The sequence below is a fragment of the Vicia villosa genome, linkage group LG5 (genome assembly GCF_029867415.1).
Source record: "Vicia villosa cultivar HV-30 ecotype Madison, WI linkage group LG5, Vvil1.0, whole genome shotgun sequence".
Classification (NCBI taxonomy): Eukaryota; Viridiplantae; Streptophyta; class Magnoliopsida; order Fabales; family Fabaceae; genus Vicia; species Vicia villosa.
Window position 1 is genome coordinate 115486820 of NC_081184.1, and position 72089 is coordinate 115558908.

Consider the following 72089-nt stretch of genomic DNA (forward strand, 5'->3'; position numbering starts at 1 on the left):
TTTTTAATTTCGACATAAAATTCTAGAAATATATGGAAAACATCTAAACAATTTTTCATTAAAAATAACCAAGTACATCGTGAAAAATCATTGATGAAAGTTACAAAGTAATAATAACCTAAAGTTGACTTGACACGACTAGGACCCCATATATCAAAATGAACTAAAGCATAAGGTGACACATCACTTTTATTTACTTGTTGACAATAGATGTGACAAGTATGTTTGCCTAACTGATACGACTGACACTAAAATGATAAAAACTTAGAAAAAATAGGAATGAAAAAAATGCATTTTACTAATGCAAGGGTGGCCCAAATGCTGAGGTGTAAGGTTTTGAGACGCAACAGAAGCACATGCCACCGACAGTGATAGATGATATAATCCTACAAATTCACTCCCTATTCCAATATTCCGTTATGTATGTCGATCTTGGACATAACAATAATTATCAATAAAAAGAACTGAACAATCAATGGTACGGTTGAGATTGTTATCAATAAAAATAATAGGAATATAAAGCACATAATCAAAAGACAAGTTTGGAATGGGTGTTCTTGACCAAGGCCTTGAATTTTGATTTCGAAGCCACCTACCATAGTGACAGAAGGCAAGGAATCAGAATAAGACAAGTGAGATAAAAAATATTTATTACCAGCCATATGATCAGATGGACCAGAGTCAAGTACCTAAGGACCGAGGGAGGAGGATGTAGATACAACAGCTACATGATTACTAGACTGAGCAACAACGACAAAAAATGATGGTTGATAGGATGCTTTGAACTGAATGATCTCATTGTAATCAACGGTCGGAATAATAACATATATGGTGATAGTCAGTTGTATAACAGCAACAACCTCAGGTTATCGTTGTGTTTCCTTTGCCTTTGTACGATATTTAGATTCAATTTGGTCGTAGTAATTACAATAATTACAATCAATACCATGGTGTTGGCCATCATGTCCCCCTGTTTCGTCCACTACGACCATGGTAATGGGACGCAAGAGCAGGTGATTCAATGGGAGATGGAGTAGAGATTAGTCCAAAAGCATGAGGTATAGCCAAACACAAAAGTTATTCGCTAACTGATTAATAGTTGGGAACAATGGATCCCAATAAAACCTGGTTACATACAAAATCGAGTTATAGTAGGAGTCCAATAAGTGCCAAGATCATGAAAATCTGGTTGCATTTTTCTTCATGAGTTGTTGCATCATTTGTAAAAGACATCAGAGTTGAAAAACTAGCCTTCAAAGAATCATGCTTATTGAGATAAACTTCCATATCCATATTCTCTAATTTTAAAGAGTTGAGATTAAGGATGACACTGTAGAGACAATGGACTTTGTTGAAGGATATATTTTTAGCCTTTTTCCAAATCTCATAGCAAGTGGTAAAGGCTTGATACTGCACTTGGAGATTAGGTGATGTAGAAAATCATAACACAATGCAAAGAGAGGCATCAATTTGCTTCCATTAAGTGCGACAGACGGTGGAAATTGTGGAACTATGTTTTGCATGTTATGCTTTTGATGATGAGAAATAAAATATGATGGCAACTAAAAGGATTATTTAATAATATAAAGCAGTTAAAGATGCAAGCAAACAACTTAGAGTTTCATGATCCTCTAATGATAGTACTTAAATTGATTAAATCTCAAACCTCATCTCCAAAGAAGATTCAAGCAAGTGTTTATATAATTGGTTTACTTAATAAGTCTTGAAGCTTCAAAGTGTGAAGAAGAGCAAGTGTGAAAGCTCGTCCTATCGTGTCTGGGTATGTTTGGTTCAAATGAGGGGGAGGGGAGGGAAGGGGAGGTGAGAGGATTTTTTTAATCAGATAGGTGTTTGGTTCAAATGAGGGGAGGGGAAGGGATGAATTTTAATTAAAAATGTGTTTGGTTTAGGAGGGGAGGGGAAGGGTTTTATTAATAATTTACATTTTTATCCTTATTATCTTATATAAGTGATACAATATGATATTCAAATGTGAAATATTTATACATATTTTTTTGTTAGTAAAATTTATAATACTGAGTGACTAAAAAGTTATAATTTATTACATAATCGTAATGAATTATTTAACACATCAAATACATAAAATAATTTATTATTAAATATAAATAGTTTAAATGTTTTAATAAAATAAATAAATAAATTAAAATGAAAGATTTAAAGTTTGATATAAAAGAAAATATGATAGGATACATAATAAAATTAGAAAAAATATAAATAAACATAAAAGAGTTATAAAAAAATAAAAAAAAAATAGATTTATACTAAGGACAAATATTTTAAAATAAGTTGAAGGTGGAGAATAATTATAATAAGTTGATAGAAGCAATCGAGAAAAATCACACAGAAGAGAGTAGTAATACAAAAGAAAATGAATAATTTTGAAATATTAAAATAAAACTGAGGATATTATAGTAATTATAATAAATTTTAAAATATCACTGTTCAGATTCCCTCCCCTCCAAATCCCCCCGATTTGGGGGTACGCTAAAAGTATGTTTTGGAGGGGTTTTGCTCCCCTCCCCTTCCCTCATAAAATTTGAACCAAATACATTTAATTAGAAATATCCCCTCCCCTCCTCTCCATCTATCCCGAACCAAATACACCCTAAGTGAACCGTAATTTGTAAAAACATAAAAGACTTTTTGGTAAAGTTATACCGCTAAATCAGACATACACACACTAAAACAAGTTTTTAAGACTCTAATTCTTAAAAAAAATAACCCTAAAATTGTTTTAGAGTCGTTCCGGTTGAATCAGGAAATCTCTGAATAATTTTGGACAAAAATTGTACTGTCCAATCGATTGGCACTTTCACCTAATCGATTGGGCTAGTGAAAAAGTTGTTCTTAAACATTTGTAACAACGTCTTAATGAACATCAATGTCTTTGGATTTTTTCTTTCCTTTTAAACTCGGATAATCGTTTGTTTTTAGGCCTTCCAATCGATTGAAGCAAAGTGCCAACCAATTGACTCATCAATTTTGGCAAAAAAAAGTCTTTTTTGTACCACCCTCTAGCCTATACTTAGAGGTTCCTCCCTTCACAATTTTACATCCAGAAATCATGAACTTCCTATCTCACTTTTTGCTCTAAAAAATATTTTTCACTTTCTCTCACTTAAAATTAGTCGTAGCGCTTTTGAGAAAGTTCTTTTTGTCTAGTGAGGAATCTTATGTTCCAGAAGGGTTATAATTGTAAATTCATCAAGATTTTTTTTATCTTGGTTGAATAATTTATCCACAAGGGATTGTTTGTTTGAGTTTGAAGCTAAACTCTTTAAAAGCTTTGGTTTGGGGATTTAGGTTCTAACTTGCCGTCTCAGTTTTTAAGTTCAACCCGTTCAAAAGCTTTCTTTGGTTCGATCAGTCCCATTTAAAATCTTAACTTGATTCAGTCCCATTTAAAATCTTAACTTGATTCGTAGTTATCCTGGTAAAAACCCCAGTCTGGTTCGTAAGCTCAACCAAATAAAAAAAAAACTTGCTTTGATTCGAGATAATCCCAATGTAAAATCTCAGTGGTTCGAGATCATTTTTTGAATATTACCTCAAATATTAACAACATTCAACTTTCAAAGGGTCATTTTTTGAATATTACCTCAAATATTAACAACATTCAACTTTCAAAGGGTCATTTGGACGACAACTTAGTGTGGTTCATTCGAGCAACGAATAACTAACAACTAAAGAGACACATTTTCACCTTTCTATAGAGTATAATATCTTGAAATGGAGAAAGATTATTTGACAAACTTTCATACCTCCTTATTCTTAATTCATAATTTAAAGACTCATCAAAGGGAAGATAATGATGAAAACCAAAGGAAAAGGGGTTGCACTATCGTTTCAAGGTGTGATCTTTGCAAAGAACAAGTGGAGACGACCATACACATTTTCTTTGAAATCGGTTTTGCACTTTTCATTTGGAAGAAAATCATTAGTAAGCTCAAAAAAAAAATCACACACCTGTTTCTTATGATAAACTTAGGAAGACATCCCAAAGTCAAAGTCTTGGAGGAGCTAATTTCGTTTGGTTTTTCTGTTTTTTCGTTTTCTTTCCCTTTGTTTATGTTCTTTTTCTTTCTTTTTTTTACTTTCTCTTTTTTGCTTGAGCCCCTTTGTGTGTACAATTTTTTTTTATAATATAGTTTTTGTCTTTCAAAGAATTTAATCAAATATCATTTGAGTGTGAAGAGATGTATATATTATTCCACTTTAAATTAATCACAAAAAAATGTATATTTTTTAATTATTATTATGTGACTAATTTAATCTATAAATTATTAAAACTAATTAAAAAGCTTGAAATGATTTAATCTCTCAATTAACTCTTAAGTTTGTAGTCTCTAATTATAAAAATATATCAATTTAATCATTAAATTATCATCAAAAAGCAACAAAAATAGAATTCCCACCAAATACAAAATCCAAAGTCTAGTTCTTTTACTAAAAGAGAATCCTTGCTTTTAGCATGGGGATTTCAAAAATGGATAAATAATTGAATTGGATATGACATGTCTAATGATAATCATTTACCACCAATCTTGAATGATTTATTTTATTTTTTATTTTTTATTTTTATAAAATCTATTGGGTGATTTGGATCGTTAGTTTTAACACTATCCCTCGGAACAATTATTAGAGGATCATCATTTGGTGATAAGATCCGTAAGTAATATGATTTGTTAACATGTTTGAGGAGATTAGGAAAGACATTTTTTATTTTTTTATTTTAACACTTATTCAATAGGAATGAATTAAGAAAAATAAAAATAGTGGTAAGATATTGTATATTTTACGTTGAAAACACTTATTTACTAATTTGAAAAGTAGTTTTTTCATAAAATGAAATTAAACTAAGTATATGATATTTAAATTGGTAATTGATTTACATTTGTATTTTGAATATAAACTTAATGCTATTTATAAATGTATCTAAATTTATATTTTAATAAATAAAATTTGATTTCTAACTAAATTTCTTTTTTTTTCTTTCATTTTCTTGATTAAATGAAAAAAAACTCATCATGTTTTGATAAAATGTCATATAAACTTGCAGTTTAAATTATCATATAAACTCATCATGTCATGATGTCACTCAGAATGTGTATGTGGTAAAGTATGCTTCTTTTATCAGACATGAGGTAGAATAATAAACTCGCGGTCATAGGCTCGACAATCCAATATTATGTGCTTTGTACTTTCATGGTATATCAATTTTTGAAAAACCAATTTTATTAGCATATAGGCTCGACTATGATCAGTGGCGGATAGTCGAGGCCAAAATCTTGCATATTTCAAAGAACAACCAATTCAGCCTTATAGCAATCTATGGATCAACGTGAATGAAATTTTATAGTGAATACAAATTTAGTGCTAAGAGGTTTTAACAAATGAGGTGTACTAGGAACAACGTTTTGTGTTATATTTTCATCTAATGCAAGAAGTTCAACCTTTATAACATCTTGTCAACATTTACGTTCCATAGCTTGTTTATAAGAAGATGGAATAGAAGCAAAAACCAAAGTTGTTCTAAAAGATAAAGATGAAAACAAATCATACTGTTTCGTTGATTTACGAACACGAGTGCCACAATGTAAACTTGTTGGTTATGCTTCAAGTACAGAATCAACAGTCAGAGAATGATTGGGAGGGGGGCTGTGGAGGTATTGGAGGTCTATGGTACACCAAAAATGGTTTGGGTGTTGATTCTCGAGCATAATTGTTGGAAAACAAAGCCAACATAGATATGAAGGTAGGAGAATGGTTGTATTGGTTAATGGACAAAATAATTATCCTCTTGATAAATGACATTTTAGACAGTCAAATCCTTATTAGACTAAGATCATAACATATGCAACCTTTTTGTTGGAGTAAGTATCCAAGAAAAGTGCATTTAACACACAACCAAAAGTGCGAATATTGGTATAAATAGGTTGTTCAAATAATCTTAAGAATGGGGAATCATTGTTTAAGGCTTGAGAAAGGAGACGATTATAAGATGGATAACAGTGGTGACAACTTCACACCAGAATCAAGAGAGTACAAGGGAATCCATCATCAAGATACGAACAACATCAAGTAGATAACAATTTTTTCTTTCAACTACTCTGTTTTGTTAGCATGTAGAAGGGATGATAACCTTTGGGATGATAACCTTTTGTTTCCAAGAATTCTTGAAATACAGCATATGTGTATTCCCCCATTGTCAGATCCTAAAATATTAATTTTAGATAAAAATTGAGTCTAAACATAGGCACATAAATTTGAATGCAAAAAATGGTCTAGCCTTAGAACGCAAAAAGACATTCATGTTTAGGCTCTTTCCCGGTCATCTTCCCTTATTATCGATCCTGCATAAGACAACCATATTTTGAGAATCCAACTCTACAATCATTGTCAACTAATTGACCAACTAAAATAAGATTATTGGTGAGACTAGGGGAAACTTAAACTTTGGTGAGAGATGAGGAAATGTCGTCAATTGCTTTGATAGACAAATTTATTTTTCTTTGACAAAAATCAGGAGCTGAAACACCCGTGGGGAGTAGTTTTTCCATTAAGGACAGACATCATGCTTCTCAGAGAACATGATGTCGAGGACAAAAAATGCATAGAACTTACTCAACTATTAGAATGAAATAAGGAACTCAAAAACATCAAAGAAACAAGGGTTGTCGTCGACTAGGAACTGCAATTTCAAGAGGTGGGTGGCGCATGAAAAAAAAAAAACTCAAGGGTGTGATTGCAAGAGGTGGTTGGACCCAAAAAAGAGTAATATAAGGTTTGGATCCTAACCTAGTATGATACCATGTCAAACTCAGAATCTGTATGTGGTAAAATCTGCATTTTTCAGTAGGGAATTCTCTTTTTAATACTGTTGATGCAGTATGATACCTTAAAACGGCTAAACCTACAACTGGATTAAATAATACCTACAGCTAGACTAAATAATTAGGAGAATAGTTACATAATTACAAATATCAACAAATTTGTGCAATTAATAATTAATAAAACTGTCCAATTCTATTGACAGATGTTTGATAGGAAGATTGGTCAGTGGGATGCAACCCTCTAAAATTCATTGATTGTGGATGGGAACATGATGAAATTTTTTGGAATAGAATTTGATTTAATTATTATTTTATGGAAGTAATCTCCCGATCTGAACCAACACACTACTCACCTGAGTGAATTGATTCAAATTTGATTGCAGCTGTGTAGGGATATCCAACTGCAAGGGAGCGGGTTTGAATCCGCAACATCTCACTTATTCACCGTTAAAGAAAGAGGTGAAATTCCAGCTACTAAACCAAAAAAGAAAAAAATTGATTCAAGTTTGATAGAAAATTGTGAATTTTTGCCCAAGCCTAATTGATGAAATTTGTTTGAAACCGTATAATTTATTTGGTCAAAATTAGTTTAACAAGACACATGCACACCCATGGATAAATGCCTCTATTTCTAATAAATATGACTGTTAAAAGTCTCATATTGTATTAAATATGACATAAATATAAGTTTATAGATGCAAAACACCCCTAAATTACCGTCAGTATTGTAGGGTTGAGTTAACCCAATTGATATTCTAATAATAGAAACATATTTATTCTCTTCTATTTCTAAATGACCCTTGTTTAAGGTTTTTTCATATAAAAAGTAGTAAATGAATTATCATGGACCATTTGAAAAAAGAAAACACTATCATAGACATTTAATATCGATCCGTGTTAAAATCCGCCTTAAAAATAGAAGGTTTGCTGATTACCTTTACCCCAGTAGCCCCTCACTTGATCACAAAGATACGTTCAGAGCGGTGGCAGTGGCGGTGGATTTAGTTTCCCCACATCACATCCCCCATTTCCCCACTTGGTTTCCGATACAACTCAGCACCAGCAGTTTCTCTGCACTGAATTGAATCGATATTGAAATGAATGCCTATCTTGTTACGTATTTATCAAGATTTGCAAGCAACATTCAACATGCTTCTATTAGTATAATGTATCATGAACTAAACGGAGCTCCAATACTATGCAGTCTTCAACTTCTGCAGCTCATACTGGCTTGTATCTTCCGAGTATAAAATGCCTTTGGGAGATAGAAGTCGCAGAAGGGCCATTGAAAATCGAGCCTAATATACACAATATTCCCTGTCAGAATATATCCACGAAATAATACTAGTACTTTCTATAAGTTCTAGGGCCGAGTCTTACCCATTGAAATCCAGCAAGGGCAAACCAGCAGCCTAGCAAACCATATCTACTACATAGGATCTGCATTGATGTAAATTGGGTGTTACAGAAAGATTGGTCAAGAGATATATTACGATGTACACCAGCAAGCCAAGGAAAATTTGTTACCAGTAATACTAGGCCATTCACACAAAAGCATCCACTCATTGACAAACTTAAAAATTTTAGATCCCTTCCAGCCTGTGTAAGCAAATATACACAATCAACTAACAACCTTAAAATAACACTTGTTATACAATGCATTAAGTTTCCCGTCTTTAAATTAGTAACAAGAAGCAAGCTAGATAAATAAAATAAATTGTCACAACTATTGAGGAGTTCAGAGAGCAACAAAACTACAACGGGCCAATGATCCAAGATCAGTAGGAGATCGGAACACAACTTTTTCCACCAAATTTTTTAAGGCATTAGATATATAAATCATCTCTCTCATATATCATGAGTTCAGTACATTATATATGGTATAATGGCCTTAAAAAGGAAATTACATGGTTTAATTGAGCAAGTTTAATGCAACCACCAAAATAAGTAGGCTTTTTAGAGCCTCGACCCCAAAGGCTGTTTCATAATGAAACTTGTTAAAGAATATAAAACCACTGGAACCTAAGTGAAACAGATTATTAGGCTTTTCAAGAGGCTTGGTATTTGAAAATCATTTTTATGCTAAAAATCTAGGTCAGGTAATAGTCTAGACAACGAGTACAAATCCAACTGAACAAGACTACCTACATAAGAAAACTAAAATAAATAAAAAAATCCTAATATTCCAATCTAACGTGATCATACCATCAATGTTCCCTCCAGGCTGACAATTGCAGGTGTCACCACCAGCGCTAAAAAGTATGGAATCAGAATCTTATGCATCTGCATAATCACAAAAACAAATTAACCACAAACATTTCTACCTATATTTATTCCATTAAGAACATCTGTATTTCTATCAGTAACCCTGCCCCCACAATGTAGTCAAAGGAGATAGTGAAACATTCTGAGCTAAAAAGCTTTAAAATCCAAAAACTGACCTCCTTGATGACCATCTGATCGGGGGTAAAAATGTAGGGGAATAACCAAGGAACAAATGTTCCAACAATCCCCAAAAGCAACCCAGATACAACTCCAATAGTTAGAAGAGACCCTAGAAGCGACCGAGCCTGTCAAGATAACACAAACTCAGGGAACTTTTGAATATACATAACAATGTATGGAGAGAATCTACAATATGAATTAGTAAAGAGAACATAGCATCATTGTTTAAAACTAGCCTTAAAACCATAAAGAAAGATGATCTGCCTATATAATATGAAATTCAACTGAGCACAAAATAGAGCTCTAAAACTGATACTATCTATATATGTGAGGTTTGAGGAGAGATCTTTTGAAATCAGTGAATAAGTATACTAACCTTTGCCAAACTCCGATTTACTCCATACATCAACTCAGGCATAAATGATTGAGCAGTTTGGGAGAGAGGTTCACCAAATATTGTGCATAACATGTAGATCTGAAGCATGACCTAACATACGAAACGGATTATCAATGTTAATGAGTTTGGTGTTTAGATAATGTGCAGATAGACAGCAAAGGAATAGAGTTACAAAATAAAACACAAGAGCAAAACTAACTTGATGAGCAGCCATTTTATGTGTACTCATTGATGTAGCAAAATATATAAGTAGAGAGTAGAAAGCCACCTAAAAATCAGAACTTTCAGTTGTATTAGTTATATTTAAAGGTTAGACTATTCCATAAAAAGAGCCACAAATATAGCAAAATACTTTATTCAACCTTCAACATCAATGTCACAAATACAGGAGCGGCAAGACTAAGTATTGACAGAAACTCCTTCCCTGAAGGAATGGAGAAGGCATATGCATTGTATCCCTTCTCATTTAGAGTTTGGCTCATCATATATGCAGCAACAACCTGAAAACAGGAAGGGGTGTAAGAGCAGTGCACGTTGATTATTTTAGTACATTGAAAATAGGCAAAAACCATATATGATACCATTAACATTCTGAAGTATTATTAAATTTGTCTGAGAAGTACAAACACTAATCTGAATATATAGAAGCATTAAATCATAGGCCTGATTAATAAGCTGAATACAAAAAAGCTGATATTTGCATAGCATGTGCCTACAGCTCTAATTACTTATTTTCAGCATGATGCATATGAGTTTGTTCAGCATACTTGTGATGCTAATGTAGCCCATGCAGCCCCAGCAATCCCATAGCCTAAATATCTGCATAGAATTATATCACCAATTCCATTTATAATACTGGCAGCAGCCAAAGCCTTCATGGGTCCCCAAGAATCTTTCATACCAAGACTGCGTGAAAGAATATGGATATCAAGAATATGAATTAAATGAGAATCTAATAGTTATAATATTCTCAAACTTAAAATCTTAAAAAGCCACATTCTACTAAATATTACCTAGAACTATTAAATCAGGGTAAAGAACACTTTGCTCAAACAGTTCAAAGAACAATCAGGCATTAAGAGCAGAGAGGGGGTAATTAACATTTTCATTTAAATATAAGAAGCAAATGAGAAATCATCAACATAAAGCAACCAGTATTGAGAGACAAAAAGGAGCCTTGCTATCTGAGAAATGTCACTCATAATACCAAGAGTTTCTGGGCAACTACTAAGACAGACTTTATCACCAAATTGAACAGCATTTCGAAAGACTTGATATAAACTAACATAGAATGTGGAGAACAGATTCTGAGATTTGACATAAAGTCTTGCAAATTGCAACAACTCATTTTAGAAAGTCGCACAAAGAGAAATGAATAGTATGTCTGTACCTTGCACTCTGAGCAATCGATCCAACAAGTAAACAAGGCCATGCCAACCCTCGAATCTAATACCAAAAGAAATTCAGTGAGACTAAATCAAGCAGAGAATGGTACCTTCCCTTGATCAATTTCAGTATGTAAATAATGAAAGCACATAAGTAGAATCTTATTTGAAAGATTATATACTATAAGAAAAGAAATATTTCCATACAAACCCTTTATTTACTATTACATGAAACTAAAAATGAAATTACTCATTTCTCGACATAAATTGTATTATGTTTTCTTGAATTTTAAGAACATTAATTCCAATCTTAATTTAAATGGAAGGATATTAATCAGAAAAAAAAACCTGGACATAAGTATTAGCTGCTGGTACTATATGTACATTCTTCGGTCCAGTAAAAGCTGCAAAAGACATAAATAGATCAGTAGTGGATTAGGCTCTGTTACTATTTATGCATTAGTGAATTACTATTATCCCAAAAAAGGATCACAATTGGACAGAGATGTCATTTTCAATACCTGCGAGCGTTGTTGCACCAAATAACCTTGTGAACAAAAGCATTGCCAGGCCACATGATAAACCAATAAAAAGCAAGACAGATATGTGATGCTGCACTTCCTCCCTGTCCTACACAAATATTTTCCTAAGCAAAGGCAATGCAATAAATCCTAAAAGTTCTGCGTGCATAAAGTCATTGTTGTAAATTATTAATTATAATTAATAATATGGCTGTGTTCCAAAATGACAAGGAAAATATGCTAGTGGATTTGAATTTTGAATTTGAAAGTTGGCAACTCTTCATGAAATGTTGCAACCGTTGGTGAACCATGCTGTGGGCCAAAAGTCATAACTCTTGGAAAAGAAATTGTTTCACCAAGGGTCGCTACCTTGTGAAACAATATCAGCATGGCCTATAAAAGCATAATTTCGGATTCAGAATTATTAACACAAAAGTGCAAATCCTCTAGAATAATTCCAGAGCACTCTTCGCTACATTCGAGTTTTCGTCAGTCTTGCGCAAACTCGAGAAGGCTGAATTATCCTGGGTATTCCTGCGTAGAAACTCCAAGACAAATTGGGAGTGCTTGAAATACTATAAGGAAAGTGTTTCGTACACGATTCTAGCCTCGATTCCATTCGGTTTAAATTGATTTTTCTAACAATCTTATAGTATGATCAAGCAATGGCAAATCGAGGCTTCCGTTTCAAGCATCAAATGACGAACAATTGTGTCGCTGATACATTCTAAACACAAGAATATTTTCGTTATTATGAATCCGGGTACGTTTTATTGTTTTTCATTAAAAAAAAAAAGAAAAGTATGAAAATCATAATATCAAGATTTTAAACAAATATGAAATTAATCTAATAGTTAATATTAAAGCATGGTTAATGAATGACATTATGATTTCTTAGAATCGATTAATATGATAATTATAAAACGATATAAAAGTGTTTGAATTGGCATGTATTATTGATGGAGCAGTGTGTCTTTCAAATCCATGTTCTGTGTCATTGTATTGCTAACGTTCATATATAAACATTTCGTACTTCGTAATGAATTTTTTCTTAAATACAGGGCATCTAAAGTATGTCATTGTATTTGCTAACGTACACATGAATTTTAAAATGCAAGTTTTATTTTCGTCATGTTCTATGAATTGTTATGAATGACAAATACAATTAATTTGAATTGATTCCTGTTTGTTGTATTCCAAATATTAAAAGACTAATATTCAAATTACTATGGGGTCATATAAATGGTATTAATGAAAAAATGGTACTGTATCTACTAGTTTGGTAATTACAATTTTATAAATTGAGCAATTTCGAATAAAAGTGTTAACAATAATATATTATCATAAATTGTACACAGTGAATATATAAATTATATAATAATACTATTGTATTTTCGATTATATAAATTGTAAATTAATTTGGATTTTATGAAGATACATGTTTGTATTCAAAGAAACTTATTATTATAAGTTATATAAAGATCATCTAAAGATAGATCATGATTTATATAGACCTCTGAATTTGGAGTTTAATATAACTATTGAATCTTGAGATGTTGAATTTTGAGAACCTTGTCAAGGAGGATAAGGAATTCGAAGTACCTCGTGAGAAAGGTTCTCCGTGGATTGTTGAAAACCGAAAGTTCTTCACTGATTGTTGGAATATCCCGAACTAAGGATAAGCTAGAGAGTCTACAAGGCTAAGGATCTAGGACCGAACAAAATCACTTCTCAACTTATTTCTCTCGTGTAGAAGGAAATAATGAGAGTTCGAAATGTTCTTATTCTTCAAGTGGAAGACGATCCTAAGACTTGTAAGGAAGCAATAGCTTCAAAGGACTCTATTTTTGGAATAATGATATCCAAGATGAAATAGATTCAATAATGTCAAACCATACTTGGAACTTCTCGATCTACTTAAAAGATTAAGATCCATTGGATGCAAATGGATGTTTAAAAGAAAGTATCATAGTGATGGTACATTAAACATCTACAAGGATTGATTAGTAACCAAGGGTCTTAGGCAAAAGAAAGGTGTTAATTATTTAAACACATATGCACTAGTAGCAAGGACGGCAACAATTAGAGTATTGTTTGCATTAGTTTTTGCATGAACTTATAGTTCATCAAAAGGATGTCAAAATAACATTCCTAAAATGGAGATCTCGATGAGGAGATTTACATGGAGAAATCAGAAGGTTATATACTTCTTGTTAATGAACAAATAGTGTACAAGCTTGTTAAATCCTTGTATGGATTAAAACAAGCACCGAAACAATGACAATAAAAGTTTGACTTTGTCATTGTAAGAATCTCCGATTAAGGAGGAGTTAGAGGGAGAATTTTTAATCTTATCAAAACAAGAATTCAAAGAGTTTGTCATCATCAAAAAGGGGGAGATTGTGAAGAATATATCTTATATCTAGTTTTGATGAAGACAAAGGTTATCAAAGAAGAAAAAGGATCAAAAGTTTCATGCACGTCAATGATGAAGTTAATCAAGAAGGTTGAACATAGAAATTCAAGTGAATATTTGAGACAAGAGAATATAACTAAGGTACTCATTGCAATTCATACTATTTATTTTAAATTGCTCATAATTTTATCTCTCACTTCATCTAAAAACCTTCTTGCATCATCATGCATGATTATCTAAAAAGCTTCTTCATCTAATTCTTGTAATAAGTGTTTGTACACAAAGTTGTGTAAGAATATTGTGATATTCCTTTGTCTCTATGTTGATTACATGTTGATCATTAGCAACGAGATGAATAAAATCTTAGAAACAAAGAGGTTTCTAGCTTCCACATTCAAGATGAAAAATCTTGAAATAGTGGACACTCTTTTCGATCAAAGTAAAGCGAAAGAGTGGGGGTTGAGAAAACCACATTCAAGATGTAAGATCTTGGACTAGTTGACACTCTTTTGGAGATCAAAGTAATGCAAAAATAGTGGGGGTTATGAACCTAGTCAAAGACACTTTGAGAAAGTTCTTGATAAGTTCAAACTGTCACGTTTCAAAAGGTGAATATTCAATTTGATCTTAGTGTCAAAATAATGATGGAAGAGTTATGGCTATATTAGAATACACAAGTGAAATTGGTTTTCTAATGCAATGTACTATATGCGATATAGCAGTTGCAAATAGTAAATAGTAAATGAGTAGATTTACTAGCAATCCAAATGGTGAGCATTCCAAGGAAATCACAAGGATTTTGATTATCTTTCAAAACAAAATCTTGACCTCCATTATGGTAGGTTTCCTACCATAGTAGAAGGATATACCAATATGAGTTGGATATCAAGTGTTGGAGTTCATATATTTACAACTAAGTGGATATGTACACTAGTTGGGGTGAGATTTCTTGGAAGAGCAATAAATAAAGATGCATCACTATCTTGACCATGAAGCCATAGTGTGTGGATATCTCTACCACTGGTCAAAGAAGTTGAATGATTGAGGGACCTTCTGTTGGAAGTTCCATTGGCTATAAACACTGTGTTTCAAAGGTGTTAACACAACGTGACACTTAAGCCAGTTTAGCAAAAGAATTCAGATAAGTGTAAAATGAAAAGTTTGGGCACTGAGGCCTTAGACATTCTTTCGTGAGAAAACTGATTAAAGATGTAATCATTTCATTCACATATATACGATCGATCTATAATTTGAATGATTCATTTACTAAACCAATGGTCATGGATTAGTAAAGACAATCTCAAAAGGTGTGAGGTTGAAACTCCTTGAATAAGTGTTCCAACAATGATAGCAACCCAATCTGAAGTTAATACATCTTAACCTAAGATTCAATGGGTAACAACAAGTCGTTGATTTGGAAGTTGGTGCAACATTTTGTGACAATGTTGACTATTACATAATTGAGGGTTGAGTTTTTAGAAACTCTTAATGAAGTTCTATATCGAGGAGGATATGTATTTCAAGAAATAGATACAAACTGAACTTCACCTATATGAATTTCAAGATGGTGCCGTCTTAAAGTGAGAGTTGGAGTTTCTCTCATGAAAAATTCATGAAAACAGGAAAAGCACATGGCCATAAATAGTGCTAGGCGAGATATGTAGGCGAAGAACCTTTAAAGAGTGTGTGTATAGTAACGCCGGTCTGATCACATGGGATAACGGTTCAAAGCATAGCTACCTAACGTTCCGATTAGGCTTTGCGTTGTCTTTACTAAGGTTAAGTTCAAATCGAAAGATACCTAACTGTATTAACACTCTTTTGCTTTCTATATTCTGGAATTAGACTTGTCATTATTAGAACAAGTGGGGGATTGTTGTAAATTATTAATTATAATTAATAATATGGCTGTGTTCCAAAATGACAAGGAAAATATGCTAGTGGATTTGAATTTTGAATTTGAAAGTTGGCAACTCTTCATGAAATGTTGCAACCGTTGGTGAACCATGCTGTGGGCCAAAAGTCATAACTCTTGGAAAAGAAATTGTTTCACCAAGGGTCGCTACCTTGTGAAACAATATCAGCATGGCCTATAAAAGCATAATTTCGGATTCAGAATTATTAACACAAAAGTGCAAATCCTCTAGAATAATTCCAGAGCACTCTTCGCTACATTCGAGTTTTCGTCAGTCTTGCGCAAACTCGAGAAGGCTGAATTATCCTGGGTATTCCTGCGTAGAAACTCCAAGACAAATTGGGAGTGCTTGAAATACTATAAGGAAAGTGTTTCGTACACGATTCTAGCCTCGATTCCATTCGGTTTAAATTGATTTTTCTAACAGTCATGTGATTCATAACAATAATGCCAAAATGGACCTGGTCATACATTACTTTAATTATTATCCTCCTCTTCTGTCACTGTTGGGAGTATATAGGTCACCTCTCTTATCTAATTGTCATTTGACCAATTCCTAGTCAATAGAAGACTAACCACTCACTTGAATCCTAACAAAATTCCTATAGATACTGAATCTCTCATATCACTATACTTTAACCGCCATTACCAATCAACATAGCACTCTGCATGACTCCATTGCCATAAAGACTTTTTATACAAGTATCTACTCCCACTCTCGCATCAAGTTAATTAAGCTCTGATACCACTTGTTGGATAGTCCGTGAAGCATAAGGAGCAACAAGTTAATAATTAGGATTAAAAAAATACCAAAACACCACATTTCCACCGAAAACCTTAGAACATTAGCCATATGATATGAGTCATCTCTCTTCAATATCATTAATTTATCTAGGTCATTATGAGCCAATGTAGACTAAACACTCCTCATAGTTGAATACCAACTTAGTTTACAAATACACATTAATCAATATTTTCTATCTCATACAAAAAATAGGGAAAAAGTCCAAAAAAAAAACTAACCTGTTTAGCAAGTGAAGTAGCAACCATATTTGAAGTAGCAATCGACAAAAACATGAACGAGTAGCTCAAGTAATCACAGAAAACAGTAGCAGGACCTGTTTGTAGAAAACGAAATTCATATTCATATGCATCATACATTATTGCTTAATTTTAGTAATTAAACAGTGAATGTGATGAAAAAAATACCTAAAGCAGCTAGTTCAATAGAACTTCCTTGACCAACAACTGCTGTATCAATGAGACTCATCAACGGTCCACACAACCAAAGTCCAATAGCCGGTCCAGTAAACAAAACAATTTCCTTCATCTGAATCCATATACTCTGCTCAACCAGTTCATTCACTTCTTCTTCATCTCTGTCCACATCAAAACCCTCGCTGATTTGTTCCGTATCTTCAGATTCCTCTATGACGTCGTGGTTTTGAACTACACGAGATGGTATAAATCCTAACTGACGGTGCTGCTTCGACAATGTATTGGATTGATATGATGGATTGAATCTGGTAGAGTTCTTGAGAAAGGAAGGTGCGAGAAAATGAAGAGGTAAGTGGCGGTTGGAGTGTGAAATGAGGCTGCGGTTTTGGAGGAGAAAAGTGTGAGTGAGATGTAGTGATGCCATTGTTGTTGTCTGGAAGTGGAAAGAAGGCAACGAAAATTTGAGACGATGACAGAAAAGGAAAACGAGTGGTTGTGAAGTTCAAATCCGCGGGAATGAACTAGATCCGACAATTTATTTATTTATTTTTTTGTTTTATAGAAAAATATCTTTTAATAATAACAAGGGAATCTAGGTTATTTACCTCATTATTATTAAATACAAATTCAACTCTTAGTCTTTGGAAAAGCCACTACACAAACAACTTATAGATATTGTTGAAAGTGAGAGTTTGAGTTATGTTAGTTCATTAATTTTTTTTAATTAATTAATTTGTTTTGGATAATTTTTTAAGTATTATTTACTCTACTTCTTGAGGTTTCATAAATATTATTTATTTTGCATCTTTCGACTTTATTAATATTTTTATTTTTATTTTAATTATATAATAAAAATATTTTCAGTCGTTTGACTTATGCCTCAATATTATAAATCTTTGTTGACATTTCATTTAATTAAAAACTGTTACTATGTTTTTCGAAATGAAATTCTAATTCTTCAATCTTGTTTATGGTTTGAATCAAGTATCGTTATTGTTCGGATTATGTTTTTCGAATTAAATTATAGGAAATGAAAAACCTTCATGATTCGGATCAAATCTTTGCATAATTCAAATCATGTCGGCTAGATATTCTTGATTCAGATCAAAACTTTCATAATCCAAATCAACTTATGTTTGAGTTTTGTTTAAGAGTCGGTTTTACGCGCTAAAAACATTTTATAGAAGAAAATAACAATTTTATGAGATGTGCAAGAATGCTCATTGTGACAAACTTAATTACTATAATAATAAATATAAGGACAAGCAACAAAACACCCTAAAGAGTTTAAGGATATTCGAGGAGCAATTTTATATGTGAGCTATTTAAATTCACAAACATTATTAGTCATAGCTATGTATTCAGCCTCAGAAGAGAGAAGTTTTTTTTAATAACTAAGTTTAAAAAAAAAAAAACAATATTTCAAAAGAATTATTCAACTAATCATGTTTGGTGTTTTTTTCCACGTAGACATGTGGGATGGCGCTTCCTATTTTTTTTTTTAAATTTCCAGTTACCTCTGCAGAGCAAACATTAAATATTTTCGCAGATAAATTTAAAGGTAAATTAGCAGGTAACACTAAATCAGCAGGAAAATCCGCAGGTAACTGAAAAAATTTAAAAAAAAAAAAATAGGAGGCACCATCCCACATGGTGCCTACGTGGAAAAAAAGTATAGTTAGTTGAGTAATTTTTTTGAAATATTGGTTTATTTGGTATTTTATTTTAAAAACTTGATTATTTTAAAAGAATCTTCCAGAAGAGCTTCTTAAAATTATAGCATGCTTTTAGGATTTGGTATTAAAGAGTTGTCTAGAAAGATGCAGAAACCACTAAGATATCTCCCATTGTCAGGCAAGATGTCCAATCAAAATCATAAAAACTCTTAAGTTGGATAAAAGAATTGGAAGAGAGAAATAGCCCATGAGCAGGGGTGGGCCTCAGATATATAAAAACATGGATGTCAGCTGCATGGTGAAGATCGGTGGGTTGAACTCATATGTTGAATTAATTGCGAGACAAAATGGCATATATGAGGTTGGATGTTGATAAGGTGAATTTTAACACCCCTTTTCTAAACCCCAAATATAACGAATGTTCACAGAGTATTAACATGCATAAACAAAAGGGCGTCACATGTTGTTTTCACCGCAATGAAAATCCAAAACCAAAAATACAACATACAAACATGCATCTGATCATCTCATAACACAATTTGAAAACTTCATGTTTCATTAATATGCATATCGCACGCGAAAGAATAATTATAATCAACCAGTTCAATGAATATATCTCATACTATATTCATCTACCAATTCAAAATAACATAATCAATTATGCTATATGAAATTCAAGAACTAGGCCACATAGCCATACAATTCAAATACCTAAAACATCATACCAAATATAAACAAGACAACAATAAACATGAATTCGAATAAAACCCCCAATGTTACATGACCAGAGCATTTGACTCTCTACCTAATCACATATAAACCAAAAGCTCTTCGGCTAAATCCTCGGACAAGCTCACTACTCGTCGGAACCCGCACGATGTCACAATGAACATCATTCAAACAGAAGGGTGAGATATGCATCATAATGAGAATATATAATATGTACAATAAACATAACATACAATAGCCTTATCATTCATCACACTTCATAATTGAATAAGTTTCACAATTATCGTACATTCAACACATTTTCTCAATATTCGCACAAAGCAATCACATCAATTCAAGAAAACAATCACATAGCACACAATGAGACTCAAATGTAATAAATGTGACTCAATGCATGTGGTACCATTGTGGGTATCAAGCTCACCGCTCCCGATCGAAACCAGAGCCACGCTTCTGATCCAGACAAGATCAAAGCTCTCAAAATATGAACATATAGTTCACCGCTTCCGAATCCACAAAAGGGAACATAGCCGCTCATGTTTCCACACAAGGATCAAAGCCACCATGTGAATCCAAAGTGTCACCGCTTATATTTCAAAGCCACCATGAATGCATGTACAATTATCACCAAAACATATGCAATTAAGATTATCCATACAATCTTAACATACGGCATACCACAATAATTCAACACATTAAATTATCCACCAATTGTACAACATACATCAAATAAATCATTCACATCGAATACATTCAATTAGCATATATTCCACAATTTCACGTCATACATATACTAAAAACACAAGTATTATGTATTGATTCAATTTCGATTCACAACCTATTCAAACATCCTTGAATAAATTAATAAAACTCATGAAAATCCATCTAAAAAAACATAAGCATACAGGATCCCAAATCAAAGAATAGAAATTCCAAAATTTCATAACAGGGTGTCATGGCGCGAACAAGACCTCCGCGGAGCGAACTCAAGTCAGAGAATATTGCATGGCGCGACCAAGACCTTCCACGGCGCGATGGCAAGTCAGAGGTTTTAGCGCGGCGCGGCCAAGACATCCGAAAACCATTTTTACTCAACCAAAACTCACCCAAACATCAATCTAACACATATATAAGGGTCCTAACCGTGTATCCATTCATGGGTTAACATCATAACATCATTAAACATGATTTGATTCACAAAATCTCACAAATGTACAAAACCCTAACATATGAAATTGAAAAATGATTAACTAGCATACTATCACACATTGCATACATATAAAATCAAGATAATGGGATTCTCCCATACCTCAAGTCAATCTCCTTCTATCTTCAAGATTCTACCAAAATCCTCTTCTCTTCTCTTCTCTTCTCTTCTCTTCTCTCTTCTATTCTTCTTACAAAAGTTATGTTATGAAATGACCTAACTCTTCTTATTACATTTGTTCTCTAGTTGGGCTTAACCCATAGCTCCACCTAGTGTCACATTTCTACCACTTAGGCCCAATCAATTATATCTCCCTAATAGCTCAATTAATTCAAATCGCATAAATACACATATAATTAATTATTTCAAATAATCATTATACCACATAATAATTAATTAAATAAATAATTAATAAAAATATCAAATCAACTAATTAATAAAATAGCTAATAAAATCGGGATGTTACATAAATCAGTTTTTATGAGCTTTTTGTATGGTGTAGGATCATACTAGTTTTGTGCCTTTGGTCATTAGAGTGTTGGCATGTTTATAGTCAAGGAGTCTTGTCTCTGTAAAGAGGTTCAATATGTATTTCCTTTGGAAAATGTGTTCAATATGTATTTCCTTTGGCAAATGTGTTTCTAGCTTGGATCTAACCACTTCTACTTCCAAGAAGTATTTAAGGTTGTTTATGTCCTTGATCTAAAAGGAGGTGTTGAGAAACCGCTTAATTGAGTTGCTCTCTTGTATGTCATTTCCTACGATAAGCACATCATTAACATACAACAAATTAAGATAGACTTACTTTTGTAAATGTGAAAATAAGACTGCAAGAAGATGTTTAGAGAGAGAAACTCTCCCCTCTCTCTAAACTTAGGGTTTCTCCCTTTTGGAGAGTGCTGCCTTCCCTTCTATAGGGGCCCTTCCTCCATTATCGGAGCTCTCTACTGCCAATATGGTGGTTGTTCCCTCTTTAATAGAGGTCCATCCCCCACTACAAGTCTCCCCCTTACATGCCCACTTCACTGAATCGGTCATCCATCTTGCTTTCCTCCGGTTCGTTAACCCCAACCTCCATCAAGAATTTCGTCTCCTCCGCCAACAACCACCAGAAGACTGTAACTCCAAAGTGGTTCGGATACAAGATTCGACCCCCACCAGAGCCTCCACCATCGAAAGACATGAAATCTTTGAGATCTTGTGTTAGTTTTCCTGTAATGACTTATTTTATTGTGTTTGTGTTGTTTAGGCTTCTGTTGTTCTTTGTTTGTGTTGTTTTGTGGTATGTTTTGTTTTTAGATTTAGGTTGTTATCAGTTTGTGTTTAAGGTGTTTGATAAAATGCCTCAAAGAAACTTGAATGAGGGAGATGTGTTCTTGAGCAAGAATCTAACTAGGGTGGCTGCAAATCAAAATTCTCTTTCCAGACAACAAATGATTCCCCTAAAATTTGTGAGTTTAATCTTTCTTGAGAACCAGTATAATCGGCTTGTGCGTGAGATAGTCAAAGAAATGATTCGTAACTGGATAGATTTAAAGATTTTGGTTCTAAAACTTACTTGTATCATGTGGAAGATTTTTGTTTGGTTGCTTGGATTGAGGAAGTGGATTGGTAATACTCTTTTGGTTTCTATTTTCTCAAAGCATGTTAAAGTCCTTAGTGGGAGGGGTTATTTTATTAGTGTTGTTGTTAATTTGTGGGTGGGAAATGCCCAAACACAACATATTTCTCTTTATTTGTACTCTCTCTTTTACATCTAATGCAAGAGTTTGTTTATTGTCCACAAAAAAAAAAACCTTACATCAAATTGCAATGAAGGCTGCATAACATAAAGTTCATAGGTTTTCACTTTCCTTTATCTTTGAATTGACAGTTTTGGCCTTTATTTTGTTGAGAATTGTTGGAATTGACACTAAGTATGGTAGATTCAGGAACAACATGTAGAGTAACGATCTTGCTTAAAGAAAGTAGGGGATCCATTAGCAAGATCAAAGTTCTAATATTGTGGTAATTATCATTTAAGTCTTTTAAAAAGAAAATGACATATTCAGTGTGTTTGTACCTCTAAACTGAAGAATTAAGGGAGCAGGTGCATCTACAATGCAAGATTACGTTGGCCTCAAAAATTCCAAATTCATCCCAAATAATCTTGAGACCAGTAAAGTATTTTGATAAAGAACAACCACATTTCTATATGGAGTGGAGATCTTTGAGTAAATCGAAAAACCTAAAGTGATTCCTTTTTGTAAATCGATCTTCCAAATCTGTCTAGAGTTCTGATGTTGAGTCAAAACAAGTATCGCTTTGTGCAATATGGGGTGGTAATGTTCTTTTAATCAAGGAGTGCAGTATGTTGTTGCACGATTACATAGCTCAAAATTATGATCTGAAGGTGCCACTACGGGACGAGAACCATTGATGAATATCGTTTTGTCCTTTGATGTAAGAGCTTGTTTCATGCATTTGCTTCAAAATTTTGATCTGAAGGTGCTGCTTGAGGAAGAGAGCCATTATGGTAGTTGTTGTCGTCGAGAGGTGGAGAGACGAGGATTGATCCTGGGTTCTCACTGGGATGGAGGTAATACAAATTTCTAAGGTTTTGGCTGAGATCTTGATTGGATCAATGATGAGAAGGATTATAAATGTTGTTGTTAAGCTAACAGTATTAACTAGATAACATCTAATATCTATGGCTACAAAGGATGTTTAACTATCATTGATAAATTTAATATTGATTCATGTTGAAAGCCGCCACAAGAAAAGAAAGGTTTGCCGATTACCTTTAACCCGTTCCACCTCTGTTGATCACCAAGGATATATGTTAGGGGTGGTGGGTTCAATTTCCCCACATCACATCCCCATTTCCCCGCTTGGTTTCCGATACATCTCAGCACCAGTAGGTTCCCTGCACTGAATTGTACCAACATTGAAATGAATGCCTATTTTGTAAAATATTTAACAAGATTTGCAAGCAACAGACAACATGCTTCTATTTGTATAATGTATCATGGACTAAAGTTAAAATGTAGCTGCAAAACTATGCAGTCTTCAACTTTTGCAGTTCATATTGGCTTGTTTCTTCTGAGTATAAAATGCCGTTGGGAGATAGAAGGCGCAGAAGGGCCACAAAAAACCGAGCCTAATGAACACGATATTTCCATGTCAGAATTCGTTCACAAAAAAAAAAAAATACTAGCACTTTCTATAAATTTGAGGCCCGAGTCTCACCCATTGAAATCCAACAAGGGAAAACCAACAGCCTTGCAAACCATATCTACTACATAAGATCTGGCATCGAGGTGAATTGGACGTTAGAGAACAACTAGTCAAGCAATATTTCTATATACACCAGCAGACAAAGAAAAAGTTGTTACCGATAATACTAAAGCATTTAAACAAAAGCATCCAGTCGTCGACAAACTTATAAATCGTAGATCCCGTCCAGCCTGAATAAGCAAATATACACAATTAGCTTACAACCTTAAAATAACACTTGTTATATAATGTATTCAGTTGCCTTTCTTTGAATGAGTAGTAACAAAAAACAAGCTAGGAACAAATAAGGAAATACAAGACAAAGTTAGAGATCCTAGAATAGTTAAGTGGAAACTCCTTAAATAATGAAAATCCAAATATTCTAATCTAACACGAGCGTACCAGCAATGTTCCCTCCAGGCCGATAGTAGCAGGTGTGACCACTAGCGCTAAAAAGTATGGAATCAGGATCCTGTGCATCTGCATAATCATACAAACAAGTTAACCACTAACATAAACCTTAATTTCAAACCTATCTTTAGTTCAAAAAAACCTCTGTATTTCCATAGGTAATCCTGCCCCTACAATGTAGACAGAGGAGATGATGGAAATTTCTGATCTAAAGTTTAAAAATTCAACAACTAACCTCCTGGATGACCATCTGATCAGGTGTAAACATGTAGGGGAATAACCAAGGAACAAATGTTCCAACTATCCCAAAAAGAAACCCAAGTATAGCTCCAATAGTTACAAGAGACCTTAGAAGCGACCTAGCCTGTCAATATAATATAAACTCAGGGAACTTTTGAATATACATAACAATGTATAGAGAGAATCTGAAATACTAATTAGTAAGAAAACATTGGCTAATTGTTTAAAAGTACCCTTCAAACCAAAATTTAAAGATGATCTGCCTATATAATGTGAAATTCAACTGAGCACAAGAGAGAGCTCCAAAACTGATACTGGATATATGAGGTTGGAGGAGAGATCTTTTGAAATCAGTGAATGAGTAACACACTAACACTAACCTTTTCCAAACTCCGATTTACTCCATACATCAACTCAGGCATAAATGACTGAGCAGTTTGGGAGAGAGGTTCGCCACATATTGTGCATATCCAGAAGATCTGAATCATGACCTAACATAAGAGTTGTGTTATCAATGATCATGAGTTTGGTGTTCAGAAAATATGCAGATAGACGGCAAAGGAATAGTTAAAAAATAAAAGACAAGAGTAAAACTAACTTGATGGGCAGCCGTTGTATGTGTACCCATTGATGTAGCAAAATATATAAGTAGAGAGTAGAAAGCCATCTAAACATCGAAATTTTCAGTCACATTTAAGGGTTCGACTACTAGAGATAAAGAGCAACAAATATAACAAAAATATTGTATTCAACCTTTAGCATCAATGAAATAAATACAGGAGCGGAAAGACTAATTATAGCCAGAAATTCCTTCCCCGAAGGAACAGAGAAGGAAAATACATTGTATCCTTTCTCGTTTAGAGTTTGGCACATCATATACGCTGCAACAACCTGAAAACAGGAAGGGGTGTAAAAGCAGTGCAAATTGATTATTTTAGTACATCGAAAATAGGAAAAAAAAGACATATATGGTACCATTAATTAATCATGATGCGTGGAAATATATTCTGAATTATAATTAAATTTGTATGAAGAGTACAAATACTAATCTGAGAATATGGAAGCTTTAACTCATTGGCCTGATTAATAAGCTTAATACAAAAAAGCTGATGCTAATTACTTATTTACAACATGATGAATATGAGTTTGTTCAACCTACTTGTGATGCCAATGTAGCCCATGCAGCCCCAGCAATTCCATAGCCTAAATATCTACACAGGATTATATCACCAATTCCATTTATAATACTGGAAGCAGCCAATGCCTTCAAGGGTCCCCAAGAATCTTTCATACCAAGACTGCGAGAAAGAATGTGGATACCCAATAGTTACAATGTTATTAAGCTTAAAATCATAAAAAGCAACAGTCTACTAAATACAACATTAAACTATTCTCAGGGTAAAAAAACACTTTGCTCAAACAGTTCAAAGAACCAAGTTAGAGTCCCACATTAGATGAGATATGACCTAAGTATATGTTTATAAGTGGAAACAAAGCTCACTTTACCGGTCGGTTAGTCCTAACTTATCCGTGCAAAATAAGTTTCTAAGGTAAGGATTGCCCCCACTTATAAACATATATTAAGGTCATATTTCATCCAATGTAAGAATCTTAACACTCAAGAAAAAAAATAGTATGTTTGCACCTTGCACTCTGAGCAACCAATCCAACAAGCAAACAAGGCCATGCCAATCCTCGAATCTAATACCAAAAGAAATTCAGTGTGACTAAATCCAGCAGAGGATGATATAGCTCCCCTTCATCAATTCAATATGTATTTAATAAAGAAACAAAAACAGAATCTCATTTGAAAGGTTGTATTCTTTAATAAAAGAAATGTTGCCATACAAACCTCTATTAACTATTGCAAGAAATGAAAATTGAAATTACTCATTTCTTGCCATAAATTGTTAAAATGATTTCTTGAATTTTAAAAACATTAATTACAATCTTAATTTAATTGAAGGATAGTAATCAGAAGAAAAAAACCTGGACATAAGTATTAGCTGCCGGTACTAAATGTACATTCTTCAGTCCAGTAAAAGCTACAAAAGGCATAAATAGAACAATTCATCAGTCATGGGGTAGGCTGTGTTACCACTTATGCATTAATGAAGTACTATTATTCCAAAAAGAGACACAACTAGACAGAGCTCTCATTTTCAATACCTACGAGTGTTGTTGCACCAAATAGCCTTGTGAACAAAAGCATCGCCAAGCCACATGCTAACCCAATAAAAAGCAAGACAGATATGTGATGCTGCACTTCCGCCCTGTCCTACACAAACATATTTACTCATGAAAGGCAGTGCAATAAATCGTAAAAAAGTTCTGTATGTTTATGGATGTGATTCAACAAAAATGTCAAAAAGCTTACAGGTCTTGTGTTTACACAGGTTCATTTTAAGAATACATCCACCTGATCATTCATATTACATTAGATATTATCCTCCACTTCTATCATTGTTGGGTGTATATAGTTCACATCTTTTATATGTGTCATTTGGTTAATTCTTAGTCAATAGAAGACTAACCACTCACTTGAACTCTAACAATCTTTTCATCAACTATGAATCTCTCACATCACTATACATTCACTGCCATTACCAACTAACAGAGCACGCTGTCCGACTTCATAGCCATAAAGACTTTTTTGATACAAGGATCTACTCCCCCTCTCTCATGAAGCTAACTTGAATCTAAATTCTAGAACCACTTGTTTGAAAACTCATGAAGTATAGGGAGCAACAAGTTAATAATCAGGATCAATAAAAGACCAAAATAGAACATTCCCACTCAAAACCTTAACATTTATCATTCCAGTCATCTCTCTTCTATATCATTCATTTAGCTCATTCACAACCAATGCGAAACTAACCGCTCACACAACTATGTTTACATATACATATTCATCAATATATTCTATCACATTTCAAGAGGGAACTAACCTTTTTAGCAAGGGCAGTAGCAACCATATTTGAAGTAGCAATCGACAAAAACATGAACGAGTAGCCCAAATAATCGCAAAAAACAGTAGCAGGACCTGCTCGCAGACAACGAAATCCATATGCATCATACATTATTGCTTAATTTTAGTAATTAAACAGTGAATGCGATGAAAAAAAATACCTAAAGCAGCTAGTTCAATTGAACTTCCTTGACCAACAACTGCTGTATCAATGAGACTCATCAACGGTCCACACAACCAAAGTCCAATAGCCGGTCCAGTAAACAAAACAATTTCCTTCATCTGAATCCATATACTCTGCTCAACCAGTTCATTCACTTCTTCTTCATCTCCCTCCACATCAAAACCCTCGCTTATTTGTTCCGTGTCTTCAGATTCATCTATGACTTCGTGATTTTGAACTACGCGAGGTGTTAGGAGCCCTAAGTGACGGTGCTTTGACGATACAATGCATTGGTTAGGTGAATGGAGAGTTGTGTTGTTGAGAAGGGAAGGTTCGAGGAAATGAAGAGGTAAGCGGCGGTTGGAGTGTGAAATGAGGTTGCGGTTTTGAAGGAGAGGAGTGTGAATGAAATGGAGCGAGAGTTTGTGCGCCATTGTTGATGTCTAAAAGGGGAAAGAAGTAAACGAGAAATTGGGACGATGAAGAAAGAGAAAGAAAACGAGTGGTTGTAACTAGGGGTGGAAATAGGCCAGGCCGATAACAGGGGCCTACAGGCTAGCCTATATAGGCTCAGGCCAGGCCACACATTATTTTTAAATAGAAAAGGCCTAGGCTTTTTTATAAGCCTATTTAGTTAAAAAGGCTAGGCCTCAGGCCCTAAAAGAAGCCTTATAAGCCTATCAGGCTGGCCTATTTAAATAAATATGAATATATATTATTATCATTATGATATGTTTTATACTTTGAATTAAAATACATAAAAGTAAAATTTGGTTATCTTGAAGAACTTATGAAAATAAGATGAAAACATCTGATGAACATTGTTTTCATAAGTTCTCCTAAAAAATAGTCTCCTAAAACTTATGCTAAGAGGTAAGTTAAAATAAGTCAATGCAAATAAACTTTTAGTCTCTTGGTCTTTTAGTTAGTTAGTCTATTTAAACATTATTTTAATTGCTTGGATACATATGTCTAAAACAAATAGGCTTTTATATAGGCTAACAGGCTAACCAGGCCTTCGAAAAGGCCAGACTCAGGCCTAAAAAATAAGCATACGACAGGCCACAGGCCAGACTTAGGCTTCATTTATTTTTGACAGGCCAGGCTTAGGCTTGGCAAAGCCTAGCTCGGCCCAGCCTATTTCCACCCCTAGTTGTAACGTTGAAAGCCGCGGGAATGATAACTAGATCCTATAGGTTTTTATTAATGCAAAAAGAAAAAGTTTTTCACTAAATAACTAGATGCGAGAATGATAAGTAAATTTAGGATTTAGGATTAGGATTCAGATTGAATATTCTTGACATTGACAATTTAGAGACTTTCTCTTTGTAACTTGTCCCCTTCTCTAAGATTTTTGGCAAAAAATTAAAAATGTTCAAATATTTTCTTAATTTTAACTAAAGGTTAATTCGAACATGTATCTGCAAAGGGGTTTTAGAGTATGTTCGCAGATACATCTCTGAATTAATTTTTTTATTTAAATTAAAAAAATCGTTCGGAGATGCATATCTGAACTAGACAAATCTATTTAAACTCACGTCAGACTCTCCCTCTTCTCCTCTTCATTTTTAGAAACATTTTATTTCGAACTCACTCTTTTCCAACATTGTTTTAGTCATATTTATTCCTTTCTCCGACATTGTTTCAATCAACTTTGTTTCTTCTCCAGCATTTTTCGCTCTGCAGATGATGTTGGGTTCTTTAAATAATATACTATTGGTTTTCTCCAGTCTGTGTCTGTTAAGTTGTCGATGGTCAATATTTCGAAATTTTCTTCATCTACTTAACCCAACTTTGTTATTTCCAAGTCTGAAAGAGATAACCTGGTTGCCTTCACTTTGCCTCGAACTTCAATTAACTCGTCTAATTTCTTTTTTGACCATTTGTATCCTGAAGCAACTTGGGTCAAATCATTGGCCTATTGATTCTTTAATCGAGGAATGTGTCTGATATGTACATATTCGAAATTTCGTAACAATCTATTTACTATTACGAAGTACATGATCAAATTTTCTTTGACACATTTGTATTCTCTAGTTATTTGTTTAACAACCAATTCAGAGTCACCCATTATTTTGACTCTAGTTGCCCCCAATTCCAACAAGACTTCAAGGTCAGCTATTAAAGCTTCAGATTCAGCCTCATTATTCGAGCAAGGATCTTCAATCATGTACTTGAATTTTGTTGGAATTTTGTTAGGAGAAATAATCAAAACTCCTATCCCAGTTCCTTCTTTATGACTAGAACCATCAAAATATAATTTCCAAGTTTCGAGTTCTACGAAGCTTTGGGGCATTTTGACCATTGCATGGTTGACTATGAAATATGTAACTACTCACCCTTTAATTTCTCTTAAGGGCATGTAAATCAAAGAGTATTCTATTAATGCTAGTGTCCATTTTTCAATTCGACTATGTAAAATAGGCTTCAAAAGCATATGTTTTATTATATAAAAATGAGAAGAACCTCCTCAAGAAGTTGATCTTTCTCAACAGCGACTGCAACTCTTTATTCGTTGATGGCGCTTTCGCTTCCATTATGGCCTTGATCTTATTCAGGTTAATTTATATTCCCTTTTTATGGACCACAAAGCCTAGAAAATCCCCTGCCTGCACACAAAAAGCACATTTAAAAGGATTCATCTTCAGACCATGTTTTCACATCCTTTCGAATGACTGTCGAAGATTTCGACAATCTATATGACTTTTTCCTGATACAGACTTAACAACAATATCGTCAATATAAACATGCATGAAAGTTTCAATAAAGTCATGGAAAATTGAACTCATTTCTCTTTGATAAGTTTCCCCAAGATTTTTCAAGCCAAAAGGCATAACTACCTATTTGTAGGTGCCTAAGGCTCCTGGGCATTGAAATGCAGTTTTAGAGACATCTTCTTCAATAATAAAGATTTGATTGTATCTAGAACTACCATCTAGCATACTAAGATACTCATAGTCGGTGGCTAATTTAACAAGCATTTTTGTCTTCGGCATTGGATATTCATCCTTTAGGGTTGTTGCATTTAGATCTCTAAAATCAATGTAAACCCTCAAAGTTCCTTTTTTCTTAATAACTGAAACTATATTGGCAATCCATTCGACATACCTGATTGTGCGGATGAACTTGCATCTGAGAAGCCTTTCGACCTCTTCTTTTATTTTTGATGGAACTTCTGGTGCAAAGCGTATTGGGGTATGCTTTATTGGCTTCTTCTCAGGCTTGATAGGAAAATTGAGTTCCACTAAATCTTTGCTCAAACCAGGCATTTCTTCATAGTCCCACACGAATCAGTCTTTGTACTCCTTCAACAGTTGGATTACTTAGACCCTAAGTTCTGGGTCGAGAATGGCACTAATATAAGTCGACCTTTTACTCGCTTCATCTCCTAAGTTGATTTCCTCAAGAGGATCCCGCGCCAGCATTTTTATGTTTTGTGCCGCGGGATCCTTTTCGAAACCTAAAGGCTCGTCATTATAGATGGCATCTAGCCTCTGGACGATCGTTTCAACGTGCTCCTTATCAGGCGGCTCCAGTTCGAAGTCCATTCCAGGCCAAAGTCGCATTTAATTTATTTTCGGCCATATAAACTGAAATCCGTTGTAGATTATTTGACTCAAACATCATTATCTTCCTTATCCCCCTAACCAGATGGTTGGAGTTCTGATACTCCCTATACTTCATCCTCTTCTTCCATTACTTCTCTATCCCATTGAAAGTAATGGGAAGAATGCAAGTTCAAGAAGTAAAATGCCTTGTCGGAAGGCAAATACTGAAATTCGGAAGGGTTGCAAGGAGCTACGTTTGCTAGACTTATGTCGAAGTAGCGTCTATCGACATGATTGAATTTCGCCATATAGTAGCTTTGGTCGGCTTCGACATTTTCCACAATGTCGTCCTCCCGCCATATCGAAGCCCTCTGGTTGAGCAAAGAGTGGACTGCACCAATATCATGAATCCATTCACGGCCTAGAAGTAGGTTGTAATTAGCCCTTGAAGCAATTACTATAAACATTGTTGGCCTAGTAATGAAGACAACAATTAAGTCTACTTGAATTACTCCCAGGCTATGACCAATATTATCCTCATAGTTTGATAAGACCATGTTGTGAGGTTTCAGGTCTGTATCGAACATCTCAATTCTCCTCAACATCTGCGGCATTAAATTTATTGTTGCTCCTCCGTCCACCAGAATTTTGTTCACTCAAGTGTTCTATACCTTTCCCCTTATAAACAAGGATTTCAGGTGGTTCTTCATGCCTTTATCTAGCCTTTCGAAGAAGGCATTATGCTCTTCGACATAGTCGTTATTCATGATGTAGTGGAAAACTAGCACGTGTTTAGCCATCTCTACCTCATCTGCTTCCTCTGTTTCTTCGACCTCAGTTATTTGGCCGTACTCCATGGGTAGAACAGATGTTACATTGCATTTTATGCCCAAAGATGACTCTAACCCTGAATCAAAATTATCCGTAAGCATCTCATATTCAGGAAGATGCTTTGGCATATTCTCTTTTGGTTTATCACCTTTTGGAGGGAATAGCCTCCTCCCCCAGGCTTTTTTGCCTCTTCAAACTGAGCCTGGTTAGTGCTTGATTCGACCATCACTTTTTCATCCGCTTCTTTCTCCATCTTTTTCATTCTTTGGTATCTTCTCCATTGGGTACGAGACATAGGATTCTTTCCTTTATTATTACTCGAACCATAAACTTGTTGTTTGGTCACATGAAACTCTTTCGGTACTCCAAGGAAGATCCCCTGCCTACTTCGAAGTTCTTCCACTTCCTTTGGTTTTGATCCCTCCTCTCAGCGGGCCTTACCCACTTGTTTATGGGTGCATCTACTGTAGGTTTGAAACAAGCCTGTTTGTTTGATTAGAGGCATTGTCCTCCTTGTGGCTGCTTCATAGGGATTCCCCTTTTGCCGAAGAGGTAGGGGGCCATTGTGTTTCTCCAATTGCGTCTTTGGCTAGCAATTTGGACCCTCTCGATATTCTTCGCAGCTTTTTTGTCGTAGATACTACTGCACCTTGGGCACAACATGACTTCAGACTTTTTCTTCTAGCACCTATATAGGAAATCTACCAGATTTTCATCCTCTTGGGGATAAGCAATGTTCAGTTGGTCTTCCTTGAGTTGGTTCACCTCTTCGACTTCCTCGCTTAGAGATACCATGTTTACTTCCATCCTGGGACCTTCAGTGATCCTGATTTCTTGGAGTCGAACCCTGAGGCCTTCAGTGGCCTCCACCATGTTAACTTCAGCTGGCTCAGCATAATGAGCATAAAAAATCTACAGAGGGTTACAGTCGATCCTCATTTAGGACTTTGCCTTTTCGCCAAACCTCAATCTTTCGTCTTTGATAGCGTTCTGAACTAGATCCTTGAAAATAAAACATTGTGAGGTTTTGTTGCATAAAACATTATGATATTTACAAAACCCTATTTTCTCTCGTTATTCTAATGGGGGTATTTTAGCACCAGGTGGCACTATCATTTGGCCATCTTTGACTAGTAAGTCAAAGATCTCATTACACTTTGTTATGTCGAAGGTGTATGTTCTCTTACGGAACCTATCATTTTTCTATGATTCGACGAGATTTTTTCCGTTCGAAGGCGCGAGCATCTTGCAAAAAAAGGGAGGCCCTTATTTCAATTCGGTCAAATCAATTTCTTCATCGTCGAAACCTATAGGGTCTCTATGTATATCTTGTTTGTCCTCGTCCATTTCTACATAGGCTACCCTTTCCTTTCTATTATTTGTATTGCCCTAGCCTTTTCAGCTTTCAATCGTTAGACTTGTCGAAATATATCGGCTAGTTGGACCATGTCTTTTAGGTACTAGGTGTCTAATTTTTTCCTAATAGAATAGTCTAAACCACTCGCTTCCATTTCGAATAACTCATGTTCAGGCACTTGTGTAAAACACATTGCCTTAATCTATTGAGATAGTCGTCTATTGGCTCACTAAACTTGCATTTAATGCTAGACAATTCCTTAAGACTAATTCTCGATTGCCCCATGTAGAATTGTTCATGGAACAATCTTTCCAAGCGAGTCCAGTCATGGAATTTGCTGGGAGTGTGGTAAACCGAGTGACAGTGTTCTTAGTCAGGCTACTTGGAAAGTATTTTATTCTCAAGTCTTCATTATTCGCAATGTCCCCAGCCTCAGTTACATACTTGGCTATGTGTTCGATAGTTGATTCACTGGTGTCACTAGAGAATTTAGTGAATTTTAGGACTTTGCATCCACTTGGAAATTCAGCCTGCAAAACATATTCAGATAAAGGAGATGTATAGTTTGGCCTGTGGAGGCCTATATTTACCCCCATTTTGCGCCATAATCCTTTCGAACATGGGTGTCAAATTATTCTCTACTACGACACCATCGTTCCTAATACGATGAATAAATTCATCAGCATTTTGGTTACGATTGACCATAACTACCCTTGGGGCTTCCCTCTCCATATGTATTTTTTGTTTGACCCTATGAGGTTCGTCGTATTGGCCCTGATCTACTTCAATCGTATTGGGTACGAAATAATGGGCTTAGTTAATGGTTGGATCTTTCTCCGGGATATGTCCTTGGTTTTCTACCATCCATTCTCGACAGGATTGTCGAATTGGCGCTCGAGGAGCGCCAAAAAATCCGCAATTCGCGTCATTTGCGCTGCAAATTGCCTATTAGTCTAGGGGTATTTTGTATCTACGGATTAAAAATTGTACCCATGTGCTGGGTAAGCGTGTTAACGATATCATGGTTACTCTCATACATTTGTTGTCTTAATATTGCCGTATAATTGTTTGTAAAGATGGGTAATTGGGCAGAAAATTCTGCCCCTGGGTCGTGGACATTTCGACCCAAATTATTCACAGTCGATCCAGACCCTTGTAATGGCGAAAACATTGTTGCCACCTGTTCAGTAAACGTTGATACGTTGTTATGTGTAACACCTGTATAATTTTAATTCTAATTTAATTGGAATATTGAATTAATAATTAGAATTATTAAGGATTTTGTGGGAATAATAGAAAAATAATGGTTTATGGCATCTGGGCCATGTGAGAGATAGTAAGAGAGGGGGTGTAGTGTAGTAAGGCTCTTTACTAAATTTTTATTATTATTTTCATAAAATAATTGGGATTGGGAAAAGAAGGAATAGAACGTGAAAAAGTGAAGGTTGGAACACGAAGAACGTGAAAGAGGAACAAAGAGGAAGAGACCAAAGATCAAGAATTTAGCTAAGGTAAGGGGGGACTCTCCTTTTAATCTCTATTATCGTGTTATGAATAATAGTGTGGATTAGGAGTATTGTTTGGATTCAATAGATTCTATATTCTGGATTTTTACACTTTGTGTTCATCATTTGGATTGGAATTTGGACATGTTAATCCCTAATAACTGAATAGATTTAGGTTATGATGGGTAAAATCGATTGTATAATCTTAAACTGTTGATGTTGGGTGAATTCTGTGCTGTTAGAATGTGAAAATTCTGGTTTTGAGACCCAAATCGCAGGTTGTACAGGTGAAATCGCGAGGAAGACGAATGGGTAAGTCACAGATTCTGAGAACTGCTGCCCATCTGCGTATGATACGCGTATGGTACGTGTATGGGGGGTTGATACGCGTATGGTACGCTCCCCAGATGTGCATCAGAGTGCACTTCCTACTCGTACGCGTATGGTACGCGTATGGCACTTGGCTGGTACGCGTATGCCTGACTGGTACGCGTATGCATGTGTTTTGTGTGGAAAAATGGATCTGCTCATACGCGTATGGTACGCGTATGGTGTGTGTTTTTGTGAAATTTTGGCCCTGTTGGTACGCGTATGGTACGCGTATGGCCAGCGTGACCTGCAGATTTTGCTGTTTTATGATTTTGAATGTTTGACGACGTATAACTTTTGAACTGACGAATCTGTATGAATTATTGTTATATGATTTTATTGAATGATGCAATTATATATATATATATATATATATATATATATATATATATATATATATATGAACATACTTGTTAATGATGATGATGAATGATGATGAATGAGTATAGTGTGATGATGATAATAGTATGTTGTATATATGTTTGCATGCATTCATAACCATTTGATGAGGGTTGTATCCTAATGATGAGAGGATTCAATGAAGGGCAAGATTCATATTGTGTGGAATTTATGCTGGCAGGGCCGTATCTGGATGATGATAGATCGGTCGGTGGGTTTTCCCATTGATGATGTTGGTACCACATGCATAGTGTCAGTCCCATACATATGCATAATTTTATAACATGATTTATATATGTTATGTGATGACTTGATGTTTGTGGATGTGTGACGATGATGTGTCTGAATATGAAACAATTGGGTGAATGATATAACTATGACATATTGTTATTTATGATGCAATAACATTGGTTAACTGTGATGAGACTCACCCTTACTTGTTGTCATTTTCAGGTTGAGGATAGCGGCGCAACTTGGTGAGGATTAGCTCATAATTCGGTTTAGTTTGTGTCGGTGTCATGCTCTGATAGATGTAACACTGGGAACGCGATATTTTGAGTTTTCGATTATAACTCTATTTGTTTATTTTGTTTTGAAGTCTAATACATTGATGATGTAATGTTGACTTGATGATTCAACTCCGCTGTGTAAACATGATTTTTATTGAACGAGTTATAATTCAGATGTTTTCAGTGAATGCATGACATATGCCGAACATGTGTTTTCTTTTATTTATGAATTGTGGCACCTCTTTACATGTTACTCTGATTAATATTTGTTTAATTGTCGCGGGGTATTAGAGGGGTGTTACATTGTGCACATTTGCCATCATCGAAGTTGGCATGCCATATGGTTGTTCGCGGCCAGTTAATGGCATTGTGAATCCAGACACATAAGGTGGCCTATTGTTATTATTTTCCCCTGGTCTTGGGGTCACCAGTTGACCCTGTGTTCGAATTGGGGATAAAATCGGCCCACTTTGCGCATTCGACTGGATTGTCGTCGTACTTGTTGTGGATGGTATTGCTTCGGACATATTCGTTGTGGCCGTATTTTCCTCTATCGAAAGGGGAGGTTGTTCTACATTGTTAGTTGGTGGATTGACCATCCTCATAACGTATTTCCTTCTGGGTATGAGTTCGTTACTTCTGGCTACCCTACCACTCCTGAATCTCATGTAACGCAATCTGAAGGGAAGTTAACTTGTAAAACTAAAAAATTGACAAAATTTAAAAACAAAATTGAACCGGACACAACAGGTTCCATTGGGCGTGCAGATTTATTTACCTTTGATTTTGGTAAACAAGCGCTAGTTCTCTGAATTTAAACACTTCGGTTACTCGTAGGATCGATTAGATTGATCCTAAAGACATTTGCGTTCAAGTTCTATTAATTAAGGCTTTCTAGGCCTAAATGTGCGTCTAATCTTAAAGAAAAGAAAATATATGGCTGTAAAAGTCTGTGTTTAAAAGTAAAGGACAAGGGGAATTAAAGGACAAGATAAGTAAATGTTAGAAAAAGTAAACTTGGAGAAGAAGATAAAGGTTTTCGACATAAGGGTAAAGGAAAAACTGTAAAAAGGATTATGAATGTAAATAACGGTTTATAACTGAAATAAGTGGTGTTTCAAATTTCTCAAAGAAATTCTTTTCTCAATACACTAATTACTTTGAGTTAATTTTGAGGATTTGTACAATGTTGAACATACGAAGAATTTATTTACTAAAATATCTACTTATACTATTTCGAGCACAACGGTCTTCTACTATGAAGGTGACACGTTTTTTGTCTGCATACGCTTCGCTTCTTGCAAACTTCCACGCGTCCTTTCTAGGGATAGATAAGGCCAAATTTCCCGCCAATGACTTATTTCAAATTCATTCCATTGAATTCCAAGTTCAAGTGCCTTGAAATATTTCTAAGTGCCAGATAATATACTCAGTCAATCGATATGACTAATTTTCCGTCGAAGTTAACCTGTTTCCATAAAACTTACTCCTTTATCTCCCAAATATTCTCCTTCGGTGAGCGTCGAATATGCAGCTAACACTTGTACAGTACAATAATCAATGAGAAAATCACAGTTTATATGTTCATATTTTCAATATTGTCATATGACCTTTGAACAACGAGCTACGAGCTATTATCCCCACCTGAACAGACCAGCGCCATAGTTTTATCATGTATTTGATCCTGAAAATGCAGTTTCCAGCCTCAGTACTGATTAACACCTTCTCATATTTGTGGGGACTTTCATCAAACATCTATGTTGCAATCATTATAATTTGAAAATCCAGAGGAATTTTCATTTCACTATGGCTTTTTACATCCACCAAAGTATCAGTAACGGAGCAACTAGAAGTTGTTACCATAGAAGCAATGTATGAATGAGCATCAATCTCAGGAAGCTACGGTGGCCAATAAGTAAATCGCGCACAAGTATCCCTCTCTGCCGGATCTCGTACGTACGCAATCGAGACGCGTCTGTATGCAACCGAGACGCGTTTGTATACATATGGAGTATATATATTGTTCATTGCATCCAATTCCAATAGCTCATTTGACATTTTCATGCACTTAGAAAACTCCATTCTCCCGTGTTTTGTGTGATTTCAGTGACTATGGCTAGCAAAAGAGCAAGATCAGAGATAATCGCTCCGGAGAATTCAACCGCCGAAGCAAATCTGAGTAAGAGGTATCTCTCCGCAATCCACAAAGAGAGATTTGATTTTCTGGCTAGGGAGTTTCTCCCTGAGAGGGTTTTTCAATTGGAGGAGAATGAATATCCAGAAATCCGAGCCGTGTTCGACAAAAGAAACTGGACTCATTACCACTCATTGATTCGCCCTGTGCATATTGACGTCGTCCGTGAGTTCTATGCAGGGCCGTCCCAAATAATATGGAGGCCCTGTTCTAATATTATAATTAGGCCCTTAATAAAAAAAATTGTAATATATTTATTTTCTAGCTCAACATTATCATATGCTTAAACTTATCTTACACATTAAAGTTTTAACCCTTAAAACTTGTCGAGATTTTCTTGTAATTTATTATAGAATGCTCTATTTACAATTACACATATTTTTAATTTAAATTAGATTTAATAGTGCTTTTCAATTTGATTCTTATTTAATTGATTTGTTCAACATATTCTATAATAATTTAAACTAATAACTAAATCGAACTAAATCATTAAAAAAAAAAATTAAAACACTTTAACCCTACAAAAGAATAATTGGTTGAAAATATTTTAATCATACACTTTTCAAAAAAATAAACCACATATATGGTGAGGTAATAATTAAAAATTAATAAATAAAACAATAAAATAAAAAGAATTTATGTTACCTATAGCCTTATTATTTTATTTATATTAAAATAAACCGTAGGATATATTTTTTTCTACCCATTTATGCCATTAATTCATTTCATATTATTAAATGGAAAAGGGGGAAGAAATAGCTTTAGACAGTGGGAAGAAATAGCTTTAGACAGTTATTACTTATTAGTATATATTTATTCTCTATTTTTAGTATATGGTTCCAATTCCAAACAGCTGTGTCATCAATTTCATAATATAACTGTTATAAATACTGAAATTATATCATGACATACCTTAAATAAAAAAAATACTACAAATTATGAGGCCCTATGCATTAAGAGGCCCTGTGCAATAGGTCTGTTTGCACAGCTCCTCCACCGGCCCTGGTTCTATGCAAATGCTTTTCTTCAAGCGGGACTCTCCCAGACGTTCGCCTCGTGGGTAAGGGGAAAGGAGGTCAAATATGATTGGCGAACCATTGACAAAGTCCTGCAGATTAACTACAAAGAGACTTGTCAGGTCAAACTTGAAAGGCGACGGGTTCCTACAAACTGGCCCTACCAAGAAATGTTGAGTGTCTTGTGTCAGCCAGGGACGGAGTGGATCCCGGACATTGATACGAAGAAATTAGCAGTGGAAAATCTCAAGCCACTGGTTAAAGCATGGACTGCATTTTACCATAATGCCGTTGAAGCTTGTTCAAATTCCTCTGAATTAACCGCATCTCGAGCGATTGGGGTGAAGGCTATAATTCTAGCCCACAGTGTCAACTTGAGTCAGTTGATTGCTCATGATATCGAGGCAACCGCACGAAGTTAGACTAAAAGTTTATGCCATGCCTCTGTGATTGTTGAGTTATGCAGGTATGCTGGTGTGGAAGATCTGTCCGGAGGAGAGATTCTTGATCTATCAGAGCCAATTGATGTCACCTGGATCAATAAAATGGTTGCTGATGCAGAAAAGAACCAGAGGTCCCAGCCGAGCTATACGTTCCCTCATGATTTTGGTGATGAGACCTCCTACGCGCACCGAAGGGATATGACACAATTCTGCTTCATGCAGGATGTGTGCGCAAGGTTGAGTATTCCAGGACGCTACCTAACTCATCAAGTAGATACTTGGGCCGCAGCTCAACGCTTTAGAGACCGCACCTCTGGACCACCACCTCCTCCATACCACGGAAAGTTTCATCCGTACCCGAAGGCACGGGAGCCCATACAATTGGGACTAACTCCTCAGTCCTCTACCTTTCCCGTGGGTCAATCACAGATGCAAAACAAATTTCCTCAACAACAGCCCTTTTCTGCCCAAAAATAACCAGTTTCCTCAGTGAGGATTAGGCAACTTATTTTTCTTTCCCTTGCATTTCTGTTGTCTTTGAACTTTGTTTGTTTGCTTTGTTATTGTTATGTTATGTTATGCTTGCTTGTTTTCTTCAAATTTTACTGTTGGCACTTAATAATTTATGTTGAGTAATTTCAATTTCATTTTGATAATGCTATATTAATGATGATTTCACACCCATAATTGATAAAAAGAGTTTCCGTCTGTTTGGTCTATATATTGTGGTAAATTCGAAAATACTATAAACTTTGATACGTAATCTTTAGTTGTCATGATAGTTGAACATGAATTTCGACGACACTTTAGTGCTATGTCTCTCAGAATCTACTTGGTGAGTGTCATGAGCCAAACACTTTAGAGTTCATCTATGAGTATTCTAGTGCGTGTTAATTCTTCAAAACATGCATCCATTCTTAATTGCTGGTTTGAATAAGATAGACAAATATAAGGCGAAAATTCTTCAGAACCGTTTGTACTGAAATCCATTTTTATTGTTGGTTAACTTTGGTGATGTCTTGTGTTTTGGTTGAAATGGATAGGAAGATAATATAAACTAGTGTGGATCTTTTTCTGTGTATCAAATGTTGAACAGAATATAGTTGAGACAGAGAAAAAATAATACATTATTTTGTGTCTTGTTTGGCTGTGAATCTTATTAGGAACTATGATTCTTAGAATTGGAATGATTTATTTTGGTATGCCATTAGCTGTTGAAAATTTGGGATTTAACATTTATTTGGCAGTGGGTTTTAGTTCTTTCAATGGAAATTCCATCATGTGTAGTAACATATTTGGCTTAAGTTGGTTAGATGGAAATGCATGAGTGGTTTCATCTAATGTTTGTAATAATCCTGGTAATTTTGGGATCTGGTATAATAAAATGTTGTTGAAAAATCAAGAGACATAACATGGGACATTTCGCATCCTATTAGTGGACAGTACTGCTGCCAATTTAGTGTTGGAATTTATAGATTTGGAGGAATATTCTATCCCATGGATTCGTAGGCTTCGAGTTTAATACTCAATTGCTCTATCATTAACTAATTAACTGATAAGTATATCACATTTTTCCAAACATAAACATACCAAAATTCAATCACATTAAACACAACAAACAATATCAATTAACATGTCAACACAAATCATCAAATATTCATCTTAGCTAAAATCATTAATAAAAGAGATAAATTAAAATGGATGATCTAATCATATAACACAATTTATTTTGATGACCCCCCAACAGTTCTAAATAAAACATTTAATCGTGCAATATAGAGGTCATGATACATTCATATTTCACAAAACTACTTCGTGCTCATTATATTTAAAAGTTAAATACCTTTCATTCTTTATTTTGATTAATAACAAAAAAAAACAATCTAAGTAAATAGAAAATGGTTCTTCTTTTGTTCAGATTTTAAGAAAAACAATAAAATTCAAAGGAATAAGAAAAATGTTTGTTTTTAATAAATATTAACAAAAAAAAATGGGAAACACAAATTTACTAATCAAATGATGTTTTTATCGGTGAAACAACACTAATAACATGTTCTTCGAAACACTCAACATACAACAATAAACATATTCAAAAATAATTCAAAACTAAAATTTCTATTTAGGCTTGAATGTTTCTTTCTCAAGAGGTTGTGTGGGTTATAATCATAATTTGGAGAATTTTTAACTATATTTTTTGGATCTCTCATGTATCAGTAAATTGGCAAAATTGTTTTCTCTGATTCTGTAGATGTATCTCTGGAAATACCTTTTTTTATAAAAAAATTGATTTCTTCCGTAGATGCATCTACGAAAGCGTTAAAACATAAAAAATTAGTTAAGTTCATGCAATCTTCTGTAGCTACGTCTACAGAAGGGTTTGAAAATAGAATTTTTTTGTAGATGTACTTACGGAACATTCTATTATATTTTCAAATCAACTATATTTCATTCCTAAACTCCATTTTTTTTTTTAAAAAATGGAATCAAATTAGAGTAAATTATAGTAGTTGCAAAACCTCGTGTTATAAAAAATTGAATTTTGGGGTAAAATATAATTGATTTAAAATATAACAGAATAGTCCGTAGGTACATTTACGGAATACTCTATTTTCAAACAATTTCAAAGATGTAGCTACGGAAGATTTCATGAACTTGGGATTTTTCCAATTAACTGAGAAAATCTCAAATTTCACAATATTTTAACACTTTCGTAGATGCATCTACGGAAAAAACCAATTTTTTTTTGAAAAAATACTTCCGAAATGCATCTCACGACATAATTAGAGTTGCACCAAATAGTTAAGAGATTCAATTGGTGCATTGAAAAATCCTCATAATTTAAGTTGCTTAAACAGGCTTAGAGTTCTAATCTTATTTAACAAAGTTTGACTTTTTTTAAATTGTATTGTGTGTTAACTTAAAGACATTAATTAATAATTAGTTGAGTGAAAATAAATCGTCTCATACAATATGATATTAATCAGTTCTCTTAAAAATATTAATCAATTAACTGCAATTAATCAATTAATTTACTAAATTAAATAATTTTTAATTTTTTGAGACAATTTGTTCTCTTCCTTGCACTCACTTTAAGTTTGATGGGGTGTATAGAATTTATATTAAGCCCAATAAAAAAGTTTTAATAAAAAGAGAGAAACAAAACCACATCAGAGGACCAAACTAAACCCCTCTAAATAGCAAAACCTAAAACTTGGCGTACCAAACCTATTTTAGCCAAAGATACCAAAAAGAAAAGAAGGCAAAAGTCAAAACATTACAAATCAAATCATAACCTACTCTTATTTTATTTAGAAAATTTCTTTACCCACCTCCCTATGGGGTCACCCTCAACGAAAACTCCACTTTACCCCTGCTTCGGAAATGCATTTTCGAAGTTTTTTTTTTTTTTAAATTTTCTCAGACTTCGGAAGTGCATCTCTGAAAACACCAAATGGGGGGTGTTTTCGGAGATGCACTCCCGGAAACACCTTTTTTCAGATTTTGGGGGGTTTCGGAAATGCACTTCCGAATTATGCAGAAACTGTGTATTTTTTATGTTTCTCGAAACAGTCTCGTATTTTTAATTAAAGGAAAACGCCAAATAAAATAAGCGACATATAAACAGAAAATACTAATATGATAAATCAAATCCAAATAATATATACAAGCCGATCCAAATAGTAATAGTGTGCGAGAGATACAATCCGAAAACAAAAAAAATAAACCCGGACCCCTACTGGGTATGCCTAACCCTCTCTCCCTGGGACCTCCTCTGCCGCCTGTATGCCACCGCACGACCCGCATCAGTGACGATCATCTCCATCACGGCGACTGCCTCTGGACCGCCCTGATGAACGACACCTCGATCCAACACGTCCCGCCCAAGCATCTCTATCCGCTAGCAGATCGGCAGGAGATCAATGGCGTGGTCATCCTCGGCCTGCTGGTTCTCCAGGATCTCCTCGTGTGCTGGCCTAGGAGCGCCGGGTCTCAGCAGAGGATGTGACACCCGATAGAACCAAGTGACATACCCCTCCACACTGTGCCAGTCCTAGGTGACCTGAATGCGACGATACTCCTCCGGTACCACATGACGCTCCCAATCCTCAAATATGCCAGTGAGCTGCACTCGGGTCACCGTGTCGGGAGCAGCCTCAAAAGGTGATATGGGTATCATCTGCACATACCCAAACTGTCGCATGCACCGCTCAGGGAGATACCGCACCATGGTGCTGGTCCCGCATGTCAACCAGCCAGAATATAAAGACATGTCGTCAAAGGGGACAACATGAGTGTAGTCGCTGAATGGCCTCCAAGTGACGTCATCGTGCATCGTGCGGTCGAGGTACCCACGGTATGGTCCCACTGCATTATTCCCCCTCTGGAGAACGTATCTGGCGGCCCTGGGCATGACGTCATCGTACTCAGGATCAATGTGGAAGCCGTGGATGCGGGAGAAGTAAGAGATGATCCAGCTCTGAAACACAAACACGATAATGTATTAAAAATAAATACGAAACATAAATAAATACGAAACAATTAAAATGAAACGTACCGTAAGTAGTGTGCAGGATCCGGTCAACTGCCTCGTTCTCCAGTTGGAGGCCTCATTCACCTTCTGGTATAGGTATGCCAGAGTAACTGCCCCTCAGTTCCACTGGTGAACAGTAGTCAAGTCCATGAAGTAGCGGAGGTAGGTCACGTCGACGTACCTTGCACTCTTGTCCACAAAGATTGCAGCGCCTACCACAAACATGTACCAGCATCGGAGAGCGCAGCCACGGTGATAATGTGTAAATAGGTCGTCACCCGCATCCTCGGCTTCGGCCGCCGCCACCAGGTGGTGCCCGAAATAAGTGCTCAGTGTGGTGAACCGGATATGAGGCCCAGATGTCGTGATGCACTCATAGTCAGCAACTTCGGGCTCCATACCCAAATAGAGCGCCATCCACTCACTGGCTTCGATCCTCTAGGTCCGGGAGTGGTGCAACAACGCCCCCCTGATCGGTAGGTGGAGAAGACACTGCACATCATGCAAGGTGATCGTCATCTCCCCAACCGGTAAGTGGAAAGAAGATGACTCCCTGTGCCACCGCTCCACAAAGGCCCCCTGCATGTCGTGGCTGATGGTGGTATACCCCGTCATACAGAGCCCACTAAGCCCTAAAGCTCTCACCGCATCGTTAAACCACTCAGCAGTTGGTTTAAACAGACTGAAAACCTTCCGGGAGTGGTTCACCATTTTTAAAGGCTCTCTCTCCTGTTACAAAAAAACAAATAAAAAAGTATGTTAAATAGACCGTTAAGAAAATATTGAATAAACGGCTAAATTATAAACGATTAAATAATATAGTCGGGCAAAATATAAAAAATACCTCTCCCTCCCAGATACGCCGAGCGACGTGCTCGTGGTAGGTAAGCAGCACAAAAGTGTCACTGGGCCCTCTCGGGTAGCCCTCCTCCTGCTCCTCCTCCTCCCCGTGTGGAGGGTCAACATCTGGTACCTCCTCCGCCTCGTGGTATGTCACTGCCTCCTCCGCCTCCTCCTCCTCTCGCTGGCGGGAAGAAGATACCCGAGCCAGAGGACTCCTCGATCCAGATGTAGAGGTACCCTCGTCCATCTCCACGGGAACTCGCACACATCGTCCCCGGCCCTGCCCCCATCCCTGCATCGACGCCAGCTGCGCCGCCGCCCGCTCGCGTCTAGCCGACGCAGTCTGGGTCTCTCTACCCTGTCTGATGCGTGCTTGGTTGCCTGACATGTTCCTGAAAACAATTGAAATCGATTAATATGCGAGACAACAGAAAAAACTAAAAAAAATTGCATTTCTGATACACTTCGGAAGTTTATTTCCGAAACTGGGAATTAAGGTGTTTTCGGAAATGAACTTCCGAAACACCCCTGCGATGAAGTTTTCTGCAACTTCCATGGCAGACCCCAAAACCCTAAATCAAAACTACTTTTATTCATTGTAAACAATCTAAATAGCAGTACCAACCTACATTAATGTGATTTTTGCAATTTCTAAACACCCTAATAGAGATATGAACAATGGATCTAAAAATTGAAAAAAATTGATAAACTTACCACTAATAGAGTTTGAGATGATTTAGGTTGAGATTGGAAGAAGATTTTGGCAATCTCTGATACTTCACACTTGCTTTTGCAGAAAACTTGAAGACAGGCTGAGTTTGGAAAAAGATTAGGGTAAAATGAATGAGGGAGGGGGACTGTTTTGCTAAAGCTGCAAAACGCGTAGTATTTCGGAAATGAACTTCCGAAATGGTGTTTTCGGAAATGCATTTCCGAAATAAGACAAATTTTGAAAAAAAAAAGGCGCTTTCGGAGATGCATCTCCGAAAACACCTTTTTCTTGCATTTCGGAAATGCATTTCCGAAGTCAGAGATATATATGGTTTTTCATCAGAGGTGACCTAGAAGGTTGGGAGGTGGACAAAGAAATTCTCTTTATTTATAGGATAACTATTACATATTATAATATGTTAGGTTTTGTTCAGCTTTAGCAAAAAAATAAATTTAAATTAATAAAAATTGTCGATTTGGTTTTTACAATTTATTTTGCAAAATTTGAACAAAAACAAAGAAAAGAACATTTCAATCGGGTTGAGAATTAATTTTTTTGTTAAAGTTTTATATTTTTAATTAAATATTTTATATTTTTATACTAGAAAAGTACATTAATTAAAACGAAAAATTATTTAATATATTAAATAAATATTAATTTCTTTTTTTTAGTTTAAGAGTGAAACATATCCTAAAATATTACAATTTTTTACACATTATTTATAGGTATTTTTTTATATTACTTTTTAGTTTATCCTCGACGAGAATAAGCTTAGTTAGTCTATATGTCCCTTAATTTAATTATTGATTTTATGTTAGTCATTGATTTATCAAACTCTACTATTTTGATTAAATTTGTTTTCGTTAGTTGGCGGTCCACCAACTACCTTATTAATTTTTCGTTATATATATATATATATATATATATATATATATATATATATATATATATATATATATATATATATATATATATATATATATATATATATATATATATATATATATATATATATATATATATATATATATATATAATTTCTTTTTTTTTAGTTTAAGAGTGAAACATATCCTAAATATTACAATTTTTTACACATTATTTATAGGTATTTTTTTAATACTACTTTTTAGTTTATCCTCAAGAATACACATTATTTACAATTTTTTACACATTATTTATATTATATTAATTTTATATTTTATGAAAGACACATTACTTATTTATCGCATTATTATTCTAACACTTTCATTCAAATGTGAATTCACAATGCTCCCCTTCACATTTATACCGCCGTTTGTGAGAGACACGCTATTTATCCACCTAAAACTTTAAGGTGATAGGTGTGTGAGTTCTAATCAATGTGAGACTTCTTCCTCACACTTGATTCTCAACACTCTCCCTCATGTGAAAGCTCTTAACACCTTGCAACAGAACATCATTTTCTAGACATTTTGATATAAATAAGTTGGTCCCTTTCTCGAACAAGGCTCTGATACCATTTGTTAGGAAAGTTTTTTACTAGCATTGATACATAGTGTAGGACTATGTACCTTTGTGAGAGACACACCACTTATTCACACAAAATCTTAACGTGATAGTTGAGTGGATTCTCCTACTTATAAATACTCAAATCATCACATTCGTATACAATGTGAGACTATTTCCCGACTTACTCGCACTTGCATTATTATTTTAACACTGCATCTAAAAATAAAAGTTTAACAATTAATTATTTTCATTTCTTATTCTCTTCTCTCTTTCTTCATCTTCATCAATGTTTATAAACGTTCATCATCTTCAATTCAAAACTTAAAAATTCCCAAATATCAAATTAAAATTTTAAAATGAAAAGTATCTAAATTTAATTACTATGAGCACAAGAAAATTGTTATGTAAAATTTACAACAAGAAATGAAGATTGAGAAATTCAACACCAACAACACACTAGAGATTCTGAATTACTACGAGCACTATTAATAGTATAAATAATTAGACTTTACATTAGTTTAAAAATATATTGTATTTAGCTTAAGATTAGCAAATATCTTGGCAAGTTGGTTGTTACTATATTAAGAATTAGTTAGAAAAAAGAATAAATCTGTTAGTAGGTTGAAACTAACTTTGCTCTTCAAGCTCGGTTTACAAGAGCAACTTGTACATTTTGATTTCAAAGAATAATTGTGAAAAACATTTCACAATGTCAATTTTCAAGTTTAGTGTGGTATTAGAGCGTGTGTGTGTATATATATATATATATATATATATATATATATATATATATATATATATATATATATATATATATATATATATATATATATATATATATATATATATATATATATATATATATATATATATATATATATATATATATATATATATATATATATATATATATATATATATATATATATCATACAATACAATAAAGCTAGATGAGTATTTTGGCAATTTTGCCATTTGTCAAAAAAATAGAGCGCTTACTATATTTATATTTCCTATTTATAGAAATGTTTCTATTATTATTAATATTATAATTAATTAATATTTTAATTATCATTTTCAAATTGTTTAAATTTATTATATTTAATGTTGTGCCAATTCACATTCAATTTTGTTTCTCTTTACATGGGAAATGTTTTACGCTGCAAAAATAAACGAAACGGTTCGCCTTCAACATCTTTTTCCAATTCACATCCAGTTTCTTTTCTCAATGCAAACCCTTCAATTCTCATCCTCTCTCCTTTTATACCTCAACCACGAAGCCAACACAACTTTCGAATGCAAATCGACGGCATGTTGCCTCACCGGTCGGAGATACCGCCGGAATAATTTAATATCCGGCATTAGGTAAACACAACCCATCTCTCTCTCCATTTAACATTAGGTCGAACTTTTCCCCCATTTCCTCCATGATCGTCTTCCTTGCCCCTCTTTCCCTCATTTCCCGCAAAGATGTCTATCTCAATCACTACATCACCGTAAGATTTTATCTCCCTTTCAAATCTACCGTTTCTGTTATGCAAATTTAAGAATGAGATTTTTGAAGAATATCTGTGACTGCAAATCATTTGTTAGTTTGGTGTTTTGAATGGTGAAGTTCTTTATCTATAACTGTGTTATTGGATGTTTCTTTGTTCTTTTTTTAGGTAATTTTAAGTATATATTGAACCCATCAATTTGATTAAACTTGCTATGATACTTTGATTAGGTTGGAAATTTATGTGCTTCAGTAGAAGAGTGGACAGTTGGTAGAACCGAACTCACCTCACTCATGGATGTGGAGAGGAGATATGGTACACATTTTGATCTACAAAGCTTTGTCTTGCCTTAATAATTTTTTCACTAAATAGTGTTTTCAGGTTCTTTGCTTTGCTGATTTTTTTTACTTTGTTACAATTTGGAGTTTCAACAAAATCACAATGTCACATTTGAGTGTCCTGAATTGTATTGATTGATTTTTATTGGCTTATAAAATTTTTTCATTGCAAAATCTGTAAAATATAGTCCATTATTTGACAACAAAACTTGAGCTGGTACATGTTGTGAATTAAGATGGAATTTTAAGTGTTAATATAATGGAACTTCAAGGTTTGGATCTTAGTGTATGGAGATTGTTGACTGTGAAGATTTAACCGGAACCCCATTTTTACGGTGATGCAGTTTGGCGGCAATCAATGGAAAGTTCGACTGGATCAATATCATCACTATCTGCTGGATTGGGACCTAGCGAATATGTGAGCGGATGCAGTAAAACTTCTTTGATAGTGGTTTTGACTCTCATTCATCACTTATTTGCTGCTCATGGTTTCACTTATTGCATAAGAGCAGAAGGTGAGAATAGACACTAATTGGCAAGAGAAAAAAAGCTTTCCTGTTATTTGTTCAGGCTGCACATGTTAGAAATTTTAGGGATATCAAATTAGGTATTACTATCGGTATTGATGAATATATCGCTTCTTCTCAATTTGATTGTTTTCAAATATGTATATTTGCTGATATGTTTGAAATTAAAGCAGACCGATTTGAAAGAGATTTGTGTTTGGTTACAATTACAATTTTCTTCAAATGTGTAGCTTTGTTGGTCTGTTTTTACATAAGAGTTTTATATATGCTATTTCTATAACAAAAGATAAAATAAAGTCGAGCAATTTTTATATAAGCTACAAGTTATTTTTAGAAGTATTGCTTCTTCTCAGTCATTAATTTCGAAATTAAAGTAAGAAGATTTGCAGGATATTTGTGCATGGTTATCGTTTTTGTTAATGTTTGAATATTTGGATTGAGTAATTGCATCTTTAACAAAAAGAAGTTCATTCTTTATTTCTATAGTGCAGTAAATCCATGTTAGTATGTCAAATAGAAATGTCATTCTGTTTAGTGAGCAGCTACATACCAACTTATTATCTAAAAAAGTTCATTCTTATTATGAATTATGAATGGTTTTGGAAACTAAATTATTACTACTTTGTGTGAATGCAAATAACGGAAAATGCTATGTCAGAGAGTGCAGAAGAATGTTTTGCTAATGGTATGGACTCATTTCTATCAAAACCTTTGTGTGCATGAAGATGACGACAAATGCTTTGTGAGAGAATGCAGAAGAATGTTTTGCTAATGTATCAAAACCTGTGAGTTTATAAAAATTGAAAGAGTGTATTGAACGATATACTTAAGGTGATAATAACTTTGTAGTTTCTTCTTTTGTACAAAAGTGTAGTATGAGTTAAGCGAAATTTTATAATATATGAATCATATTTTCATCCTTTGCAAGTTCCTACCTATTTTATATATCTACCCATTTTATCATTATTGGTGAACTGTCACAAATGTGTACCTGAAGAGGCCTTAACTCATAAGTCATCATAAGTCATCATCATGAAGACTAATGTTTCAATTTTATTTCCACTGTTCTTGAATGAGTGACAATCCAAGTCTACAATTTTATTTCCATTGTTCTTGAAAATGTGACAATCCAAGTCTCTTTGAACAAATATCCTTACCAAGACGTGAATCCATCTCCATATTAAAGTAATTGAATTATTGTTTAACCAAATAATTTTGTCTTGACATATGAATCTTACCACAAAGATTTTAGGAGTGCTATGTAAGAAATCCCTGCAATGAGAAACAGACCTCAAAAACTAATAAAGCTAATAAATTTGTGAATTGTTGTTGTGTTATTTTTTTTAATATTAATTATATTGTGATCCAATGCATTGAGGTATTTAAATAATTTTATATTTTTAATTATTTATAAATATTATATATTTAAAAATAAATATTAGATAATCATAAGGGAAATTTTTTGAAAAAAAGTTAAATATTGAATAATGACAAGGGAAAAAAATCATCTTAAAAAAATAATTAATTTTTTTTAACAGTATTGACATAGTTTTTAGAATTCATCTTTAATAAATATATTTTTAATAAATAATTATATTTTTGATTATAAAATAACTATATTATTGGTAAAGATTTGAAAATTGCAAAAAAAAAAAAAGATTCATTTTTTAAAAAAATATGTGAAAATATTATAGATAATTATTAAAAGATAAGAAAGTGCATATTTTATCTCTATTAAAATTAATTATCTTATTTATAAAAAACTAAAATAAATTATTTAATATTTACAATATATTTTATTTTAATTTTAGACATAAGTAAATCAAATAAAATAGAGTATAATTTTTAAAAAGGTGGTGCTAAGCTAAGGGGCACTGGATAAGAAGTTATAAACGATCTTTAATCACCCTTTTATTCATTTGAAAAGTAATAATAATAATTAAATATACTTTATTATTTAATCACTCAAATTAATCTATTCATTCATTGAAAATAAATGACATCACGAGGTTCAAATATTATAACTCATTTCAATATGCAAGTGTTTTACTAGAAATAAAATAAATAAAATAAAAAATATTAAATTCATAATAAATTTACAATAAAATATTATGGTCAAAATGATTCACAATTTCTTTTGAATAATTATTCTCTAAAAAAAATCTTCTATTGGACTTTCATTCAAATTAAATTTTTTTATATTAAAAAAAATTGTTTATTATTTACAAATAAAAATAATATAAAAATAAGTTATAAAATTCTATTGAAAGTGTCGAAAAATAAAACAAATAACATAAATTTTAAAAAATAAATAAATCATATTTCACAAAAATAAATAAATAGATAGACATCACACAAAATAAATAAATAAATATCATATCTCAAATAAATAAATAAATAAATAGAACATATTTTAAAAATGTCAACCGGAGGTATTTATAAGCAATAGAAAGTAAAAATGGAAAATAATAATGTGTAACATCTCAGTTTTTTTTTGGTACGAAATAACACTTTCAATAATTTCTTTTTTTTAAATAATATTAATAGATTAAAATGATGCGGCATCATTTCTCTTAAAGTGTGCTATTTTACTAGAAAAATTAAGTTATAAACTAAAGACAAATTAATATTTTATGATGTATTTTAATATAAAGAAGAAAAAAAAAACAATACCATAGATTTATAAATGGTGAAATTAAATCAGTCAATTAAGTATGATTTATTTTATTAATTTATGAAAAAAACATGAGACAATTATGATTAGTGAATAGACATATTTTGCATGTCTCCCAATATTTTGTTTGCTTTTCATATTTTATTTTTCCAAAATGTAACTCACATCACAAAAACACACAAGTAATATCATTATTGCATACACCAATTACCTAGGCTGATAAAAAAACACACAAGTAATATCATTAGTGCATACACTAATTACCTAGGCTGATAAATTAGATTTACAGAAACACAAGTAATATCATTATTGCATACACCAATTATTTAGGCTGATTAATATGATTACCACATACATACACCGATTAACTATAAAAATAGGAAATTGTTAGAATTTAATAAAATAACAAATGTGTCTTTTGATTTGGTCTTTGTTTTTTAAGCTAATTAAATTAATTAAATTATTTAAAAATAATAATCAAACATTTTAGAATCGTGCTCCTTTTCCCTTTTGTCCCGTGCCTCGCACGGGTTTACATACTAGTATATATATATATATATATATATATATATATATATATATATATATATATATATATATATATATATATATATATATATATATATATATATATATATATATATATATATATATATATATATATATATATATATATATATATATATATATTCTTTCTCACATATTTCTCCCATTTGCAACAAGTTTCAGAGAATCTTTTGTCTCAAATACATAAAGCTTCAGAGAAGCATCTGACCTAAAATTTCGCAAATCTGCAACTTTTTAGAGAAGATTACAAAATGGTAGATTTCGTAGAATCACAAGAGGGAAATCACGTGTCACAAACCCAAGCTTCCCATTTCCCGACTTCATCAAATTCAAACGTATTAGGACCAAATATTTTAATCAAACTACAAGACATTAACTTTTTACTCTGGAATCAACAAATTGAATGAGTAATTCTAACTCACAAGCTCCACAAATTCCAATCCTCCAATGTCGTTAACCCTCCAATCCTCCAGTGTTCAAGATTGAGGAAGATTGTATCACTAATATAAAATCGGAGGAGTATAAATCATGGATTGTGTAAAATTAGGCACTTTTCACGGTTGCATTCAATATTCTCATAATCAGTTCTACCTTGTGTTTTTCTTGCAAGAATGCATATGAAATATGGGATCATGTTAATGAACATTTCAATGCATTTATAAAAATTAGGGTTCATCGACTTCTATCTAAATTGAAATTTTCAAAAAAAGAAAATTATCCATTTTAAGAATTTGAGCAATCGCTGACTTAATTCTCGTAATTGAGGATCTAATCTCTTAAAGATATAAAATTGATGTTATACTCCAAGGGCTACTTAAGAAGTATAATCCATTTATAATGATTAAGAAGTATACAGAAAAATCGAGCCTTAAATTTTGTATGGCATTGAAGCCCTATTGTATATGCAAGAAGCTCTGTTGGATAAGTTCAGACATGAGCTATAAGTTACAAATGGAATAGCAAACGTGATTCACACTGAAATTAATCACAACTCTGGTAGCACTCGTGGTGGTTACCAAGAGATGTGTGGCAAAGGACCCAATAATATAGTTGTGGTCGTGGTAGAGCAAGAACAAGCTCAAGCTCAATAAATCATCCAACAAGCCAGTTATGTGAAAAGTATGGGTAAGAAGTAGTTGATTATTGGCATCATTATGATGAATTTTTTGAACTAACCCAACCCAAAAAACAAGCCAACTTCAATGAAGGTAAATTAAATGAAGAAGCTCATTAGAATAATCAAGCAACCACCTCAACACAAGCTACAACTCTTCTTGTGCATCAAGATAACCTACACAAACCATCAAACTTAGAATCACGAGCTCGGTTTGCTGACTCCGGTGCATCCTATCACATTACTTCTCACAATTCTTGCTTACAACATGAATTGTCATATGAAGGATCAAACATAATGCTTGTAGGAGATGATGATGACTTAAAGATTAAAACAATTGGCATGACAAATCTAAAACCCAAAATTATACCTAACTTTATCTTATCATTAAACAACTTACTTCATGTACCTTACATAACTAGTAACCTAATATTTATGTTGAAATTTTCCAGAACACAATGATGTGTTTTTTTGAATTCCATTCTAACAAATGTTTTGTCAAATCTCTGGCATCTATGTTGGTGTTTCTTGAAGGATTCCTAGATGCAATTGGATTATACTGCTTTCATAGTCTTCCTATGGAATCCTCACATTAGTTTGATGTTAGGCCTGTTAGTGTATCACCAATTGTAAATAATAAAACTACAAACTCGTGTTTCAATAATTTTTCTCTTTGGCACTCTAGACTAGATCATGAAAATAAAATAGCTTTTAAATCTGCTCTCAGTCTTTGTAGTATACATTTGAGTAATAAATATTCAATTAAAATTTCCAAATCTTAGGAAAGTATCATAAACTATATGCTCATTTATCTAAGACTGTTTATTCTAGCACTTTCGAGCTTATCCATGTTAATTTTTTTGGGGTCCCTCCCTTAATCCCTATAGTGGAGGTTTTTACTATTATATAGCCTTTATAGATGTATACAACAAAATACACATGGATTTATTTCCTAAGAAAAAGTTTGAAGCCCCGAACTACTTTCAAAGTATTCCATATGTGCACACTCAATTCAATAATAAAATCCAAGTTGTTTAATCTAGGGGAGATTTTAGACCATTTATCAAAGGGTTAAATAAGTTTTTAGTCCCTATAAATATGGCAACTTTCAATTTTAGTCCCTGCAAAAATTTTCTTCAAACAATGGTCCTCGCAATATTTTCCGTCCTTATTTTTAGTCCCTCCCGTTAAATTACACTAACGGAGGCTTACGTGGCACGCCACGTGTAACGCCACGTCAATTAAAGTCAATACTAATTAAAAATAGATAGATTGCGGTAAATAACTTAAAAAATAAAAAAATTTCAAAAGCAATTAATCAAATTGTTGGGGATTAAAGAACCATCTAATCCAAAGATGGCTTCATATTGACTAACCAAAATTCTAACAAACCTGTGGTATTCTGATCTCTGCAAATAAAGAAAGCTTAGTTTTATAAACCTTTAAACATAAAAAAATCAACTATAATAAGATTAACCGAACCCCATAGAATTATAATTGGCAACTTAAACCTCAAATTTTGTTACTTTCTCTTCTGAAACACACATGAAACAGACACTGCATGTCAAGCGTATATGTGTCAGTTTGCAGCAACTTTTTTTATTTCTTTAATGCAATTATTAAAGTTATATTATTCTATCTATCAAAAGAAAAATATATTATTCTAATAATTTTACTGGAGTTCTAACATGGCACTGTTTCTCATTCTTTTTTTAGTTCTTTAATGCAATTACTTATTCCTTATATTTGGTATATTAACCACCATTTTTATTTAATTTGTTGGAACCAACAGTATACGAACGAGTGGCTTTATATTAACCACCAAAGTATTTGAATTGTTGTATGCTTTATAGGCATGTTTTGGATCTTTAAAGTATGCTATGTTAATTTTGGCCATTTACTAAAAGTAATGGTATATGCTGATAAACACAATTGTGCCCCTGCAAATACAGCTTGTAATCAAAGTCTCTTGTTTGACTTCTTAATACCTTCTATATTAAAGATTAAATTCTTGTCAACATGCTTCCTCTAAGATAGAATAACAATATATAACTTTAATTCAGCCATGTTAATCTCAGAGAATAAAGCAAAGGATTCAAGGACTTAGTCTAAATTATAAATGTGTAATTAAGTGTTGTTTTAGAGCATTGATTATAGATATCTTGCATACCTTTAGTGTAAGTTTTAATTTATTTATTGTGTTTGCCCATGCAAATGTTTGAAATTGCACCAGTGAACATAGTAAACAACTAAACTGGATCAATGAATGGTTGATATGTCTTTAGTTTACCCATTTGAAAATGAGTCAGCTTAATCAATGACCTTTATTTATTTTATTGTTTGTTCTGATAGGTTTTGGGAACTTGGACTATAGAAGAGTTTAAATGCATGAATCTTAATGATACAAAATTTAAAATCTCTCAAACCAATGCACATCCACGGCACAAGTTAATAAAGTAAATCTTATAGCATTTCATGCTTTATTCTTAAGCTCATCTTGCTAATATTTTCAAAACTCCATACCAACCATATTACATAATAAATATTTGATGGTTTTCTTTTACTAGTTTTGAGGAAGATCGTGCCTCTAGAAGCTGTTGATTTGGTATCAAGATTATTACAATTCCCCTCAAACCTACGGTGCCAAGCTGTGAGTATATGAATATAACTTGTATATTGTTTCTTTATGTGATGTAGTTAGATGCCTTAACCCATCCTAAAATGGAAATACAAGTTTTGAAAATATGATGGAAAAATGATTATGTAATGCAGTCAATTTTGTTTATTAATGACCTAGGAATGACTTTTGATTTGGTATGATGTCCTCTAGAATTATTGTCTCTATGGTAAAGTTTTAGAAAACTATATTGACAAGTTTGCTTTTGGCTCAATTGTAAACTAGAGGAAAAAGAAGGGGTGAGATTGTTTTTGGCAGTGATGATTATGCTCACTACAAGAAAAATTGGCAGGTTAATTAGTTAATATTATTTTTGTATACTTCAAATTCATTTGGTTTTTACCCTTTTTCTCTGATTTTTTGTTTTTTTTCTAGTTTGATATGAAAGCTGTATGTGCAGGTTACTGTACGGTACGCACAAATAACAATTTTCTTTCCTAGTATATGGTAGAATTTTCATATATGGGTCTTTGAATTAATTTAATTGGCTTCTTTGTTAGAATGTCTTAAGATATGAATAAATGCATGTAGATATAGATTTATATTTTACTAGGATTCTTTTTATCCAATCATGTGATTCAACCAATTTAAAATTGGTTAAATGTCACTGACATATAATCACGTGACACTTTTAAGTTATTTAAAGGGGGTTTAAAACCCCCGCAATCTTTCTCTTTTTTTTTTCTATTATTTACCTTAACTGACGTGGCGTGATACGTGGCGGGCCACGTAAGCCTCCGTTAGTGGAATCTAACGGGAGGGACCAAAAATAGGGACGGAAAATATTGCGAGGACTATTGTTTGAAGAAAATTTTTGTAGGGACTAAAATTGAAAGTTGACATATTTGCAGGGACCCCTGAAATATTTAACCCTTTACCAAATATCTCAATGACCTTGGTATAGTTCACCGATTAACATGTTCTCACACCTACCACCAAAATAGAACTATGGAAAGAAAACATAGAAACATAGTAGAAATGAGACTAACACTACTAGCTCCTCCTCACCTTCTTATACAATACGAGGACCATAGCTTGATAACATTTGTTCATTTCATAAATAAGCTACATACATCTTCTCTTCCTGGTCTATCATCCACATCATGATCTTTGCAAATGCACGCCAGACTATAAATCCAATATTAGAATGTTTGGTTGTGCTTGCTTCCCTTGTTTAAGCCAAATAACAAAAACAAAGTTAAACTTAGAAGCTCTGAGTGTATTTTTCTAGGTATATCCCCACATCATAAAGGTTATAAACTCTTAAAATGTGAATGAAGGATTTATATTTCAAAACATGTGATCTTTAATGAGGAAAAATTATCTTACCCTGATATGGCTCAATCATCTATAAGTTGAAACATGTCCTACTCATCAAAGTCAATACAACCACATGTCATAACAAGTAATCAACATAACCTTTGTACAAACCAAACCAATGTACCAAGTCATGTCATTACAACCTATACTAAGCAAACTTTCAACATTGGATCTAGTTCACAAAATCCCAACCCTACTACTCTAGCTAAAAAAGACAATACACATGTCTGGCTTGCTCATTTACATGCTAGTAATATCCCTTTATCCAATGGTCTCAATATGTAGCAGGGTAACCAAATACTCAATGAACAATTTTTTAGACATTAGTGTACCACATCTAAAATCTATTTAGTCCCTGGTCTAGGTTTCCACATAGGACCTCTAATTAGTCACAAGCAAATGTTTCCTACGATGTTGCTAACAAAATTGTGTCACCATTTGTTTTATTTACATTTCATAACCCTGAAAGTTATCTATCTCCTTCATTACAAAATAACCAACCAAAACTAACATAGGTGGCCAATTACCATGCTATGCTTACAAGAGCAAAAACTAGAAATTCCAAACCCGTGGAATTCCTAGCTCATGTTGATCCTACAACTACCAAGTAAACACTAGCTCAACCAAAATGGCTCGAAGTTATGAAAAAAGAATAAAATGCACTCTTTTTCGAGAATACATGGACTCTTACCACTTTTCCTTCACACGTAAAATCCATAGGATGTAAATAAATTTTTAGAGTAAAAGAAAACTTTGATGGTAGTATCAATAAATACAAAGCCAGACTTCTGGGAAAAGCCTTTCATCAACAATATGGTTTTTCTTTTAAAGATGTTATGCAAGAGCCTTTCTTGTAATGATGTTGGTGCATTACAATATATCACAATAATAAGACCAGACATTGTCGATTATGTCAACAAGGTTTGTACGTAGTTTATGGAAAATCCTTTAGACAGTCATTGGAGCACGGCAAAAAGAATTTTGAGGCATCTGAGTGGCACATCAACACATGGCTTACTATTATCTCATGCAAATCCAAATAAAAAATTCTCCTTCATAACCTATAGTGATTATGATTGGGCAAATGATCCAGATGATAATATATACTTCTAGAACATGCATCTTTGTTGTTCCAAACTATTTATCTTCAAGCTTGAAAAAGTAGTCATTGTGAATAGGAATTAGTTTAAATATAATTATTTAGTGTAATTACCGATATAGCCCTGTAACCTTTATTTATACGAGAAATAATAATGAGAGAAGTATCAAGCCAAGAATTGTTGACATGGTATCAGTAGGTTTTCGATCAAACCTGTGAGTTTTAGGTTAATCTTGGTTTTATTCAGCGACACCCCACTGGGTCGCTCTTGAAATCGTCTCGGTAGATCTCGTTTATCGGTAATTGAAATCATCTCGGTTCTCGGTAACCTCTTCCAAGATTGTGATTCTAATCTCGGGTGCTTACAAATCGTGTTTGCTTTGATCGTGTTATCGTATCGGTGTCGGCAAGTATTCTGAATTAGGGTTTTGACTCGGTGTCGGCAAGTATTCAGAATTAAGGTTTTGACTTGGTGTCGGCGAGTATCCTGAATTGGGGTGTTGATTTGGTGTCGGCAAGTATTTTCTTCAGTGTTCCGTTGGTGTTTTTTGTTTCACGTTAACAAAATTGTTACGTTAACAAAATTGTTCTTAAGTCATCTCTGAAATAATTTGGCTTCGTGGTCTTTTGGATGAACTTGGATTTCCTCAAATAGTGCCAACTTCACTTTATGCTGACAATACAAGTGTGTGAGATATTGGATCGAACTCTAGTATGGCCGAAGGGTAGCTTCTTGGTTCGACAATTCGACAGAGTTAAGCATGAAGTCGAAGGTTGTTCACATGTTGGTGTCGAAGTGTGCATGCTGTAGTCGAAGATGGGTCTAGCATGCAAATGTCGAAGATGCTAGGGTGGTTAGCATGTTAAATTAGGTTTTAGTGTTTAAACCCTAATTTGTTAAGTTAGCTTGTGTATTAAGTTGGCTTGTGTAATGGGCCTTGCTGAAAAAGCCCATTAGTTAGTATGTTAGGTTTTATTATAAATAGCATACTAGTCTCTCATCATTGCTAAGCTGCAAATCCTAAATTAGGGTGAGAGAGGTTATTTGTTATTCTTGTAAACTTGTAATCTTGTTTTAAGAGAAAGTGAAAGAATAGCAGTTATAACCAATTCTTGTGTTCCTCTTCTTCCTTGTCCTTTATTCTTCCCTTGCATTATACTTTGTTCTTGACATCGTTTTTCACAACAAACTGGTGCGGTGAGCGTGGAGAAGATGCCTTCAACAAAGTATGAGATTGAAAAGTTCACCGGAGTGAATGATTTCGGTCTGTGGCGCTTGAAGATGAAAGCCCTACTGGTTCAGCAGGGTTGTTTGGAAGCGTTGAAGGGAGAGGCAGCCATGAATGCAGAATTGACGGCAGCGGAGAAGACGAATATGATCGAGAAAGCACACAGCGCAATTTTGTTGAGCCTTGGTGATAAGGTTCTCCGGCAGGTATCAAAGGAGACGACGGCATCAGGGTTATGGGTGAAACTTGAAAGTTTGTATATGACCAAATCGCTGGTAAATCGACTCTACCTGAAGCAAGCTTTGTATTCATTCAAGATGATTGAAGACAAAGTATTGGCTGAGCAGTTGGATATGTTCAACAAGCTGATTCTTGATCTTGAAAATATTGATGTGAAGATCGATGATGAAGATCAAGCGCCGTTACTATTGTGTTCTTTGCCTCGATCACATGCTCACTTCAAAGAAACTCTCTTGTATGAAAGGGAGTCCCTGACGTTTGAAGAAGTTCAATCAGCCTTGTACTCTAAGGACTTGAATGAACGAAAGGAGCATAAACCTTCGACTGTTGGCGAAGGTTTGGCCGTTAAAGGAAAACTCTTACGTAAGGATGGTAAGTTCGACAAGAAGAAAGGCAAAAGCCTGTCGAAGTCTTACAGTGGCGAAGCATCTGGCATTCGATGCTACCATTGTAAGAAGGAGGGTCACACAAGAAAGGTGTGCCCTGAACGCCTGAAAGATCATGGAGGTAAGGATAATGGCAATGCAGCCATTGTTCAAGATGATTTCGAATCATCTGATGTTCTTGTGGTTTCAAGCAGTGACTCGAGAAGAGAGTGGATTATGGATTCAGGTTGCACTTGGCACATGACTCCAAACAAAGACTTGTTCGAGGAATTATGTGATCAAGATGGTGGATCAGTATTGCTAGGAAACAACAAGGCTTGCAAGATTGCAGGTGTTGGATCTGTGAGGTTCAAACTCCATGATGAGTCAATAAGGTTGTTGACTGAAGTCAGGTATGTTCTTGATTTGAAGAGAAATCTACTTTCTCTTGGTGAATTCGACAAGAAAGGATATGTTTTCCAAGGAGAGAAAAGTATCCTAAGAGTCATGAAGGGTTCGAAGGAAGTCTTGAGAGGCGTGAAGAAACAAGGCTTGTATACCCTTGAGGCTGAAGTTGTAAGTGGTTCGACAAATGTTGCATCCACGAAACCTTTGTCGAAGACAGAAATCTGACACATGAGATTGGGCCATGTCAGTGAAAGGGGTCTGGTCGAATTAGGGAATCAAAATCTGCTTGGTGGAGACAAAGTCGAAAAGCTGAAGTTTTGTGAACCCTGTGTACTTGGAAAATCTTGCAGAGTGAAGTTCAACAAAGGCAAACAAAGAACACACGGATCCCTTGATTACATCCATGCTGATCTTTGGGGGCCTGCAAGGTGTCCATCACATTCAGGAGCAAGGTATTTTCTATCCATAGTAGATGATTATTCCATAAAGTTATGGGTATTCATCCAGAAGACTAAGGATGAAACTTTTGAGAATTTCAAAAGTTGGAAGACTCTGGTTGAAAATCAGACTGGCAGAAAGGTTAAGAGGTTGAGAACCGACAATGGCCTTGAATTTTGCAATGAGGCATTCGACAGTTTTTGTGCTGCCTCTGGTATTGCAAGGCACAGAACTACTGCAGGTACTCCACAGCAAAATGGTTTGGCTGAAAGGTTTAATCGAACTATTTTGGAGAGAGTCAGATGCATGTTGACTAGTGCTGGACTAAAGAAGGTGTTCTGGGCTGAGGCTGTTTCGACAGCAACATATCTGATAAACAGATGTCCTTCGACAATGTTAGATATGAAGACACCTGAAGAAGTTTGGTCGGGACATCCACCAAATCTCGACAAACTGAGAGTATTTGGCTGCGTGGCCTATGCTCACATTAGGCAAGACAAGGTCGAACCTAGAGCTCTGAAATGCATGTTCATGGGATACCCTGAAGGAGTCAAATCTTATAGGCTATGGTGCCTAGAGCCAGGTCACAGGAGGTGTATCACCAGTCGAGATGTAGTTTTCAATGAAGCTGAAATGGCTTTTAAGAAAACCGATGATGTTGGTCGAAGTACAGAAACATCTGACGAAGAGCTGGAACAGGTAGAGATTCCTGTTGAGGTGGAGCATGTTGATGCTGAATTGCATATCCCAGATGAAGTCGAAGAAGAAGCAGAAGATGCTGAGGATGAGGAAACTGTCGATGACTACCTATTGTCGAGAGATAGGTCGAGAAGAGTCATCAAGGCACCTCAGAGACTTGGGTATGCAGATCTTATAGCTTATGCCTTAATCTCTGCAAGTGAGGTTCTAGACGAAGAACCTAGAGACTACAAGGAAGTTATGAGGAGTCTGATAAGTGCCAAAATGTACTTATTTTGTGTATGTAAATAGTGGCACTTATCGATATTTTTGTTAATACCGTTTGAATAATTCTCCGTTTTGTGTATAAATACGTATACTTTGTGAATAATTGTATTTTCATATACTTTTATACCATTTGATAGTTTTTCCTTTGTTTTTATAGGTATTCATGCTTATTGGAGCCTTGAGGAATAAAGTGTCAAAGGCACGGCTTCGATTTCGCAGTTTTGGTGCAAGCCCGCTTAGCCACCATCAAGCGGACTTCCAAAGACTCAAAATAAGGATGATCAAAATCATCAATTTTGGTTTCCATTCATTCATTATTGGATAGAGCATTGAATAAGCTTTCCAACGCTTCGAACCGGGCGCAATTCGGAGTTACGGTTCTCAACTTATGGCGAAAACAAGATTTCACTTTTGCTGTCAGCCGCTAAGCGGGAGTACCTCCGCTGAGCGACCATGACAGATATCAGCTCGTTAAAAGGGGCCAAAAACACAATTTTTAGGTTATGTTTTGGGGTAATTGTTCCCAAGTCATCAAACCTTCATTCTTAGGGTAGATTAGCTTAGAAAACAACTTCGGAGGTTGCATTTGGATGATTGGGGGTGGATTAAGCGTCGAACGGAGCTGACAAACCGGGAGATTTTCGGTTCATTTCTCTTCTTCTTTGTGTATTTCTCTTTGGTTGGGTTTTGTATATGATTTTACTTTGAACTCATGTATATTTGTTGATCATGACGTTATATTTAACCTGCTTTATAAATCTGTGTTGATTGTTGTCTTAGATTTTTGCTCTGTGCTCGGGATTTGGGTTGCTTTAGAGATAAACTTCTTGAATCCTTATCTAGGATGATTATCTGTTAGTTTCTGAACTCTAGAGATAGATTTAGAGCTAGCATTCAGCGTGGGTATCTATACTTAATGCTTTCGTGTTTGAGCGGCGCGCGAGAGATCGCCGACGCGAGAATACGGATGTTCTCGTGACTTCGCGTTAGAGATAACCTTAGTTGTGAGATGATCTCGTTTGTGCTCTAGAGATGGACGCTTATGTGAGAGATACGTGATGACATGGATGAGTATCGTAGGTTAAGTATAACGGGTTGGTAAGTGTATGTTTGTGAAGAGTGAATATATTTACATTCCTGATAAGTTATTTCTCTTCTAAGAATGTGTTTATTCTTTTCTTGTCTATATCTTTGTTTATCTTTTGTTCATTCAAACCCGAGCTCGAAACCATAGAAACTATTGAATGGCATCTCTCCATCTCTGTGGACGATAATTCCCGGATCAATATTTCCAAATCTTTTTTTTGTTGCTTGCCCTATACTGCATTCAACAAAATGGCGCCGTTGCCGAGGATGGTTGTTGAATTGCATCGCAATAGTTTCCGTGGTCTTGAGCTTTGTATATATCGTATATATTGTATAGTTTCACTTGTATACTTCCACTTGTATATGTTTACTTGTTTACATTCACAAATATTTCCTTTTTGTATGATAATAGTTGTTTGTGTTCCATACTCGTATATATGTGTTTGTTTGTGTACATAATTGTATACTTGCGTTTTCTTTTATGTTCGTATAATTGTTGTATATATTTGTACCTGTAACATTTGTTGAGTGATTTGGTTAGGACACTTTCTTTAGGCTTGTGGGGTGAGACGTCACCATGGCATGACGAGAGGAGGCTACTTTCCAAACACCGAAACAATAAAGGCGTCGAGCTAACGACGTAAAACAAGCGTTTGTTGGGAGGCACCCCAACGGTTGTAAAGTTTTGGTTATTTTTATGTTTATGAGGTGTTTAGGTGAAGTGGAGAGGGCTGGAACACCTAATTCTGTTATGGTTTTTCTGGTTTTTTCTGTGTCCGCTAAGCGAGCATAGCAGAATTTTGTTTTTCTGCTTTGTACCAGTGGGGTTCCTATTCCACTTGGTTCACTCCTTTTTCCCACTTTCACCAAGGCTATTTAGTAGTAGATACTAGTTTTATTTTTCTAATTCTTTTATTGGTTGTTTGTACTCGAATTTTTTCGGTAATTTGAAGATTTTTGAGCTGATTTTTCAAAGCTTGAGTGTTTCAACTTGCGGGTGTATGGTAGGATATTGTTTTTGAAGTTGTATCATTCAAGGTACTCATTTATCGCTTTCTATAGCATGACATGTTTAGGAAACTTTTCATTTGTACAATTACCATGCCATTCGTTCTTTTGCATTACTTGCTTATTAATTGAATCACTTTAGTTCCCAAACCATAAATGTGAGGAAGCTTTTCATTATTTACATATGCTGGAGGCCACAATCTTTGTTTTAACTGGATTTTATTATGCTTAATCTTTTGTTTATGTTGATTTTATGAAAGCATAAAAAGGATCAAGGCATTTTGTTTCATTTTGAGCACAACCACCATAACCAAATAGTCAATTCACCTTGTGAGCGTGTGATCATTTGTTAACCCTTTTGAGCCTTTTTGTCAATGTCCATGTTGTTTTTACTAAATGCTTATCTTTGAGTGTTTAGTTCTCATTTTTTCATGGATGATTGATTCTTTGTTTTCTTGAACCCTCAACTTTATGTTGTTGTATGAATTTTTACTCTGCCTTAGAAAGTAGGGAGTATTCATATGATGGTGTGGTTGAATTCAAGTTGGGGAGAAATGATTGCTACTTATGTGGTTGTTGCTATGAGGTTGAAAAGAAAGAAAAAGAAAAAAAAGTGAAAAGGAAAGAAAAGAAAGAAAGGAAAAAAATGAAAAAGTTTTGAAAAAGAAAAAGAAAAGAGAAGCTAATAATTGTGCTAATAAGTATTGTGATTGGTTTGAGAAACTTGTGGTTAAGGAAGAAGTTTAATCGAGATTTTGTTGCTTAGGACTTTGGTGGATTGATCACTCCCTTAGGTTTAGGCAAGTTTTTGTTTCGATTAGCCTTAGGACATATCCCTTGTTTGTTAACCAAGCCACATTACAACCTTGGAAAGCCCTTGTGATTCTTGCTTTTGTATCTTCAATGTGATTTTTGGATGAATGCATAATTTAATCTTTTGTTTGCAAGATTGTTGGATGAGTGTAAAAAGTCTTTCACCTTTGTGTGTTCTTCATCCATTGATGAATTTTTGCTAGGTGTGATTCATGATGTGAGCATGTATTGTGTTAGAATGTTTTGTATGCTTTTTGTGCTTAGGATTCGTTTCGTTTATATGTTGTCGTTGTAGGATAGTGGTAAGTATTTACTTTGTTTATACGTTTTTATATTGAGCCATACATTTGTTTTTGGTTTTTCTAAACTTGTCGATTCACAATTCTTTGGTTTATTACCTTCAATTCTTTGATTTATTTGACATTGTTTGAGGACAAACAAAGTTTCAAGTTGGGGAGAGTTTGATAAGTGCCAAAATGTACTTATTTTGTGTATGTAAATAGTGGCACTTATCGATATTTTTGTTAATACCGTTTGAATAATTCTCCGTTTTGTGTATAAATACGTATACTTTGTGAATAATTGTATTTTCATATACTTTTATACCATTTGATATTTTTTCCTTTGTTTTTATAGGTATTCATGCTTATTGGAGCCTTGAGGAATAAAGTGTCAAAGGCACGGCTTCGATTTCGCAGTTTTGGTGCAAGCCCGCTTAGCCACCATCAAGCGGACTTCCAAAGACTCAAAATAAGGATGATCAAAATCATCAATTTTGGTTTCCATTCATTCATTATTGGATAGAGCATTGAATAAGCTTTCCAACGCTTCGAACCTGGCGCAATTCGGAGTTACGGTTCTCAACTTATGGCGAAAACAAGATTTCACTTTTGCTGTCAGCCGCTAAGCGGGAGTACCTCCGCTGAGCGACCATGACAGATATCAGCTCGTTAAAAGGGGCCAAAAACACAATTTTTAGGTTATGTTTTGGGGTAATTGTTCCCAAATCATCAAACCTTCATTCTTAGGGTAGATTAGCTTAGAAAACAACTTCGGAGGTTGCATTTGGATGATTGGGGGTGGATTGAGCGTCGAACGGAGTTGACAAACCGGGAGATTTTCGGTTCATTTCTCTTCTTCTTTGTGTATTTCTCTTTGGTTGGGTTTTGTTTGTATACTTACTTGAATCTTATGTATATTTACCGATTATAATGTTATATTTAACTTGCTTTACGAATCTGTGTTGATGTTATCCTGGATTTTTGCTCTATGCTGGGGATTTGGGTTGCTTTAGAGATAAACTTCTTGAATCCTTATCTAGGATGATAATCTGTTGGTTCTGAACTCTAGAGATAGATTTAGAGCTAGCATTCAGCGTGGGTATCTATACTTAATGCTTTCGTGTTTGAGCGGCGCGCGAGAGATCGCCGACGCGAGAATACGGATGTTCTCGTGACTTCGCGTTAGAGATAACCTTAGTTGTGAGATGATCTCGTTTGTGCTCTAGAGATGGACGCTTATGTGAGAGATACGTGATGACATGGATGAGTATCGTAGGTTAAGTATAACGGGTTGGTAAGTGTATGTTTGTGAAGAGTGAATATATTTACATTCCTGATAAGTTATTTCTCTTCTAAGAATGTGTTTATTCTTTTCTTGTCTATATCTTTGTTTATCTTTTGTTCATTCAAACCCGAGCTCGAAACCATAGAAACTATTGAATGGCATCTCTCCATCTCTGTGGACGATAATTCCCGGATCAATATTTCCAAACCTTTTTTTTGTTGCTTGCCCTATACTGCATTCAACAGAGTCAAAATAAGACTGAATGGCTGAATGCCATGGATGATGAGCTGAAATCTCTTCATGATAATCACACTTGGGAACTGATCAAGAAACCTGCTGGGGCAAGGTTAGTCAGCTGTAAATGGATTTTCAAAGTTAAGGAAGGAATTGAAGGAGTGACGTCGAAAAGATACAAGGCAAGGTTAGTTGCAAGGGGTTTCACTCAGAAAGAAGGTGTCGACTTCAATGATGTGTTCTCTCCTGTTGTGAAGCATAGGTCCATTCGAATGTTGCTTGCCATGGTGGCACAGTTCGATCTTGAACTAGAACAGATGGATGTGAAGACTGCGTTCTTGTATGGTGATCTAGATGAAACGATCCTGATGAGGCAGACTGAAGGGTATGTCGAAAAGGGGAATGAAGATTATGTGTGCAAGTTAAAGAGATCTTTGTATGGGCTGAAACAATCTCCTCGACAGTGGAATAGGAGATTCGACAAGTTCATGGCACGCATAAGTTTCATTAGAAGTCAGTTCGACCACTGTGTTTACTTCAGATTTCGACCCGGTAATTCATTTGTTATTTTGTTGCTTTATGTGGATGATATTCTCATAGCAAGCAACAATGTTGAAGATGTGATGAGGGTGAAGGCTGAACTCAATAAGGAATTCGATATGAAGGATCTGGGAGCTGCTTCCAGGATTCTTGGAATTGACATTCGAAGAGATAGAAAGAAGTCGAAGTTATGCTTATCTCAAGAGGCATATCTACGAAAGATTCTCGAAAAGTTTGGTATGTCGAATTCGAAGCCAGTTGTGACTCCAACAAACCCTCAATTCAAGTTGAGTATTGATCAGTGTCCCAGTACTGATGTTGAAAGAGCCTATATGAATAGCATCCCATATACTAATATAGTTGGTTCTTTGATGTATGATATGGTCTGTACTAGACCCGACATAGCATACGCAGTAAGTCTTGTAAGCAGGTACATGGCGAATCCTGGAAAGGCTCACTGGCAAGCATTGAAGTGGATTTTAAGGTACATAAATGGGTCTCTGAAAAGAGTCATAATTTATGGTGGAGCCTTGGGTGAAGATGGTAAAGCAGCAATTGGAGGATATGTCGACTCTGATTATGCAGGTTGTATGGATTCCAGAAAATCTATTTCTGGATATGTTTTCACTATGTTTGGCACAACAATTAGTTGGAAAGCAACACTTCAGAAGGTTGTTGCTCTATCAACCACTGAAGCGGAGTATATTGCCCTAACTGAAGCTGTGAAAGAAGTATTGTGGCTTGAAGGTTTTGCGAAGGAGCTGAAACTTCAAGGTCGAGGTATCACTGTTAAATGTGATAGTCAAAGTGCAATACACCTGTCGAAGAATTCAGCCTATCATGAGCAAACTAAGCACATCGATGTGAGGTTGCATTTCGTCAGAGAAATAATCGAGCGTGGAGAAGTCCAAGTGCTGAAGGTTTCGACTGAAGACAATGCTGCTGATATGATCACCAAGACGTTACCGAGTTGCAAGTTTTTCCACTGTATGCAGTTGATAAAGCTGCATGAAGAAAGCTAGTTTGTTCCCTTGATGTTGTAGAGTTAGATCCAAGGTGGAGATTTGTGAGATATTGGATCGAACTCTAGTTTGGCCGAAGGGTAGCTTCTTGGTTCGACAGTTCGACAGAGTTAAGCATGAAGTCGAAGGTTGATCACATGTTGGTGTCGAAGTGTGCATGCTGTAGTCGAAGATGGGTCTAGCATGCATATGTCGAAGATGCTAGGGTGGTTAGCATGTTAAATTAGGTTTTAGTCTTTAAACCCTAATTTGTTAAGTTAGCTTGTGTATTAAGTTGGCTTGTGTAATGGGCCTTGCTGAAAAAGCCCATTAGTTAGTATGTTAGGTTTTATTATAAATAGCATACTAGTCTCTCATCATTGCTAAGCTGCAAATCCTAATTTAGGGTGAGAGAGGTTATTTGTTATTCTTGTAAACTTGTAATCTTGTTTTAAGAGAAAGTGAAAGAATAGCAGTTATAACCAATTCTTGTGTTCCTCTTCTTCCTTGTCCTTTATTCTTCCCTTGCATTATACTTTGTTCTTGACGTCGTTTTTCACAACAAAGTGCCATCCAAATTGTTGCGAATCCTGTTTTTCATGAAAGCACCAAACATATTGAAGTTGATTGTCACTCAATCTGCGACGCTTATGATGACAGGATAATATCACTTCCTCATGTCAGTACTCAGTTGCAGATTGCAGATATTCTTACCAAGGCTGTTCCGCGTCCACGTCATCAGTTTCTTGTTAGAAAATTGATGTTCATTGACAAGCAGCATCAATTTGAGGGGTGATGTGAATAGGAATTAGTTTAAATGTAATTATTTAGTGTAATTACCGATATAGCCCTGTAACCTTTATATATACGAGAAATAATAATGAGAAAAGTATCAAGCCAATAATTGTTGACAGTCATTAGTTGTAAGTTCAAGTGCTGAGGTAGAATACTGAGCCTTAATATGTTATGGCTTGAATCTCTATTAGTTGAACAAAAATTAATTATCGTCCACCTACTATACTTTATGACAATCTAAGTGTTGTTCTACTCTCTGACAATCACATATTACATGCCAAAACAAAACATATTGGATTATACACTTATTTTGTAAGGGAAAGAGTAGTGGCAAATATGTTCAAAATACAAAATGTGTCAACTTCAGCTTAACTTGGAAAAACATTAATTTTTTTTTTTGATGGGAAAAGCTATTTCATTAAGAGAAAAGCCAAGAGACATTACAAACACCAATAGATTTATGGTATAGGACAAACCCATCCATATTTGAGAAGTATCTAAGACATTACACATAGATTTATCAAAAGCTAAAGGAATACAACCAAACCAGAAACAACAACATATCATCAAATCACCAACTCTTGTAAGAGCACCATTAGTGACAATATAAGAATGAGAATCTATTGTCTTTTTCCAAATCCAATTAAGGATGATTTCTTTGACTTGTGTATGCGCATATCGACTTCCTTTGTTCTCAAAATTGTCCCTTTTCATGGAAAGCTCAAAACTTTGTTGTTGACTAGAGATAGTGTTACTCCAAAACACAAAAATCCTTTGAGGCTTTTTATCAAACACCATGAGTGCAGTCTTAAAACCCAAATGACCAAAGCCTAAAATAAACAACACAAGGACATAAAAAGCTAGATCTAAAAGAGGGACATAATACAACCTGTTGTAAAACCACGGCGGCTTTGGGGGTGCGCGAATCGTAGCCAATAGAGCATAAACCGAGGAGAGGGGCGGCTTTGAGATGCTAAGACCAACCTTGAGGATATTTTCATCTTCTAGTAGTGGTGGTGGCTCAGGAGGCGGCCGGTTCAACAGAGAAGAGGATGGTTGAGTGGTGGTTTGCAGTGGAAGGAAAATCCGATGAGGGGGGTAGATTTGATGGACGTATGAGAGTGGGGTTGGGTGAAAGAGGGATTAACCTTCATAGAGGGAGGAGAGACCACCATAAAAGTGGTAGATGAGAGCCACCATGAAGGTGGGGGCAGCCACCAACAAACACTAAAGGTTTGGGAGGAGGTATTCTAGAGAGAAGAGAGAGCATCTCTCTCTAGTGGATGAAAAATAAGTTAACTTGCAAAAACATTAATAAAACCTCTATGAACTGTGTCTTTTCAGGACTTACGATTCAAGCTCAAAGTTATAGTTCTTCAACCAAATTAATCTTGTGGGAGAGTATTAGTAATATAAGTGATTAATCTTTACATTAGCCTAAAAATAATCAATTGTATCTAGCTTAGGAAATATCTTGGCAATGGCAAGTTGATTTTAATTATGTTAGCAATTAGTTAGAACAAAAAGAGTAAATCAGTTAGTTAATTGTAACTGTTGCTCTTCATCCTCAATATATAAGAGCTACTTGTACATTTTGATTTCAATATATAAAAGTGAAAAACATTACACAATGTCGAGTTTCCAACTCTATTAAGCACAAAGAAGAAGAGCATAAAGCTAAAAATTCAGAAATTGGGATGCATCTCAATGTTATTCTTGGTTTTGAGTTCAATACTAGGCTGGTCAAACAGGGTTAGACGTTTATTTTACATGCATTTTTTTATGGAGAGATCCAAGATTTTAGAGATGCACCTTTTAATATGTTCTCCGCGCCCCGCTCCGTCCTATTTTTATGGGTTTTTGCAGACACATGCAACTAACAATATTTTTTTTGCAATTGTTAGCCTTTAGAGGTGCATGGCGGTCCCTCTCCGCTCAAATTTTTTACGAGACGAGACAAAGTTTTAGGTCTGCATCTTCAACTATGTCTGCTCTACTTTTTTGTGTGCTTTTACATAACCGACAGGTCGGTTTGTCATCTCT

General features: G+C 34.6%; 3 protein-coding genes across 3 annotated transcripts; 1 reads left to right on the forward strand and 2 right to left on the reverse strand.

Moving 5' to 3' along the window:
- Window positions 1-7705: 7705 nt before the first annotated feature.
- LOC131602105 (protein DETOXIFICATION 46, chloroplastic-like) lies at window positions 7706-17679 on the reverse strand. Its single transcript, XM_058874109.1, has 14 exons — window positions 17143-17679; window positions 16957-17051; window positions 11603-11711; window positions 11430-11485; window positions 11087-11142; window positions 10464-10602; window positions 10059-10196; window positions 9896-9964; window positions 9676-9786; window positions 9296-9424; window positions 9060-9137; window positions 8382-8453; window positions 8235-8294; window positions 7706-8152 (listed from the first exon to the last, which is right to left on the reverse strand). Exons 1-14 carry the CDS (start codon window positions 17573-17575, stop codon window positions 8051-8053), a joined length of 1647 nt encoding a protein of 548 aa, XP_058730092.1. The 5' UTR covers window positions 17576-17679; the 3' UTR covers window positions 7706-8050.
- A 5999-nt stretch (window positions 17680-23678) lies between these two features.
- Window positions 23679-28310, reverse strand: LOC131602103 (protein DETOXIFICATION 46, chloroplastic-like). Its single transcript, XM_058874108.1, has 14 exons — window positions 27799-28310; window positions 27618-27712; window positions 26839-26947; window positions 26659-26714; window positions 26315-26370; window positions 25829-25967; window positions 25423-25560; window positions 25268-25336; window positions 25050-25160; window positions 24665-24793; window positions 24421-24498; window positions 24138-24209; window positions 23992-24051; window positions 23679-23902 (listed from the first exon to the last, which is right to left on the reverse strand). The coding sequence occupies exons 1-14, from the start codon at window positions 28232-28234 to the stop codon at window positions 23801-23803; spliced, it is 1650 nt and encodes a 549-aa protein (XP_058730091.1). The 5' UTR covers window positions 28235-28310; the 3' UTR covers window positions 23679-23800.
- A 20390-nt stretch (window positions 28311-48700) lies between these two features.
- LOC131607091 (uncharacterized) lies at window positions 48701-50688 on the forward strand. Its single transcript, XM_058879131.1, has 4 exons — window positions 48701-49041; window positions 49272-49356; window positions 49724-49894; window positions 50565-50688. Exons 1-4 carry the CDS (start codon window positions 48973-48975, stop codon window positions 50627-50629), a joined length of 390 nt encoding a protein of 129 aa, XP_058735114.1. The 5' UTR covers window positions 48701-48972; the 3' UTR covers window positions 50630-50688.
- Window positions 50689-72089: the final 21401 nt, after the last annotated feature.

Excerpts from the sequence above, each read along its gene's own strand:
- LOC131607091 (XM_058879131.1), top strand. The coding sequence starts at position 48,973 with ATGATCGTCTTCCTTGCCCCTCTTTCCCTCATTTCCCGCAAAGATGTC. Across the intron at positions 49,042-49,271 it reads ATCTCAATCACTACATCACC|GTTGGAAATTTATGTGCTTC; the intron begins GTAAGATTTTAT and ends TACTTTGATTAG. Across the intron at positions 49,357-49,723 it reads GGATGTGGAGAGGAGATATG|TTTGGCGGCAATCAATGGAA; the intron begins GTACACATTTTG and ends ACGGTGATGCAG.
- LOC131602105 (XM_058874109.1), bottom strand. The coding sequence starts at position 17,575 with ATGGCATCACTACATCTCACTCACACTTTTCTCCTCCAAAACCGCAGC. Across the intron at positions 17,052-17,142 it reads TATTGAACTAGCTGCTTTAG|GTCCTGCTACTGTTTTCTGT; the intron begins GTATTTTTTTCA and ends TTCTACAAACAG. Across the intron at positions 11,712-16,956 it reads CTACTTCACTTGCTAAACAG|GACAGGGAGGAAGTGCAGCA; the intron begins GTTAGTTTTTTT and ends ATATTTGTGTAG.
- LOC131602103 (XM_058874108.1), bottom strand. The coding sequence starts at position 28,234 with ATGGCGCACAAACTCTCGCTCCATTTCATTCACACTCCTCTCCTTCAA. Across the intron at positions 26,715-26,838 it reads TGGTGCAACAACACTCGTAG|CTTTTACTGGACTGAAGAAT; the intron begins GTATTGAAAATG and ends TGCCTTTTGTAG. Across the intron at positions 24,210-24,420 it reads GCCTGGAGGGAACATTGCTG|GCTGGACGGGATCTACGATT; the intron begins GTACGCTCGTGT and ends TTGCTTATTCAG.